General features: G+C 44.8%; 2 protein-coding genes across 3 annotated transcripts; one reads left to right on the top strand and one right to left on the bottom strand.

The window, feature by feature from the left end:
- Window positions 1-35907: 35907 nt before the first annotated feature.
- Window positions 35908-37902, bottom strand: LOC101733166 (sprT-like domain-containing protein Spartan). 2 transcript variants are annotated; one of them, XM_018097652.2, is made up of 3 exons: window positions 37814-37902; window positions 37262-37384; window positions 35908-37114 (listed from the first exon to the last, which is right to left on the bottom strand). In XM_018097652.2, exon 3 carries the CDS (start codon window positions 36243-36245, stop codon window positions 35919-35921), a length of 327 nt encoding a protein of 108 aa, XP_017953141.2. In that variant the 5' UTR covers window positions 36246-37114; window positions 37262-37384; window positions 37814-37902; the 3' UTR covers window positions 35908-35918. The 2 variants fall into 2 exon arrangements, with proteins under 2 accessions (XP_017953141.2, XP_031749160.1); XM_031893300.1 differs by lacking the exon at window positions 37814-37902 and having other exon boundaries at window positions 35953-37114; window positions 37262-37465.
- Window positions 37903-60403: 22501 nt separating this feature from the next.
- LOC100498032 (somatostatin receptor type 2) lies at window positions 60404-66245 on the top strand. Its single transcript, XM_002932271.5, has 2 exons — window positions 60404-60620; window positions 64146-66245. The coding sequence occupies exon 2, from the start codon at window positions 64184-64186 to the stop codon at window positions 65111-65113; it is 930 nt and encodes a 309-aa protein (XP_002932317.1). The 5' UTR covers window positions 60404-60620; window positions 64146-64183; the 3' UTR covers window positions 65114-66245.
- Window positions 66246-72089: the final 5844 nt, after the last annotated feature.

Raw genomic sequence — 72089 nt, 5'->3', positions numbered from 1 at the left:
AGGGATAATTTACCCCCTACTGTAAATGATAAGGATATTAGCAGTCACTGAGGGGTTCTGTGAATGACACCTGCTGGCAGTAGTTTCCCTTTAACCTTCACTCCAGCTGCGTTATACATAAGGATGACTGGATTCTCTATGGCAGGAAATTAATAAGCACATAGAGAAATAAACCTCTCCACCGGCTGAAAAGAGTTATTTTAAATGTCCTCATTTCCACAAAGCTTTTGTCAACAAGTGCTGAGATTAGAGCAGGCACTTTCCTCATATTTCTCGTGGCCAAGAGTCTCTCCAGCGGCTCTCTGATTGAGCTTAGAGCCCAAGCATCATCCTTTATTGATTTATTGACCCTGCCTGTGCATTTCCACCTCCGGCTGTCATGTTTGGTAAATATTGACCCAGGGAGGGCAGGAGTTTGTTACACAGAGATCATTGTGATGACATCTGCTCGCAGCTTACGGCTCCATATCTTTAGTCATACAGGGGGTCTCCCCGCTGCCCCCAAACCTTGCAGCGACAGCCTGGCCCTCGGTCTAATGAAAATATATCCGTTATATAGCTCTGACATATTCTATGGTGTTGACATAGATTATACATCAATACCTGTGCCAGTGGAGCTTACAATCTAAGGTCCCTATCCCATTCCCATCAGTCCCTGCCCCAGTGAGCTTACAATCTAAGGTCCCTATCACATTCCCATCAGTCCCTGCCCCAGTGAGCTTACAATCTAAGGTCCCTATCCCATTCCCATCAGTCCCTGCCCCAGTGGAGCTTACAATCTAAGGTCCCTATCCCATTCCCATCAGTCCCTGCCCCAGTGAGCTTACAATCTAAGGTCCCTATCACATTCCCATCAGTCCCTGCCCCAGTGGAGCTTACAATCTAAGGTCCCTATCACATTCCCATCAGTCCCTGCCCCAGTGAGCTTACAATCTAAGGTCCCTATCAGATTCCCATCAGTCCCTGCCCCAGTGAGCTTACAATCTAAGGTCCCTATCCCATTCCCATCAGTCCCTGCCCCAGTGGAGCTTACAATCTAAGGTCCCTATCCCATTCCCATCAGTCCCTGCCCCAGTGAGCTTACAATCTAAGGTCCCTATCACATTCCCATCAGTCCCTGCCCCAGTGAGCTTACAATCTAAGGCCCCTATCACATTCCCATCAGTCCCTGCCCCAGTGGAGCTTACAATCTAAGGTCCCTATCCCATTCCCATCAGTCCCTGCCCCAGTGGAGCTTACAATCTAAGGCCCCTATCACATTCCCATCAGTCCCTGCCCCAGTGAGCTTACAATCTAAGGTCCCTATCCCATTCCCATCAGTCCCTGCCGCAGTGAGCTTACAATCTAAGGTCCCTATCACATTCCCATCAGTCCCTGCCCCAGTGGAGCTTACAATCTAAGGTCCCTATCCCATTCCCATCAGTCCCTGCCCCAGTGAGCTTACAATCTAAGGTCCCTATCACATTCCCATCAGTCCCTGCCCCAGTGGAGCTTACAATCTAAGGTCCCTATCCCATTCCCATCAGTCCCTGCCCCAGTGGAGCTTACAATCTAAGGCCCCTATCACATTCCCATCAGTCCCTGCCCCAGTGAGCTTACAATCTAAGGTCCCTATCCCATTCCCATCAGTCCCTGCCGCAGTGAGCTTACAATCTAAGGTCCCTATCACATTCCCATCAGTCCCTGCCCCAGTGGAGCTTACAATCTAAGGTCCCTATCCCATTCCCATCAGTCCCTGCCCCAGTGAGCTTACAATCTAAGGTCCCTATCACATTCCCATCAGTCCCTGCCCCAGTGGAGCTTACAATCTAAGGTCCCTATCACTTTCCCATCAGTCCCTGTCCCAGTGAGCTTACAATCTAAGGTCCCTATCACATTCCCATCAGTCCCTGCCCCAGTGAGCTTACAATCTAAGGTCCCTATCACATTCCCATCAGTCCCTGCCCCAGTGAGCTTACAATCTAAGGTCCCTATCACATTCCCATCAGTCCCTGCCCCAGTGGAGCTTACAATCTAAGGTCCCTATCACATTCCCATCAGTCCCTGCCCCAGTGAGCTTACAATCTAAGGCCCCTATCACATTCCCATCAGTCCCTGCCCCAGTGGAGCTTACAATCTAAGGCCCCTATCACATTCCCATCAGTCCCTGCCCCAGTGGAGCTTACAATCTAAGGCCCCTATCACATTCCCATCAATCCGTATCACATTCATACCCTAGGGCAAATTTTATCAGGAGCCAATTATCCTGCCTGTATGATTTTGGAGTGGCAGAAACCCACCCAGACACTCTGCTGATGATGATGGGTTTCCGGTAGGATCTTTGACTAGAGAGTGCTCGGTAAAAATAAAGATAGTTGGAAAGCGTGACTAAACTGCTGGGTTGTAGATAGAAAGGAAGGCAAATGGAAGTGACAAATTAACCATTACTCTATTTTGCTACTACAGTTAGCTCATAGTCCTACATGTGAATATGTAAATTAGCATTCAAATCCAGTGTTTTTGTAAAGGATTAAAGGGGATATAAACCCTGCTGCACTGCTCTGCTCAACCAAACATTGCTCAGTTGTTGCTGAACTACAAATTCTGGGAGCTGTAGTTCAGCAACATTAGGGTTCTATTTTATTGTGCAATAACTTTTCCTAAACTTTCCCCCAAATCCCCACAGACAGCGACTGCTTTAAAATGCAAAAGAATCCTCCAATGAGAATCCCAGCTGATCTGTGTAAATCCGGCTCCCTGTTCTCTGTTCCTGCAATTGGAGTTGGGAGCATTAAGCCCAGTTTCCCAGCACTGAACAAGTCTGTCCCTTTATCCCCATGTCTGATTCCTGTGCCATATAATGAGGGGAAATAATGACATAATTATCTCTATATGTAAGGTACCAGCAAGATGGCTGACACAGTGCTGGGAATCAGCATTCTTGTTGGTCAATTCTCTTGCATTTATAATAAGGATTTCGGTTGGTAGAATGCTCATTGGTGAATTTTCTTGCATCTATAATTATGTTTTTGGGCAGCTTCTATAGTAAAACAAGGGGGCGCAGTGGGACAGCGTTTTGATTGCGTTTACAACCCCTTTCAGTGAGGGATTTGGTACATCCCTAGTCATGTTCCCCCAGGGCCAGAACTAGGGGTTTTGCAGAAGAGGAATGCACCTATGGCCATGGTTGACCAGGAGAGCTGGGAGAAGACTGTCAAATGGAGCGGTGACTACCGTATATACTCAAGTATAAGCCAATCTGAATATAAGCCGAAGTACCTAATTTTACCTAAGAAAACTGGACTGGACTGGGCTAGGGCACTGGAGGGTCTGGTTGCGGGTGGCCAAATTTGCACACAAAGGACAGAGGGTACTAGTCTGGAGGGACCCATGGCACCCGACTTGAGTATAAGCCAAGGGTGACTTTTTCAGCACTTTTTGGGTGCTGAAAACTAGTCTTATACTCGAGTATATACAGTATATTGTGCATTCATGGTGACCAGTGCGGTTCTACCTTGGCCCATGTCTGTGTAGGAGGAAGTGCAGCGTTACAGGGATGCTTTTCGGCCATGGTTCTGCCTGTTATACACAACATTATTGACCGCTGCAGCCTAAACTGAAATGTATAATACTGAAACTAAAAGCCCTTTCTGAGATAATAGCTAACTCCCTGGTCTATTCCTGTGCCATCTCCTCCTGCCTCTCCTTGGCCCCCCTCCTTGACCTGCTAATTAACGCTATACCCGCTTGCATCGCTACAGTTGAGGGTAAATGGGAATCCTTATGAACTTTGAATTCGACATATTTTCCTGGTGTGCGACTCGGCGGCTCCTCGGCTCCCAGCAGGGAACATAAGGCAATGAATAATACATGGCGGCTGTTTGTAGCTTGTTGCTTTCTCTCATTTGCTAGAAGTAACACAATCATTATGTGTCGGCGAGCGCATTGCTGAAAAGGTCACGGCAACCCCAGCCGGTGTTCCTATTCCCTATTACAGCTCCCAAGGGGGTGTGGCCAGGGGTGTGGCCAGGGGTGTAACGGGGCGTGGTCAGGGCAGGGCATGGGCAAATAATACCCAAATAGTAACTTGTGGCTCTGTCAGCATTAGGGGTCTTTTACTTGCAGATCTGCAGGGAACAGTCTGCGAGTTTTTAACCCACAATGCAGTGTTTCCCCCCCATAATTCCAAGGGACAATGCCCTAGATGCAAATTTTCTGTTTGGTTCAGTTGGCATCAACATCTTTGGTGCAAGTACACTATGGGGCCTATTATTGTGCTCATTGTGAATGAAATTGGCCGTAATAATGGTGTTAAAAACTGTTTAAAATAAATGGAGATGTTCGCCATCTGAATGGAGTTATTTACACGTGTATTACGTGTAAATTACGCCAATTTTACACCGTTTTTTACACAGCGAAGCCTGGAGGCGAATTTTGGCACTGTTTTTAAACAGCCTAATAAATCTGCCCCTAAGTAGGGCTGCCACCTTCTGGCAGGGGGGATTCCAGGCAGGGAGGCTTATGCTGATATCAGGGGGCAGGGCAATTGGTCGATTGCCATGTCAATCAAGGGGTGGCCTGTCCGGATTTCCTAATTTTGAAAACCAGGCAGGCAGTTTTGACCCGGAGAGCCCCCTGAAAACTGGGCTGTTCACGTCACAACCGGACAGGTGGAAACCCTAACGCTAAGGTAACTGTGTTGGTGGGGCCCTCCACCCAGGGACCCACCTGATCAATGGGATTATAATTGGGGTCCCCTTGGTAGTATGGGACCCTGTTGGCAGGAGGGCCTAAAAACGTGCAGTTTTAATTCACTTTTGGGGTAGAGCGCATCTTTCTTGAATTATGGGGTCCTAAAAGAGATTTTGCTGTGGGCCCGGGAAACCGGCAACAAAGACAAAAGGCAGGCGCTTTCCATACGGTCTCTTTCCTCTCGATTCCCACTGAAACCAGATGAAATACATCACTTTGCAATTTTTAGTAATAGTTTAACTTTCCTGAAATGCCCCTAATTTGTTCGCTTGGCTGCAAAGCAGATGTCGGCGGCCAATCAAGAGCAGCTGTTTGCTTTCATTTCTTCGAGTCGGAGCCCCCCTCCTTGGGTTTTTGTGCCGCCACCCTTGTATTTACATTCCCACATATTTACATTCCATTGATCATAAATATTCCTGCTGCCCCATTTAACTCTGTGCAGGGTTCCTTTACCTTTATCTCTGGGGGCCAACATTTAAACATTTAGAGCTATTTCTAAATATTTTTAATAATATGAAGAAAATACATATACAATTTTTAATAGGGTCATGGAGACCCACCCTACATGCATTGGGCCTATATTGGGTCCTGACTAGTCACGTAGGGGCCGGCGCTACACCCACGGGATCCACGGGTTTATCTGCGGGTAAGGCACACCATTTCTGGGTAGCGGGGGTGTTTGTTCTCCCCACCCATGACCTTACTGTGCCCACTTCCGCCTCTGGTTCTCACCTTTTATAGACTTGTACCTGCTTGGCACCACCCCCTTCTATGACATCATAGCGGGGTGGGCGCGGGTCTATTAATGTGGAGGTGCGCCAGGTTAGGGTAGGGTCCCGCACATCACTAGTCCTGACCCCACTGAACAAGTCTGTCCTTATGTCTGATTCCTGTGCCATATAATGAAGGGAAATAATGACATAATTATCTCTATATGTAAGGTACCAGCAAGATGCCTGACACAGAGCTGGGAATCAGCATTCTCATTGGTCAGTTCTGTTGCATTTATAATGAAGTTTTTTGACTAGTAGAATTCCAGTTGGTATATTTTCGTGCATCTATAATTATGTTTTTCAGCAACTTCTATATAAAAATGGGGGGGCACCACGGGACAGCGATACGGTTGGGTTTACAGCCCCTATAACTTTATGGCTGTACCTATGGAATAGTAAGGGTTGCCAGGCAGTATTTTAGAAAAGGTGGCAACCCTAGGGGGTGCAGACTGGAGTATAGATAAAGTAGCCTTGGAGTATTTATCCACCACTAACTACAACTTTATGTATGTAACACACATATATATCCCATTATATAGATCCCCAAGCAGTGGCTCAGGGGCAACATGTTGCTCCCCAACCCCTTGGATTTTGCTCTCAGTGCCCCCAAACCAGGGAGTTATTTTTGAATTCCTGACTTGGGGGCAAGCTTTGGTTGAATAAAAACAAAATTTCCTACCAAATAAAGCCCCTGTAAGCTGATAGGGTGCATAGAGGCCCCTAATAGCCAATCATAGCCCTTATTTGGCTCCTCCATGAACTTTTATGCTGCTTGTGTTGCTCTCCAAGTCTTTTTACATTTGACTGTGGCTCATGAGTAAGAAAGGTTGGGGAGCCCTGATATAGTGACAGTTCCTAGTCCTGGTTCTGCTGAGCCGATGGCGTTGCTCAGACCGGGCCTGTGGCTCCGGGCCCAAAAGCTTAATGGCAGCGAGTGACTCCTTGGCTGCAGAGAATCGGAATGAAGAGGCAGCGAGGCTCGTTGAGCGGAATGAGAGAATCACTTACTGCGCTCTTTACTGAAAACAGCTGTTCAGGGATTATTTTTGTTTCACGGATAAATAAGAGTGCTTGCTGCGAGCGCACAATGGATTATTTTACAACAAGCGTGGCGAGCGTCCCTGAGTCTCTCCGATACAATACAATTTATTTGAAAATCTGCCCAACCCCTTGCAGTGAACAGCAGCCTAATTACCCTCATTAGAGCAGCAGCTAGAGAAGCCTGGGACCTACTCATAAAATCCCTGTAATTCATACTACAACCCTCTGTGCCGTGGCCAACCTGGGAATCATGGGCACAGCAGGAGGGACAGGTTTGCAGAATGACGGATATGGATTCCAGTATGATTGACAGGTTGCTAGCTTGATTGACAGGTTAGTAGCGTGACTGACAAAGGCACATAGCATGGGAGACAGATGTATAATATAATCCATAGGGGGGTTATGTACGAATGGCATGAGTGACAGGTTTATAGAGTGATGGACATGTTTTTACAGCTTAATAAATGGGGTATTTCACCATTAAATTAACTTTTAGTACATTGTAAATATTGATATTCTGAGACAATTTGAAACTAGGCTTTATTTTTTTTAATTTTTTCTTTTTGTTTTTTCAGCTATTTGGCTTTTTGTCCAGCAACAGTTTGGCGTTTCAGCAGCTATCTGGTTGCTAGGGTCTTATTTACCTCAGCAACCAGGCAGTGGTTTGAATGACAGAATGGAATATGAATAGGTGAGCAGCCAGATAGGAACATAAGCAAAAAAATGTAAAAGTAATGATAAACTTGTAATCTCTCTGATCCAATGAGACCGACAGAGGTTTCACGAGTGTTTGTTCCACGAGTGGCAGAAACTGTAGGCGGGGGCCGACAGAGGTTTGTTCCACGAGTGGCAGAAACTGTAGGAGGGCCGACAGAGGTTTGTTCCACGAGTGGCAGAAACTGTAGGCGGGGGCCGACAGAGGTTTGTTCCACGAGTGGCAGAAACTGTAGGCGGGGGCCGACAGAGGTTTGTTCCACGAGTGGCAGAAACTGTAGGAGGGCCGACAGAGGTTTGTTCCACGAGTGGCAGAAACTGTAGGTGGGGGCCGACAGAGGTTTGTTCCACGAGTGGCAGAAACTGTAGGAGGGCCGACAGACGTTTGTTCCACGAGTGGCAGAAACTGTAGGAGGGCCGACAGACGTTTGTTCCACGAGTGGCAGAAACTGTAGGAGGGCCGACAGACGTTTGTTCCACGAGTGGCAGAAACTGTAGGAGGGCCGACAGACGTTTGTTCCACGAGTGGCAGAAACTGTAGGCGGGGGGCCGACAGAGGTTTGTTCCACGAGTGGCAGAAACTGTAGGCGGGGGCCGACAGAGGTTTGTTCCACGAGTGGCAGAAACTGTAGGAGGGCCGACAGAGGTTTGTTCCACGAGTGGCAGAAACTGTAGGAGGGCCGACAGAGGTTTGTTCCACGAGTGGCAGAAACTGTAGGAGGGCCGCAGAGGTTTGTTAAACGAGTGGCAGAAACTGTAGGCGGGGGCCGACAGAGGTTTGTTCCACGAGTGGCAGAAACTGTAGGAGGGCCGACAGAGGTTTGTTCCACGAGTGGCAGAAACTGTAGGAGGGCCGCAGAGGTTTGTTAAACGAGTGGCAGAAACTGTAGGCGGGGGCCGACAGAGGTTTGTTCCACGAGTGGCAGAAACTGTAGGAGGGCCGACAGACGTTTGTTCCACGAGTGGCAGAAACTGTAGGAGGGCCGACAGACGTTTGTTCCACGAGTGGCAGAAACTGTAGGAGGGCCGACAGACGTTTGTTCCACGAGTGGCAGAAACTGTAGGAGGGCCGACAGAGGTTTGTTCCACGAGTGGCAGAAACTGTAGGCGGGGACCGACAGAGGTTTGTTCCACGAGTGGCAGAAACTGTAGGAGGGCCGACAGACGTTTGTTCCACGAGTGGCAGAAACTGTAGGTGGGGGCCGACAGACGTTTGTTCCACGAGTGGCAGAAACTGTAGGAGGGCCGACAGACGTTTGTTCCACGAGTGGCAGAAACTGTAGGAGGGCCGACAGAGGTTTGTTCCACGAGTGGCAGAAACTGTAGGCGGGGGCCGACAGAGGTTTGTTCCACGAGTGGCAGAAACTGTAGGAGGGCCGACAGACGTTTGTTCCACGAGTGGCAGAAACTGTAGGAGGTCCGACAGACGTTTGTTCCACGAGTGGCAGAAACTGGAGGCGGGGCCGCAGAGGTTTGTTTCACGAGTGGCAGAAACTGGAGGCGGGGCCGGCAGAGGTTTGTTCCACGAGTGGCAGAAACTGGAGGTGGGGCTGACAGAGGTTTGTTCCACGAGTGGCAGAAACTGGAGGCGGGGCCGACAGAGGTTTGTTCCCTGAGTGATGGAACAAACCATGATGTCTCCATTGGTGAGGTCAGAGGAAGATGGCTGTAACATGGCACTCCCCATAGCAATGACAGCTCTGGAGATGATCTTATATCCTGTACAAAGAATTTCTATTAAACTTTGCGAGGTTCGCAATTACCATGTACTAAGTATAGAGCTGTGGGGAAATTTGAGCTTAAGGGACCCTTTCAGCAATTTGTATGTAGATATTATATAAATGTAGTAATAAAGAGTTAAACTGTTCCCTGCTCTTTGAAGTGGGAAAATTCCACAGATGAGTTAAAAAAAATTGTTAATTAATATCTTATGAGTGGGCTGCTCTCCTCCCCCTGGTTCCCTCAGTGACCCCTATTTGCAATGTTATTGTTCATCTCCGTATAACTCACTGGCGCTTTATAAATAGCAGTTAGTAATTACACCCCTGAGTGCATATACGGAATATAGCGATCCATTCCCAGCATTCATACACAGCTTTGCGCATGTATTTGGTGCTGCCCATAGAGCGGGACCCTGTACCAAAGAACTTACAGTTCAAACATGTTGTCCAGTTGGGCAGTCAAGAAAGTTCCAGAGTAGTGATGAGCGAATTTTTTCGGTAGGCACGGATTTGCAGAGAACTTCCACATTTCCGCAAATTGGGTGGTGTCGCGTCAAAAAAGGGCGCCAGCGCGTCAAAAAAGACGTGGACGACAAAAAAAAACGTGGACGACAAAAAAAAACGTGGACGACAAAAAAATCGGGTTGACAAACGCTTTATGAGCATTTTTCACTGTCCCACAAATTTTCTTGCCGTTTCGCAAATTTAATGGCGCGGGTCAAATTGGGTGCAGTCGCGTCGAAAAATGGCGCGGACCTGTCAAAAAAGGGCGCAGGCGCATCAAAAAAGACACAGGCGACAAAAAAAAAAGACGCAACAAATGCTTTTTGAGAATTTTTCACCATTCCACGAATTTTCTTGCCATTTCACGGATTTTATGGCGCACGTCAAATTGGGCGCAGTCGCAACAAAAAAGGGCACGGTCATGTCAAAAAGGGCACGGACGCGTCAAAAAGGCACGGTCGCATCAAAAAAGGCGCAGGTGCGTCAAAAAAGACGCGGACGCCAAAAAAATTGCGTGACAAATGCTTTATGAGAATTTTTCACTGTCCCGCAAATTTTCTTGCCGTTTCGCAAATTTTATGGCGCAGGTCAAATTGGGTGCAGTCGCGTCGAAAAATGGCGCGGACGTGTCAAAAAAGGGCGCAGGCGCATAAAAAAGACACAGGCGACAAAAAAAAAGACGCAACAAATGCTTTTTGAGAATTTTTCACCATTCCGCAAATTTTCTTGCCATTTCGCGAATTTTATGGCGCACGTCAAATTGGGCGCAGTCGCGACAAAAAAGGGCACGGTCATGTCAAAAACGCGTCAAAAAGGCACGGTCGCATCAAAAAAGGGCGCAGGTGCGTCAAAAAAGACACGGACGCCAAAAAAATTGTGTGACAAATGCTTTATGAGAATTTTTCACTGTCCCGCAAATTTTCTTGCCGTTTCGCAAATTTTATGGCGCGGGTCAAATTGGGTGCAGTCGCATCAAAAAATGGCGTGGACGTGTCAAAAAAGGGCGCAGGCGCGTCAAAAAAGACACAGGCGACAAAAAAAAGACGCAACAAATGCTTTTTGAGAATTTTTCACCATTCCGCGAATTTTCTTGCCATTTCGCGAATTTGATGGCGCACGTCAAATTGGGCGCAGTCGCGACAAAAAAGGGCACGGTCATGTCAAAAAAGGGCACGGACGCGTCAAAAAGGCACGGTCGCATCAAAAAAGGGTGCAGGTGCGTAAAAAAAGACGCCGACGACAAAAAAAGACGTGGACGCCAAAAAAATTGCGTGACAAATGCTTTATGAGAATTTTTCACTGTCCCGCAAATTTTCTTGCCGTTTCGCAAATTTTATGGCGCGGGTCAAATTGGGTGCAGTCGCATCAAAAAATGGCGTGGACGTGTCAAAAAAGGGCGCAGGCGCGTCAAAAAAGACACAGGCGACAAAAAAAAGACGCAACAAATGCTTTTTGAGAATTTTTCACCATTCCGCGAATTTTCTTGCCATTTCGCGAATTTGATGGCGCACGTCAAATTGGGCGCAGTCGCGACAAAATAGGGCACGGTCATGTCAAAAAAGGGCACGGACGCGTCAAAAAGGCATGGTCGCATCAAAAAAGGGTGCAGGTGCGTAAAAAAAGACGCCGACGACAAAAAAAGACGTGGACGCCAAAAAAATTGCGTGACAAATGCTTTATGAGAATTTTTCACTGTCCCGCAAATTTTCTTGCCGTTTCGCAAATTTTATGGCGTGGGTCAAATTGGGTGCAGTCGTGTCAAAAAGGGAAGTGTCCAAAAGGACGCGGGCGCCAAAAAAATTCATGCAACATATGCGTTTTGTGAATTTTTCACCGTTCCGCAAATTTTCTTGCCGTTTTGCAAATTTTATGGTGAAGTGAAACGGGACAGATTCGCTCATCACTATTCCTGAGAAATAAAAAGATGAAAAATAATGGCGACAGCTTAACTGGGTTAGATTCAAAGAGAAAGAGGAGTGACGGCAACATGGAGGGGCAGGTGAGAACTGGGTCTCGGTCGACGCGGTCCTTGAGGGGCCGGGACTGGATTTTTTTCCCAGTTTCCTGCCAGCCCAGTCCAACCCTGAACTTGGTAATTAATGCTCCTCGTATTAAAGTTAGCTTGGGGGTGTGGCATGATGTCTCTGTGGGTGTGGTCAGAAGAACATGGCACTTGCCATAGCAAGGTTAGATTTAGAGGGAATGCACCCCTTACATGGAAACTTGATTGTCAATTCTCCTCTAAACAAAACTAGCTGGGGGTGTGACAACATCATGTATCTATAGATGAGGACAGCGTAGGGTTGCCACCTGTCCGGTTTTGACCTGGGTTTTCGGAAGGGCTGTCCAGGTCAAAACCTCCCCCCCCCCCAGTTTTCCAAATTAGGAAAGGACTCACTGAGATTGACGCTGTGATCGGCCAATCGCCACATCATAGCCCCACCCAGTGACATCACCGCCCCATCTATGTGATGTCACGGACACGCCTATTATCCTTACCGACCGAAAAAAAGCCAGAAGAAGTGGCAACCCTAGTTCAGAGGAACTGGTCTGTACCCTGGCCCTCACCATAGCATGGTTAGACTAAAGGTCCCCATACATGGGCTGATTGTAGCTGCTGATATGGGTCCCTTAGACCAATTTGGCAGCTTATCGGCCCGTGTATGGGCACTACCGACAGGCCTGCCCGACTGATATCTGGCTTGAAATCGGGCAGATATCGATTGGGCAGGTTAAAAAATTAGTTGGATCAGGGACCGTATCGCTGATGTGTTCCCCGAACCGACTGCGCCTATTACCGGCGTTCTAATTCAATCGTTTGGCCCCAATATCGTTTCACCCAACATCGCCCACACATACCTGTGGTGGGGATATCAGGAGAAGATCCGCTCGCTTGGCGACCTAGCCAGGCGAGCGGATCTTGACGTGTATGGGCACCTTTAGAGGGAATGCACATTTTAAAGGGGAACTCGGTAGTTTATTCTTCTCTAAATTGTCCAGTGCAAAATGAGTGGGTGCAATTACAATTTTAGGGAAAGATACTGCATTATGGGAAAAAAACACACGGTAAACTGGGTTCATCTTCTGGTCCTTTTTAAGTAAATGGGGCCAGTAATGCTATGTACATACAGTATACATTGGTCTGTTGGATTACTGTCTATTCAGTGGGTGTCCCCTGGTCATGCAAGGGCCCCTTGGTTTTTGACATTTCACCTAAATGTGCTGTCTGCGAGGGATGGGGGGCTGCAGTGGGATTGGGGGTGCTGCCTTATTAATCCCAAACACATTCAGTTTTTTTTTCTCCTATGAAAAATAGTGAGATTTGTATCATATTTGAGAGTTCCAGGGCCCATTTATCCTGCTTTTTGTCAGAATGCCTACCAACCGCCCGCTCCGTTGATGTATGAACCGTGGCACCAAACTCACACAGAGGAAAACACTAATCCATCACTTCCTGTAGGATTTATTGGATTAATCTCCCGCCGGCCGCTGGGAATCCATGAAGGGGCGGTGGGGCGGCGCGGGGAAACCTGAGATTCATTGGGAAGCAGAGAAGCGATTAGGGAGCCGGCGAGTGGGAAGCGCTTGGAAAATACCATTTGGATTTGGAACTGAGACGGATTCCCATTGAAATGTTCTCTTGCCTGTATATACTGATAGCCTTTACCCATAATGCCAGCCTGGCACTGCCACAGCTGATACAGGGGGAGAAAAATTGAATTTAGGGGCCCATTGTTATTTCCACCAAGTCTATATATAACCTCCATACCATTTGGCACTATCTCCTTCTAATTTTAGTAGAAGGGTCACACAGGTGTGTGCAGGGCCCCCACACTCCCCAGGGGACCCTCCTGCTGCCCCCACACCCCCCAAGGGGCCCCCACTGCCCGCCCAACCATGCCCCTGAGCATGTGTACATTACTCTGGATGGATAGATAAATGATAGATAGATAGATAGATAGATAGATAAATGATAGATGATAGATAGATAGATAGATAGATAGATAGATAGATAGATAGATAGATAGATAGATAGATAGATAGATAGATAGATAGTAGATAGATAGATAAATGATAGATAGATAGATAGATAGATAGATAGATAGATAGATGATAGATAGATAAAGATAGATAAATAGATAGAGAGATAGATTATAGATAGATAGATAGATAGATAGATAGATAAATGATAGATGATAGATAGATAGATAGATAGATAGATAGATAGATAGTAGATAGATAGATAAATGATAGATAGATAGATAGATAGATAGATAGATAGATGATAGATAGATAAAGATAGATAAATAGATAGAGAGATAGATTATAGATAGATAGATAGATAGATGATAGATAGATAGATAGATAGATAGATAGATAGATGATAGATAGATGATAGATAGATAGATAGATAGATAGATAGATAGATAGATGATAGATAGATAAAGATAGATAGATAGATAGATGATAGATAGATAGATAGATGATAGATAGATAGATAGATAGATAGATAGATAGATGATAGATATATAGATGACAGATAGATAGATATATAGATGATAGATAGATAGATAGATAGATAGATAGATAGATGATAGATAGATAGATAGATAGATAGATAGATAGATAGATAGATAGATGATAGATAGATAGATAGATAGATGATAGATAGATAGATAGATGATAGATAGATAGATAGATAGATAGATGATAGATAGATAGATAGATAGATGATAGATAGATAGATAGATAGATAGATGATAGATAGATAGATAGATAGATAGATAGATAGATAGATAGATAGATAGATAGATAGGTAGATGATAGATAGATAGATAGATAGATGATAGATAGATAGATGATAGATAGATAGATAGATAGATAGATAGATAGATAGATAGATGATAGATAGATAGATACTACCAAAACTGATAGAAGTGAGAGATGTGACCTCAAATACCTTGCACCTAGGTTTATGGCTACAGTATCTCTTGCCAGTGATGATATTGAGTGCATTATCCTACACATCATAAAACCCCATCATTATTAGCGGGAGACTGCTCCCTATACAGTATATATTGATTCCGGGGATTCCTTGTGTCTCGGGAACAGCAGGACACACTAATTGAACCAATAACACGGCCCCGGCATAACCATAAACTGAAGGTTACCAGACACTAATGGGACGCTTCCAAGATTATTGATGATAAAGGGGATAATAAAGCATCAGGCCTAACAATGTAGAACAGTGCAAAGGCACATACCAATCTCTCTGCGAGAAAGGGAATGTATTTACAGCCATAATTGCTCTGAATTCCCCGGCATTTCAGGGCTAATCTTCCTGTCAGAAAGATTTCTTGGGCAAATAAATACAATTTGGGATGTAACTGTTGGTTTTTTATGGCCCTTGGCCTGCCCGAGGGATTCACAGACTTACTGCAACCTGAGTATTATAAAAATAATTTAGTCCTGTTGTAAAATATGATGCTGTTAGACATTCCATTATCCTTATAATACATGAGCAAAACTCAGAGTTCCCTGTATAACTCAGCCTGCAGCCTTGTGCCTTTATATGGGCACAGAACCCCTCAGTGACTGCTAATATCCTTATCATTTACAGTAGGGGGTACATTATCCCTTATAATACATGAGTGATACTCAGAGTTCCCTGTATAACTCAGCCTGCAGCCTTGTGCCTTTATATGGGCACAGAACCCCTCAGTGACTGCTAATATCCTTATCATTTACAGTAGGGGGTACATTATCCCTTATAATACATGAGTGATACTCAGAGTTCCCTGTATAACTCAGCCTGCAGCCTTGTGCCTTTATATGGGCACAGAACCCCTCAGTGACTGCTAATATCCTTATCATTTACAGTAGGGGGTACATTATCCCTTATAATACATGAGTGATACTCAGAGTTCCCTGTATAACTCAGCCTGCAGCCTTGTGCCTTTATATGGGCACAGAACCCCTCAGTGACTGCTAATATCCTTATCATTTACAGTAGGGGGTACATTATCCCTTATAATACATGAGTGATACTCAGAGTTCCCTGTATAACTCAGCCTGCAGCCTTGTGCCTTTATATGGGCACAGAACCCCTCAGTGACTGCTAATATCCTTATCATTTACAGTAGGGGGTACATTATCCCTTATAATACATGAGTGATACTCAGAGTTCCCTGTATAACTCAGCCTGCAGCCTTGTGCCTTTATATGGGCACAGAACCCCTCAGTGACTTCTTATATCCTTATCATTTACAGTAGGGGGGTACATTATCCCTTATAATACATGAGTGATACTCAGAGTTCCCTGTATAACTCAGCCTGCAGCCTTGTGCCTTTATATGGGCACAGAACCCCTCAGTGACTGCTAATATCCTTATCATTTACAGTAGGGGGTACACTATCCCTTATAATACATGAGTGATACTCAGAGTTCCCTGTATAACTCAGCCTGCAGCCTTGTGCCTTTATATGGGCACAGAACCCCTCAGTGACTGCTAATATCCTTATCATTTACAGTAGGGGGTACATTATCCCTTATAATACATGAGTGATACTCAGAGTTCCCTGTATAACTCAGCCTGCAGCCTTGTGCCTTTATATGGGCACAGAACCCCTCAGTGACTTCTAATATCCTTATCATTTACAGTAGGGGGTACATTATCCCTTATAATACATGAGTGATACTCAGAGTTCCCTGTATAACTCAGCCTGCAGCCTTGTGCCTTTATATGGTCACAGAACCCCTCAGTGACTGCTAATATCCTTATCATTTACAGTAGGGGGTACATTATCCCTTATAATACATGAGTGATACCCAGAGTTCCCTGTATGACTTCTAATATCCTTACAATTTAGTAAGCTTAGTGATTACACTTGCCCTTATCAGGGCTCTGCCTCGTTGTTCATTAATGAAGTAGTGCTCGGTTTATTCCATCTTTATGATCCCCGGGCAATGATACTAGATCGCTGCCCCAGCATAGGCCAAAAATCACCGCAATCAGGCGCCAATAAAAAACTGTCAATACCATTAAGGAAGCGGTAGGGAAAGCAGTGAAAATTATTTGTAAATTTGTATCTGTGAGCGCTTCAGTGAATGAGCAATTTAGATAAGAACTGAGTAAGCAATACACTTCCTAAGAGGATATTTGCACCTTTGCATTTCTGCTCCGCGGGACCCGAGCTTCCAATATCCTTCCAGTTGCCCTTCAATTACAGTATAATCCCCTGATAAATAAAATCAAAGGGGGTGTGGTCTAGCAACACAAAGGGGTGTGCCCTGTTGTAACTGAGGCTTGACCATTTGAACAGAGCATAAATGGAACTCCCCATAGCAGGAGCAACCCCCTAAATTTGCTGGTAGCCTCTACTGAGAGATAGCCTGAAACTATAGCAGCATAGGCCCAGCCCATGGCTGAGAACATTTTCTTTGAACAAATAGCAGCTTTCCCCCAGTGGCCATTTTCCCTCTGACATCATCAGGGACATTTACATCTGCAAACAGCACATGTGCGCCGTAAAGTTCATGCAATGAAGAATGCAGGCTTACACAGGCAGAACTATGTAATGGTTAAGCTGAGCTCTGCAGAGGAGGTTGGGAGAAAAATAGGAACAGAAAGCTAGAGCAGTGTTTCTATGGCGACCAACAGTGCCATCTTTCATTGGCTTTTAGACTGGAGGGCATGTTTAGTAACCTGATTAGGGAAGAACTGAGCATGCTCAGTGGCCAATGGCTAAAGCAAACTCCTGAGGGAGGGACCCAAGTGGGTGAGAGGAGGAGAAGGAGTGCTTAGTGATGAACTGGATGCTACAGCCTTACTATTAACCTTTCAACAACTGGAGTGGTGGGTATTTAAAGATTTCAAAGAGGCTGTTCACTGATTACATTTTTTGTTGGGGGTTAACATTACATTATTTTTGGGGGAAAGAGGGCCTTTAGGGGAGTTTCTTGCGAGGCCTTGGGTCCCTTAGAGGCAATATATACTCCACATGTCTAGTTTCCTAGTGGTAAAGATATTGACAGGGTAAGTCTAGTAACAGTCTAATAACTGCACTGGTGCCCAATGATACTAGCCTAGTAACCAATATCAACTGATCAGCTGTAACTGACCAATGGGCCAATGCACCGGGCAAATGTGCCCCACACAAACCAGCTGAAATTGTCACCTGTCAGTGTTGGAAAAGAGAATTTGTGTGCCGAAATAGGACAATTGATTAAATAAAGTCTCATTAAACATTTTAGCTGCCAGCATTATTGCTCCTCTAGGCTTTATAACTGAATCTTATTTAACTCTAATTCTGTTCGCTCTTGCACAGGGATTCATTCAGAATTCATCAGGCAGCATAACCATTCTCTCACATCCAGTGTGCTGGAAAGATAAACTCGGGAAATTATTCCATTCACTAGCTAAGAACATAATGGAAACGCACAAAAACTCACAGCATCTCACTAGAGCTGTTTTATAGCAGTTGGGATATACGTTCTGGGCATAATAGCCTCTGGGAAGGGACTGGGGCTGTGGGATAGCAGGTATAGTAGGGAGAGATGGTGCCTATAGTAGCAGTGGGATAATAGCCTCTGGGAAGGGACTGGGGCTGTGGGATAGCAGGTATAGTAGGAAGAGATGGTGCCTATAGTAGCAGCGGGGGGATAATAGCCTCTGGGAAGGGACTGGGGCTGTGGGATAGCAGGTATAGTAGGAAGAGATGGTGCCTATAGTAGCAGCGGGGGGATAATAGCCTCTGGGAAGGGACTGGGGCTGTGGGATAGCAGGTATAGTAGGAAGAGATGGTGCCTATAGTAGCAGCGGGGGGATAATAGCCTCTGGGAAGGGACTGGGGCTGTGGGATAGCAGGTATAGTAGGGAGAGATGGTGCCTATAGTAGCAGTGGGGGATAATAGCCTCTGGGAAGGGACTGGGGCTGTGGGATAGCAGGTATAGTAGGGAGATTGTGCCTATAGTAGCAGTGGGGGGATAATAGCCTCTGGGAAGGGACTGGGGCTGTGGGATAGCAGGTATAGTAGGGAGATTGTGCCTATAGTAGCAGTGGGGGGATAATAGCCTCTGGGAAGGGACTGGGGCTGTGGGATAGCAGGTATAGTAGGGAGATTGTGCCTATAGTAGCAGTGGGGGGATAATAGCCTCTGGGAAGGGACTGGGGCTGTGGGATAGCAGGTATAGTAGGGAGAGATGGTGCCTATAGTAGCAGTGGGGGATAATAGCCTCTGGGAAGGGACTGGGGCTGTGGGATAGCAGGTATAGTAGGGAGAGATGGTGCCTATAGTAGCAGTGAGGGGATAATAGCCTCTGGGAAGGGACTGTAGCTATGGGGATAGCAGGTATAGTAGGGAGAGATGGTGCCTATAGTAGCAGTGGTATAATAGCCTCTGGGAAGGGACTGGGGCTGTGGGATAGCAGGTATAGTAGGGAGAGATGGTGCCTATAGTAGCAGTGGGATAATAGCCTCTGGGAAGGGACTGGGGCTGTGGGATAGCAGGTATAGTAGGGAGAGATGGTGCCTATAGTAGCAGTGGGGGGGATAATAGCCTCTGGGAAGGGACTGTGGCTGTGTGATAGCAGGTATAGTAGGGAGAGATGGTGCCTATAGTAGCAGTGGGGGGATAATAGCCTCTGGGAAGGGACTGAGGCTGTGGGATAGCAGGTATAGTAGGGAGAGATGGTGCCTATAGTAGCAGTGGGATAATAGCCTCTGGGAAGGGACTGTGGCTGTGGGATAGCAGGTATAGTAGGGAGAGATGGTGCCTATAGTAGCAGTGGGGGGATAATAGCCTCTGGGAAGGGACTGGGGCTGTGGGATAGCAGGTATAGTAGGGAGAGATGGTGCCTATATTAGCAGTGGGGGGATAATAGCCTCTGGGAAGGGACTGTGGCTGTGGGATAGCAGGTATAGTAGGGAGAGATGGTTCCTATAGTAGCAGTGGGGGGATAATAGCCTCTGGGAAGGGACTGTGGCTGTGGGATAGCAGGTATAGTAGGGAGAGATGGTGCCTATAGTAGCAGTGGGGGGATAATAGCCCCTGGGAAGGGACTGTGGCTGTGGGATAGCAGGTATAGTAGGGAGAGATGGTGCCTATAGTAGCAGTGGGGGGATAATAGCCTCTGGGAAGGGACTGGGGCTGTGGGATAGCAGGTATAGTAGGGAGAGATGGTGCCTATAGTAGCAGTGGGGGGATAATAGCCTCTGGGAAGGGACTGGGGCTGTGGGATAGCAGGTATAGTAGGGAGAGATGATGCCTATAGTAGCAGTGGGGGGATAATAGCCTCTGGGAAGGGACTGGGGCTGTGGGATAGCAGGTATAGTAGGGAGAGATGGTGCCTATATTAGCAGTGGGGGGATAATAGCCTCTGGGAAGGGTCTGTGGCTGTGGGATAGCAGGTATAGTAGGGAGAGATGGTTCCTATAGTAGCAGTGGGGGGATAATAGCCTCTGGGAAGGGACTGTGGCTGTGGGATAGCAGGTATAGTAGGGAGAGATGGTGCCTATAGTAGCAGTGGGGGATAATAGCCCCTGGGAAGGGACTGTGGCTGTGGGATAGCAGGTATAGTAGGGAGAGATGGTGCCTATAGTAGCAGTGGGGGGATAATAGCCTCTGGGAAGGGACTGGGGCTGTGGGATAGCAGGTATAGTAGGGAGAGATGGTGCCTATAGTAGCAGTGGGATAATAGCCTCTGGGAAGGGACTGTGGCTGTGGGATAGCAGGTATAGTAGGGAGAGATGGTGCCTATAGTAGCAGTGGGGGGGATAATAGCCTCTGGGAAGGGACTGGGGCTGTGGGATAGCAGGTATAGTAGGGAGAGATGGTGCCTATAGTAGCAGTGGGGGGATAATAGCCTCTGGGAAGGGACTGGGGCTGTGGGATAGCAGGTATAGTAGGGAGAGATGGTGCCTATAGTAGCAGTGGGGGGATAATAGCCTCTGGGAAGGGACTGGGGCTGTGGGATAGCAGGTATAGTAGGGAGAGAAGCTACATTGATAGTACTTAACAGTGGAGTAACTACAGGGGGGCAATTACACACTCCCTTGGGGCCCGCCAGAGACCACACTGCAGCAGAATGGAAGTGCCAGGCCAGGGCTAGTTACCTTACTGTTCCTCGTGTATAATGTACCTGGTAATTGGATCTGAAAGGCCTGTTTTGGCCTGGATGTCACCCCCCTATATACGCACTTTATTTCCTACTTATCTTTTATCCTTATAGTTAGAAATTAAATTACCTAAGAAGCAGCAATACACTAACAGTCTGTACAGAGTGCATGGAATTAGTTACAGACAATCACATCCGATCAATACAGTTGAATTATTTTTTGTCTATTGTGTTAGTTCTGCAACGGGGGGGGGGGGGAGGCATATTATCAGCTATTCTATAGGTCTGTGCCACTAGGATTAATGTAGGTGGCATTAGTTCTAGTTACTTTGGGCTTCCCGGGGTGGTTACGCAGTTTATCCAAGAGACTTAACCCCAGGGTTCAATATGAGCAGCTCAGTGAGCGGCTCCACTCTGTAATGGGGTGACCCCTACCCATAGCCAATCGCTGGATGATTCACCTACTCATTGCTGCTGAGCTAGAAATATACAGTGAATTAAATGGACGTTGGTGGTGAATAGTGAAGAGCAAATCTGTCCCAATGGTGAAAAGCTATAAAATGCGGCTACCATATAACTTTTTTGACCCGACTGTGACTTTTTTCCTCACTTGCTGAAATTTGGTAGAGGCGAAAAAACTCTCTCCTCACTCACTAAAGGTGAAGAAGAAAGTCAATATATTATACCATATGCTGCCTTACAATACCGGGGTGCTGGATTTGATAACTTACTTGGGCACTAACTGGAAGGAGTTTGTATGGGCCCCCGTGTCCCTGTGTGTGGTTTTACAGATGGAATTGACCGTAGTGGGCGTAAATGTGATAGGGGTCTTAGACTGTCAGCTCCACTGGGGCAGGGGCTGATGGGAATGTGATAGGGACCTTATATTGTAAGCTCCACTGGGGCAGGGGCTGATGGGAATGTGATAGGGACCTTAGATTGTAAGCTCACTGGGGCAGGGACTGATGGGAATGTGATAGGGACCTTAGATTGTAAGCTCACTGGGGCAGGGACTGATGGGAATGTGATAGGGACCTTATATTGTAAGCTCACTGGGGCAGGGGCTGATGGGAATGTGATAGGGACCTTATATTGTAAGCTCACTGGGGCAGGGGCTGATGGGAATGTGATAGGGACCTTATATTGTAAGCTCACTGGGGCAGGGACTGATGGGAATGTGATAGGGACCTTATATTGTAAGCTCCACTGGGGCAGGGGCTGATGGGAATGTGATAGGGACCTTAGATTATAAGCTCCACTGGGGCAGGGACTGATGGGAATGTGATAGGGACCTTATATTGTAAGCTCCACTGGGGCAGGGACTGATGGGAATGTGATAGGGACCTTATATTGTAAGCTCCACTGGGGCAGGGACTGATGGGAATGTGATAGGGACCTTAGATTGTAAACTCCACTGGGGCAGGGACTGATGGGAATGTGATAGGGACCTTAGATTGTAAGCTCACTGGGGCAGGGACTGATGGGAATGTGATAGGGGCCTTAGATTGTAAGCTCCACTGGGGCAGGGACTGATGGGAATGTGATAGGGACCTTAGATTGTAAGCTCCACTGGGGCAGGGACTGATGGGAATGTGATAGGGACCTTAGATTGTAATCTCCACTGGGGCAGGGACTGATGGGAATGTGATAGGGGCCTTAGATTGTAAGCTCACTGGGGCAGGGACTGGTGGGAATGTGATAGGGGCCTTAGATTGTAAGCTCACTGGGGCAGGGACTGATGGGAATGTGATAGGGACCTTAGATTGTAATCTCCACTGGGGCAGGGACTGATGGGAATGTGATAGGGGCCTTAGATTGTAAGCTCACTGGGGCAGGGACTGGTGGGAATGTGATAGGGGCCTTAGATTGTAAGCTCACTGGGGCAGGGACTGGTGGGAATGTGATAGGGGCCTTAGATTGTAAGCTCACTGGGGCAGGGACTGATGGGAATGTGATAGGGACCTTAGATTGTAAGCTCCACTGGGGCAGGGGCTGATGGGAATGGGATAGGGACCTTAGATTGTAAGCTCACTGGGGCAGGGACTGATGGGAATGGGATAGGGGCCTTAGATTGTAAGCTCACTGGGGCAGGGGCTGATGGGAATGGGATAGGGACCTTAGATTGTAAGCTCACTGGGGCAGGGGCTGATGGGAATGTGATAGGGACCTTAGATTGTAAGCTCACTGGGGCAGGGGCTGATGGGAATGTGATAGGGACCTTAGATTGTAAGCTCCACTGGGGCTGGGACTGATGGGAATGTGATAGGGACCTTAGATTGTAAGCTCCACTGGGGCAGGGGCTGATGGGAATGGGATAGGGACCTTAGATTGTAAGCTCACTGGGGCAGGGGCTGATGGGAATGGGATAGGGACCTTAGATTGTAAGCTCCACTGGGGCAGGGACTGATGGGAATGTGATAGGGACCTTAGATTGTAAGCTCCACTGGGGCAGGGACTGATGGGAATGTGATAGGGACCTTAGATTGTAAGCTCCACTGGGGCAGGGGCTGATGGGAATGTGATAGGGACCTTAGATTGTAAGCTCCACTGGGGCAGGGACTGATGGGAATGTGATAGGGACCTTAGATTGTAAGCTCACTGGGGCAGGGGCTGATGGGAATGTTGAACTATTTCACTAAAGTGCTGCTACTGCATAAATAAAGGGTAACAATATATAAACCATATTCCAGCGCATTACCATATAAAAAAATAAATATTCACAATAGTGAATATTTATATGGGGCATATTTTCGGCTGCTGCCCCCGAGAGGAAATGGCATAAATGCACACTCAAAAAAACCCAAGAATGCTAACTTTTTTCTTAGTATGCACCCAAACTTGCCCTTTAAACTTTAGGACAAGCAGCATTACCATTGAATGTATATGTATATATATCTATATATATATATATATAGTATACAGGGAGGAGCACACCCTATACAAGTCCAAATGCCCTTGGTGCAGGTCAAAACCAAAAATATAATAGAAAGAGTGCCGCACTCAGAGGGACTTGATACAAAAGAAAAAGTGGTTTTATTGAAAAAAATCCTATATATATATATATATATATATATATATATATAAATGTACAGGTATAGGATCCCTTATCCAGAATCCCATTATCCAGAAAGCTCCGAATTACGGAAAGCCCATCTCCTATAGACTCCATTTTAATAAAAAATAATATAGAATTTTAAAACTGATTCCCTTTTCTCTGTAATAATAAAACAGTACCTGTACTTGATCCCAACTAAGATATAATTAATCCTTATTGGGGGCAGAACAGCCCTATTGGGTTTATTTCATGGTTAAATGATTCCCTTTTCTCTGTAATAATAAAACAGTACCTGTACTTGATCCCAACTAAGATATAATTACCCCTTATTGGGGGCAGAACAGCCCTATTGGGTTTATTTAATGGTTAAATGATCCCCTTTTCTCTGTAATAATAAAACAGTACCTGTACTTGATCCCAACTAAGATATAATTACCCCTTATTGGGGGCAGAACAGCCCTATTGGGTTTATTTAATGGTTAAATGATTCCCTTTTCTCTGTAATAATAAAACAGTACCTGTACTTGATCCCAACTAAGATATAATTAATCCTTATTGGATGCAAAACAATCCTATTGGGTTTAATTAATGTTTTATTAATTTTTTAGTAGACTTAAGGTATGGGGATCCAAATTACGGAAAGACCCCTTATCCGGAATACCCTTGGTCCCGAGCATTCTGGATAATGGGTCCTATACCTGTACTGTATATATATATATATATATATATACATATAATTTTTGTGGATCCATCTGTATCACTCTCTTTCTTTCTCTTTCACCCCCCCAGCAGCTAAACATACACTAATTAACAAATTCCTATAATTGGACAATGGAATCTAAAACAGGGCTGGTTATATTGTTGTACAATACTCTGGTATTTCTGGTTACCAGGTTACCTCATTATCACCTATTTACTTCCAGAGATGCGTAAACAGCTTTAGAAGCTTTCTCCCTTTGCTTAAGATAGCAGCTGCCATTTTAAGTAGCTTTCTTCCTGCAGTCTCTAGCTGTTATAGCTGAGATCCCACATTCTTAAGGGAGGGGGGAGGGAGTTCTTAGCATTCTGGTGGGAGGGGAGAACAGGAGAGGGGAGAGAGGATAGAACTGCGCAGACTCTGGCCCCAGGAATTAAGGGTGTTTCTGAGAGAGGAAGTCAGACACTGGAACATCATATTTATATTTACAAAAAAAGAGACAAGGAATCCTGTGTTTCTTTTGATAGAGGACTCTCTACTGTAAGTGTTTATGGCTGTATTTACATAGACCTTTCCGATAAAACTTACTTAGTTTTTACCTTTCCTTCTCCTTTATTTATATCCCTATATATTTCCCAATGATTTCATAATTATAATAAATATATTAGCAAGGTGCCGCTAGCATTTCAGAGTGGGGGTTACGTCACTTCCAGTGTGTGCGTTCAAAATGGCGTTTGTGTCCGATTGACTGGGTGAAAATCTGCTGCCACTATTGACGCAACTAACTGTGAGAACTACCAACAGGTCCGGGGTGGCAGTAGCTCAGTAGGCGCAGTTGTGCTCCATCAGAAGAGACAGGATGGCCGTGTCGGTAACCACATGGAGGAACACGAGTGAGTTTGGACACAAGTACCTTAATGAATTGCCTCCCATACACATATTTCCATTTTCACTTTGAAAATCTGAAACTTTATACTAGGGAGCTGTTGAACACAATGTGAGGTTTCCTGGCCAGGCTTTGCAGACCTTTCTTAGTATATCTATTATTGAACTTATCCGGCTCCCTCGGAACAATTTTGCAATGAAAATGATTGCGTTTCTTACACCGGAGAATGTATTTTTCAGCCTTGAGCCGAATGTGTCACACTCTACTTCCCTCGGACACCAAGCTTAGTGTGCGGCTTTTCATGAATAACATTTTACACCGCCGGGACCGTAACTGATTGCCATTCTTTCTCCCTTCAAATAGTATCGGATTGGAAATCCTTCTTCATTCAACATGAAGCTTTTATTAATATCAGCGGAACCCCGATCCGACTAGATTTTTTAACCTGCCCCATTGAGATTGAGGCTGATTTCAGGCCAGATATCGGTCGGGCAGGCCCGTCGTTAGTGCCCATACACGGGCCGATTAGCTGCTGAATCGGTCTACAGGAACCCATATCGGCAGCTAGAATCGGCCTGTGTATGGGGACCTTAATACATGCAGTAGTATAACCTTCCATCATGGGAAACATTCTTTACTCTAACCTGTTTACATGGTGACTGACTTAGATACTGCCACAGAATGTTCTGAGGCCCCTAGTGAAGAACAGTGCCAGCCATTTTCTCCTTGACATTACCAAGATGGCGGATGAGCTATTTGAGCACATATGCTACCCTTTCTCATGGTGATGTTTCTCTTTCAGGCAGTCACTTTCTCAAGTGGAAGCTGAGTTTACTATGGGGTATAAGCAATGTCGGACTGGCCCACCAGGATACCAGGAGAACTCCCAGTGGGCCCAGGTGTCAGTGGGCCCTCTTGCCTCTTACCATTTGGCCTAATTTATGGTCATTCTCTATTTCTCTATGGGAACAAAGACTAAGAAGAATAGATTATAGTATGTAAAAGACTAGGAAAATATAAAGGTTGAGTGAAGAGTGGATGAAAAATAGTTTGGAGAGTGGGCCCCATGATCTGAGGTTTTCTGGTGGGCTCCTGGGGTCCCAGTCCGATACTGGGTATAGGTATATATAAGGTGGGCATTTTAGCTGGTAATGTATGGGATGGTTTCATCATGGGAAATGCTGGAGCAGACCTGACGGTGGGGCTGGGGGACTGGGGGGCTCGGCCCTTGAGGTTTGGTCACCCATAGCTATAGAGAAATCCCCCCTCCCTGGGTGCTCTCCTACCTGCGAGTGGACAGGCAGGTGGGGGGAGGTTGCAGTACGCATCAGGCTCCTCCAAAAATATTTTTGCAGATGGGCAAAAAAATTGAAATTGTTTTTAAAAATGCAATTTTTTTAATTAAAATTGAGTCTGTGGGGGATATCTTTCCTTCAAATTGGAGCTTTCTGGATAGCAGGTTTCCGGATAACGGATCCAATACTTGTAATATGGAATCAGAATGCCTTCATTGTCCAGTGCAGTGGGTGAACCTGTGGGTGAAAGCCCTAAACACCACCCTGTGGCCCCATTGTGTATAAAGGGGTTGCGGGGCCCAGAAATAAACACAGTGTTACACCCCGGTCCATATGGATGGCACCTGTGTTGGACTGGGGTACCTGGGGCCCACCAGAGAACGTCAACCCAGGGGCCAACCAGACAAAGTGCATATGACCCCCCCCCCAAGTATATAAATTTGATGCAGAATGAGAAAACCTTAACACTATGAGCGCTGCTCTCATCCCACCTCCTAAACCCAACCAGTCAGCTAAATATATTTAGGCAAAGAACAAATGATTACTTTTTCTCAAGAGGGAGCTTGCTGACTAAGGTTGCCAAGTACCTGCGGAAGTGCCGTCACGTACCCGGGGGAAGCTCGGCATCTTTATTGAAGAGGGGATTTATATTTCTTATATCCCCGTACACATCAGGATTTCCCTTGAGAAAGGCTTTCTTTGCCGAAACGTTGGGGTAATTCTCAATTTTGCCAAGTGTATCCGCTTACTTGTGTGTCCTTTTCCTTGTTTTTGCACAACTTTGTGGTATGTAATGTATTGTACAACTATGGGAAATTGACTTTATTGTACTGATTAAAATTGATTACATAAAAGATAATTACTTTTTTAATACTGCCACTGTGCTAGAAAATTATTGTGTGCAAGCCAGTAGTTGTATAAAATGCATTGATTTTGGTACCCTATATGGGGGTATATTTCTGGGTTGTTTTTGCACCAAAACTTTTATGGTTTTTGAGTGCCCTCCATTGATCAATATTCTTTGTAGGGTTGCAACCTTTGCCAGAGGCTAAACCCAAACAAAGGGGGTGGGGCAGATGGCATTGGGGGTGGGCCAGTGATGTTGGACGTGGGTATGATGACATCAGAAGTGGGCACAATGATGTCAACGGGATTATGACGCCGAAGCAGTGTTATTGCATCCCTTAGATGCAATTGGCTGGATTTCTGTCCAGTTTTCTCAGTGTAGAGAGAAAGTTTTGAACTGGGCAGCCCTCTCAAAAACTGATCTATACTCTGCCTAGTGAGTCCAGTCCTTTCATTATCGGTATTGGATCGATTATACAGAAATCAGTTCTCCAGAAAGCTTTGAAATACTGCAATGCTGAGTTTAGAAAAATGCTATTTGATTTTTTTTGTTGTTTCTGTAATAATAAGAAATGAACTGTACTTGATGGTCACTAAGTTGAGGTGAGTAACTTAATAACTGGTTTTTATTTATTGGCCAGATTATTGTTCGGGCTTCACAACTCTCAAAACCAACAGTTGCGACCCAAACGGGCCTTAGAAAAACTAAACAGTATTGCTGACAGTCCCGCCGCATCCCTGGTAATGATTCTCTCGGACAGCTGAGAAGGAAATAATGCGGCGCAGAGCAGACTGCATTACATCTGGCAGCCCCTTACAATCATCCTTCATTTCCAGATGCGGACTAGCTCTGTCTACTACAGTGGTTCTCAACCTGTGGGTCGGGACCCCTTTGGGTCGCCTAAGACCACTGGAAAACACATATTTCCGATGGTCTTAGGAATAATTTTATGGTTGGGGGTCACCACTAGTGATGGGCGAATCTGTTTCGCTTCGCCGAAAAATTCGCGAATCTTTCAAAAGATCCGCGAAACGGCGAAAAATGTCGTGCGACAAAAAAAAATTGTCGCCCGCAGCTATTATTTTGTCGTGCGGCTATTGTTTCGTCGCCCGCAGCTATTATTTTGTTGCGCGGCTATTGTTTCGTTGCCCGCGGCTATTATTTTGTTGCGCGGCTATTGTTTTGTCCCCCCGCGGCTATTATTTTGTTGCGCGGCTATTGTTTCGTCACCCGCGGCTATTATTTTGTCGCACGGCTATCGTTTTGTCGTCTTTTTTGACGCCGGCGACAATTTTTGGACGTGCGGCGAATTTTTCCGCTGCAAAATTTTTCATCCGTTTCGCGAAACAATCCGCCAATGGCGAAACGCGGAAATTCGCCACAAATCCATGCCTGGCGAAACTTTTCGCCCATCACTAGTCACCACAACATGAGGAACTGTATTAAAGGGTCTCGACATTAGGAAGGTTGAGAATCACTGCTCTACTAGGTAAGCCCAGGGCCCACCAGGAATGGGGCCCACGGAGATTTTACCCAGTACCCGGTGGGCCAGTCTGACCCTGGATGGCACTGCTGCAGTTAGTTTCTTTCCTATTATGAGCAGTAATGGTACGTGTGCGGCTAATTGCTGGCTGCTCCTACCCCCACACTCCCAGGAATAAATAATATGTTTATGGTCTGTGTCAGATGAAAAGCTCTTTAAAGAACAAGCTGCCTTTGAACGAGATTGTATGACATCCGCGCTATTATTATGATGAGGATTAGACTTTATTTTTTTAATAGAGCAGACAGATAAATATTACCTGGGGCGGCTGCTTTTTAAAAATGTATTTATTGAACAAAATGATTGGCTGTTCAGGAGGGATATAAAGATTCTCGAGTCTCTGTGGTTTAGGGTCTGATACTGTTGTGTAGGATAAAGGGGTTGTAAACCCAGCCATGATGCTGCCCCACGGCGCCCCCTAGTTTTGCTATAGAAGTTGCCAAAAACATAATTATAGATGCAAGAAAATTCCCCAATGAAAATTCTACTGATAAAAAATGTTTGCGTTTTTGCCGGTGCTAAATACTTTATCCATCTCCCATAGACTCCATTTTATTAAATCATTTTTAATTTCCTCTTTCTCTGAACTAATAAAGCAGTACAAGTATAGGACCCGTTATCCAGAATGCTCAAGCCCAAGGTTATTCCGGATAAGGGATCTTTCCATAATTTGGATCTCCATACCTTAAGTCTACTAATAAAATCAATAAAATTAAACCCAATTGGATTGTTTTGCCCCAATAAGGATTATTTATATCTTAGTTGGGATCAAGTACAGGTACTGTTTTATTATTACAGAGAAAAGGGAATCATTTAACCATGAAATAAACCCAATAGGGCTGTTCTGCCCCCAATAAGGGGTAATTATATCTTAGTTGGGATCAAGTACAGATACTGTTTTATTATTACAGAGAAAAGGGAATCATTTAACCATGAAATAAACCCAATAGGGCTGTTCTGCCCCCAATAAGGGGTAATTATATCTTAGTTGGGATCAAGTACAGGTACTGTTTTATTATTACAGAGAAAAGGGAATCATTTAACCATTAAATAAACCCAATAGGGCTGTTTTGCCCCCAATAAGGGGTAATTATATCTTAGTTGGGATCAAGTACAGGTACTGTTTTATTATTACAGAGAAAAGGGAATCATTTAACCATTAAATAAACCCAATAGGACTGTTCTGCCCCAATAAGGGGTAATTATATCTTAGTTGGGATCAAGTACAGGTACTGTTTTATTATTACAGAGAAAAGGGAATCATTTAACCATGAAATAAACCCAATAGGGCTGTTTTGCCCCCAATAAGGGGTAATTATATCTTAGTTGGGATCAAGTACAGGTACTGTTTTATTATTACAGAGAAAAGGGAATCATTTAACCATTAAATAAACCCAATAGGGCTGTTTTGCCCCCAATAAGGGGTAATTATATCTTAGTTGGGATCAAGTACAGGTACTGTTTTATTATTACAGAGAAAAGGGAATCATTTAACCATTAAATAAACCCAATAGGGCTGTTCTGCCCCCAATAAGGGGTAATTATATCTTAGTTGGGATCAAGTACAGGTACTGTTTTATTATTACAGAGAAAAGGGAATCATTTAACCATGAAATAAACCCAATAGGGCTGTTCTGCCCCCAATAAGGGGTAATTATATCTTAGTTGGGATTAAGCAAAAGGTGCTGTTTTATTATTACAGGGAAAAATAAAATAATTTTTAAAAATTAAATATGTTTGCTTTACATGGGCTCTATATCCCATTAATTTAGAGCTTTCTGGTGAATAGGTTTCCAGATAATGGATCTCATACCTGTAATAATAATACCAGTAACCGTGCTGCTGAAAACATTCTCCTATGAAAAGATATGGGATAACGGAGAATGCTGCTGTACAGCCTCACTGACCCACATACCCCGTGCAGGGCTGGGGGTGAATAGGGCACAGATGGGAAGTCAGCTGAAGGGTCAATTGTTTCCCTTGTGCTTTGAGTTATTTATGTTTTGGTTTAAGACGGATATAAGGGCTGTAACAAGATCTCTGTCTGTATGGAGAGAAAAAGGCATGCCCTTATGGGCTCCCCTCTCTATAGCTGCCAAAACAAGTTGGCTACATAATACTGATATGGATTTATTGCTATTTGTGCATATACAGGTTTCTCTTTAACAGGGCTACTGTTTGTAGTATATATACCATGTTCCTGCAGAATTGTGCTTAGTACAGGGGAATCCCTATGCTGCCATAGTTTTATGGTATCTCTCTGTACAGGCTATGAGCAAACTTAGGAGGCTGTTCCTGCTGAATTGTGCTTAGTACAGGGGAATCCCTATGCTGCTATAGTTTTATGGTATCTCTCTGTACAGGCTATGAGCAAACTTAGGGGGCTGTTCCTGCTGAATTGTGCTTAGTACAGGGGAATCCCTATGCTGCAATAGTTTTATGGTATCTCTCTGTACAGGCTATGAGCAAACTTAGGGGGCTGTTCCTGCTGAATTGTGCTTAGTACAGGGGAATCCCTATGCTGCAATAGTTTTATGGTATCTCTCTGTACAGGCTATGAGCAAACTTAGGGGGCTGTTCCTGCTGAATTGTGCTTAGTACAGAGGAATCCCTATGCTGCTATAGTTTTATGGTATCTCTCTGTACAGGCTATGAGCAAACTTAGGGGGCTGTTCCTACTGAATTGTGCTTAGTATAGGGGAATCCCTATACTGCCATATGTTTATGGTATCTCTCTGTACAGGCTATGGGCAAACTTAGGGGGCTGTTTCTGCTGAATTGCGCTTAGTACAGGGGAATCCCTATGTGCCATAGGTTTATGGTATCTCTCTGTACAGGCTATGAGCAAACTTAGGGGGCTGTTCCTGCTGAATTGTGCTTAGTACAACGCGATTCCCAGAATTTTTTAGCCCCCGAGTTTATACCCTTGCAGACAAATATCTGCCTGAAAATCATTGCCAACTGGGCGAATGATAGAATTGACCCAATTTGGGCCAGTGCATGGATGGATAAAGCAGGTAAAGATCTGCTTATTTTGTGACCTTTCCAATCCAGCAGATTAATTTTTAAGATTGTAACACCTGTTGCATAATACACTCTATTTCATAAAGCAACTTTAGTAAGGAGACTAATTCATATAGCCACTAGCCACGCATTGCCATTGTTCCGCCAAACATCTCAGTCCCTCATCAACCCGACCTTTTGTCCTCATTTTCCTTTCTATTTGCAAAGGTGCTTCCTCTACAGCTTTGTTGGATCCTTGACGTAAGTAAGACTTTCTGTTACATAAATCCTTCCTTCGTCCAACAAAATTAGTCGCTTCATTGAGGTCCACTGGGACAGGAACTGATGGAGACAATGAACGTCATGCCCAGAATTCATTAAAGCAACAACTTATTTGTGCAAGACTAACATGGCTCTAAAGCTGCCCATACACATCCAGATTTGCCTGTACATGTTGAGATCTGCTCATATTGGTCAAACAGACCCTCAAGATTCTGTAGGGAACAAATCAATAGCTTTTATTGGCTGATGTGTCACCTTTAATTCAATGGTTCTTAAACTGTGAGGCTTGGAGCAGAGGAAGGGGCCTCAGCATGAAAGCCAGTTGGTGTGAAATTTGGGGGTCAATGGCCATATGCTTTTTTAAATACATCTGGAAGCCCGGCTTGGAGACCAGCTGGTATGAGAGTTGGGGAGAATGGCCATTTGTTCTTCTAAATACGCAGGATAGACCAACTTGAAAACCAGATGGGTGAGAGTTCTGGAAAATAGATTTTCAAGTCCAACTTGAAGATCAGTTGGTGTGAGAGTTTGGGAGAAAGGACATTTGCTCTCCTAAATAGACCAGAATGCCCAACTTGAATACCAGATAGTGTGATAGTTGGGGGGGAATGGCCATATGCTCTTTTAAATACACCTGGAAGTCCAACTTGGAGACCCGTTGGCGCGAGCGCTGGGAAGAATGGCCATTTGTTTTCCTAGATACCCTGAATGCCCAGATTGAAGGTCAGTTAGGGTTAAGGTGGCCACACACGTGGCGATCTGACGATGTTTCGTGCGACCATCGGTCGCTTTAGATTTGGGGTGAAAACCTATTTGGTGTTATTTGGTGGATGTCTATGGAACTATGGCCGAATAACTGATACACCAATGGTTTCATACATCTCTAACCTTGTTATTGGATGAAGAAACATCTTAAACAAAGGCTGGACCACCAATTGGGACTTGAACCAAAAAAGTCCAGCAACCACAGCATGAACTGAAACATGAATCATAAGGAAACATGAGTAGGAAACACATCTGGTTTACACAGGACCTTCTACAGTCAGTATTACCTTCTCAGATCATCTTTCCACCTAACAAGATCCACATGTTCCTATTGTAGCGAGCCCGTACGCTGCTGATCTTGCAGTCTGGTATTGATCCCCTGTGGGTGAGTTTAATCAGGGGGGTGATATAGATACACAACTGCAACGGGGCAAATTGGATTGGAATAATGAGAAGAATAGTGCTGGCACTGCACACTGGCTTGGATCAGAAAGCTGGAGGTGCATTCCCAGTGGTTACAACAAAGCAGGAGAGATGTACAATATGCAACTGGGTCTGGGGCGGAGGGGTTTGTTAAACTAGTCATCTCTATGGGGATGGGCCCACTCATGCCATTCGTGATTTCCCAGGAGACACAATAAAGTTGCTGTGGCCTCATAGTTGAATACAGAGCAGCATGTGTGGCACGGAGAGGGGAGAAGTGCACGGCTCATTAATATTATTGACAGGCATCCGCGGCAGCCAGGAATATAGCACAGCAAGCCCATACACAGCTCTCTTTCTCTCTGGGACTCCTGGTGCTTAAATGAAACAGCTTTTTTTCTCAAAAGGAAAGTTTTAATTCTATGTATAAGCTCTGTAAATCGCTGCGGGATATGTCGGTGCTACAGTATATCACTGATGGTTATTACTATTAATTCATTTTCTCTTAAAGAGAACTTACACCTTCTATATTGGCTTTGCTCCAACTTGAGTCTCCCTGATACACAGTTTGTTTCAGACAAACCTAATGGTTGCACCTTCCCATCTGCACAGCACTAAGCACCAGTGGCTGATATAGACTTCATGATAGCACAGATATTTCCGGATATATTGTGCCCGTACCTAACTGTATAGCAATATACATACTGTATCACAAGTTCACAACGAACAACTTGTGTAAGTGAAAATAATACATCACAAAACATGCACCTACTATATAGTAGATGGATATGCACTGGGGCACAGGGGCACTTGAGTGTCAGAGTTTCATCGAGACCAATCCTGTTATTATGGGGGATAGTAGTAACGATGCCGCAGTCAGTAAGTGGCGGATATGTAAACTTGTAGCTGATATCATTCCCACTCAGGCTGCAAATGCCTTGAGCATCAGAAAGCCAAATGGGGCCCTATATTAGCCGCTCATTGGGGCCAATACTGCATGCCCTCCTGCTGTCATTGGGCTTCAAGTCCCCACAGGGGATGCTGGGAGTTAGCGCGCCTCTCTGGTTTATTTATCATCCGCCCAGGTGTGTGCCTTTCTGCTGGGCCCGGGGCCCCACTCCTCTAGCTCTGGCTCTGAGACTCCATTATTTGCCTGGTTCTGTGTGTAGGTAACTGGGGTGTATGTGTATAGTAGATTAGGGGGGCTTTTTGTGCCTCTGTGTACTGGAAATGCCAGGGCCTATTTTGTATCCCAGTCTGTACCTGCCCTAGTTATTATTATATATATTATTCTAATGTATTGTAAAAAGAAGTTTGGTGGCTTGGAAAAGTCGAAAAATACCCGTTGACTTTAAATCATCTTGCAAATTGTTGCAGTTTCCCTGATTTTTTGAAAATTCGCTCATCACTATCACCAATCACTAACAGTAAGTGTGGGATATGTATATCCCTAGCGCATCATAAAGCCAGACCAGCACCTGATGGTCTTTGCAAATGGGCAGTGCCCGGGCAGACTGTATGTATAAATATATTAGGCCAAAATTGGGCCCATTACCATGGTTCTCCATGCCCATATATATATATATAGTTCATTCATAGTCATCACAGTTACTATGCCCTTCGGGTTACTGGTACAGCATTAATTGGAGCCTTCACACTGCGTATTCTTGAACACTTTAATATACTGGTATTGGTCTAGGCACTTGGTCTAAATATGGCGCCCAACTGTGGTACTCACGCACTCCCGTGCTGGGGTTATAGTATTTGGATTTATCTACCAGTACATCCCAGTTACCTACATATGGGTAATTTGTGTTATAAATCCTGGCATTATAGAGCCATTCTGTGTGCAGATATATATATTTAACAGTAACGCTGGGGAGGAGAGAATGAGAGGGAGAAGTTCAGCTAAAGCTGGCCATGCATGGAATGAGCTGCTTCCTTCCCCAGGTCACTGGAGAATCTGATTTTATCCAATTCATTGACCCCTGTAGTGGGTCAGATTGGTCTGGTCTGAGTGTTTGGCACTTGGGCCCATGAGAAAAGTGAAATGGTGATTGGTCCTTGTCCAACAGGATTTTTTGCCTGCCCAGATTGAAATCTGAATAAATGGCAGTAAGATGTCTACATGGAAGTGATCATTTTGGACCCAGTACATGGGCCAACCGGCTTGGGTTATTAATGATCACTTGGCACCTGATATCCCCTGTATGGGCACCTTTAAAGAGATATTGTCAACTAAATACTGCAATTTATAAAGACCTGAAAACAATGAGTGATGTTTATTTAAAGTTGTGTTCCCCCCCTACCCTTATCTCCACCCTTGCATCCCAGGTAATATCATTAGGACTCCCTATATGCTGAATGCCTAAATGGACTTTTCTAGATAAACCCAACTAGTCAACCTGACAAAGTTTTCTGAAACATAAAATCAGTACACAAATTTCTTTAGTATGATTTTTTATTGCAAAAGATAAACATTGCACAATAGTATATACAAATTTGTAACATATTATTTACATTAAAGGGGAACTAAATCCCCCACAGGCAAGAGTTCATGTATCTTCAGGATCTTCAGGTCCTCTTCTTTCCCTTCGCAGACAGATGGAGCCTTCTGGGGCAGATCCTCTTCTTTCCCTTCGCAGACGGATGGAGCCTTCTGGCGCAGATCCTCTTCTTTCCCTTCGCAGACGGATGGAGCCTTCTGGCGCAGATCCTCTTCTTTCCCTTCGCAGACGGATGGAGCCTTCTGGCGCAGATCCTCTTCTTTCCCTTCGCAGACGGATGGAGCCTTCTGGCGCAGATCCTCTTCTTTCCCTTCGCAGACGGATGGAGCCTTCTGGCACATTGGCAGTCGGCGCTAATCCCAGACTAGCTCCAACTGCGCATGCCTGGAAAGTAAGTTTTCTGGATACGTAACGGTGCCATAGCCAAGAGGAACGTCTCTGTGAAGTTTTTCTGTAGGTCAACTCTCAAGTCTCTTGTTTGAAGGTCTCCTGTGAGGTTCCTGGATATTTATAACATTTCCTACTCAGTTCCTCCTGTTTGTATTTGAGCAGGCCTGCCCGCTACTTGTGCCCAGGGCCCATTGTATTTCCAACAGCAGCGCTTCAACTGGCACATGACTTGTATGAAAGGGCATCAGGGATTCCATTCAGTTGTGTCTGTTCCTTGGTGTGGCTCTGTGTGACTCTTTGTGTGATTTCTGTATCCATTGGAACAGTCCCAGTATCCAACTTGTATCCCTTCTACTGGCCAGTTCAGCAGTACGGTTTGTTTCTCTTGCTGCCGCTGTGCCCGTGCCTTATATAACGTAGGCAATGCTAATCTTATGGCTGCTCGTTGGCATTTTCTTGGCCCATTGGGGGTTCATTTCAGTTCTTCTCGTAGAAATAGCCTCCCACATTGCCTATCTGGATAGGGGCATCTCATTTTCCATAACTCAGTGCTGGGCATTCTTGGGCCACGGCCTTATTTCCTGGCAAAACTGTTATTAGCCAAGGAGAAAGTCTCTAGAATATTCCTGTGATTCTATAGGCCAGTTCTCATTCTCTTTGGTTCTTGGACCTTTATAAAGTCTCCTCCGCATTTGCGCTTGTGCGCCTTGGAGCCCGGAGTCCTGTCCGCAAGCCGCCTCACTACTTGTGCACAGGGACCATTGCATTTCCACCAGTGGCGCTTCAGTGACTCGTATTCTTGATCAAAATCATGATAGACCTATAAAATAACAACAGAAATATCATGGAACCTGGCACATTAATAAGAATAATGAATAAAATAATAATAGAAATGAATTGTACAATACAATATAATGTATAAGTGTGTGTATGTATATACTGTATATATATATACGGAACTACTTACCGTAATATTTGCGCCACTTTCTCTATTGATTCGCTCCATGTGAAAATGAAAGGTTGCGCCATGATCTATATCACTTGTTCCTCTGAGTCGCTGGTAGTAGTGGATCATTTCATGCAGGAGCGTCTGTAGGGTGAGAAACAGCCCCAATGTTACTTGTTCTGCCTTCATGTATAGAAAATGCATCACATCTTTGCAGGCAAACCCATGTCTTTCCATAGATATTACATGCACACATCTGATTCCACCTGATACATCACCTAGGCCAGGGCTGCCCAACTAGAGGCCTGTGGGCCATATGCAGTCTTTCTATGGATTAAATGGGGGCACAAACCAATGCTGTATTAGAGCTAACTGCCAGGGAGCCATTTGTTTAGTTTAGATACAGTATAGACTTTTTGAAATGTTCTGCTCTCTCTAGGGGATATTGGTGCAGTCCATGCTATGTCCCTAACGGACCAACATAGTTTCCCAGCAGCACCAGCACTTGGCCAGTTTGGCTGTTTTCATTTACTACAAAAATACACAAGAAAAACAGAAAAAGAGAAAACTTACTTCCACTGTATTTTTCCTTGGCCGTAAATCAAGGAGAGGTTTGTTCAGGCGAATTCTGCATTTTCCACTTATATTATCTTGGATGCAAATTCCTGCAGTGCTGGAAAAAAATAATGCAGATTTGAGAAGTGTCTGAGCTGAATAAACTCCCAGGCTGCGCAGGGGGGCTCCGCACACTGCATTATGGGATAGGAGCCAATCAGCAGCTAGGTGGACCTGTTTTTCACTTGTGTGACTGCAGGGCTGTGATTGTCTCTCCCCCTCCTACTGTGCCTCTGGCAGGGACTGTAAGGACACACCCACCCCAGAGAAGATCTATGGGGAGCTCCAATAAAGTTTAAACCTTTAGCCCAGAGTGAAACCAGCACCATATAGTATTCATTATTGCCTACAAGTTTAGGGGGCAGTCACTTATCCTATGTGTCTCTTTTAACAGAAAACTATCGGCTCTGCACATACAGATCTCCCCCTCCTGTGCACCTTACCAGGCTGGGGAAGTTGGGGGGAAGCTGTATAGCAGTGACAGTGACACAGATTGTCCCCCAAGGTCTATTAACAACAAACCCCATTAGTTCCTGACTTACATGCATAACCTGTTACTCCATTTAAGGTCAATTGGAGGTAACAGTCCACGAAAGAATCTCTTATTAAAGTCGTCAAATAGGGCGTGGATATCGGGTTTGGGGTCCAGCACCTCCCAATATGGATCCACAACCGACAGCTGCTCAATAGCTGGCTGAGTCACACCAGGATCCCCATCAGTCTGACAAGCCACAGAACGCTTTTCATGAGCCTGAGAAGTCACATTTTCGGTAGAATGATGAATTGAAGAAAAATCAGGTGAATATTGTGTTGAAATCTGCTCCGAAGAGCAACTCGGCGATGAGAAAAACAAGCCCATCCTCCTCCAGCTTGTGTCTCTCTAGGGCAGTTGGTACCAACTGACGATTTCTTTGGGGGCAGTTGGCTCTCCTATGATGCAGTTGTGAGGTCATGTGATGTTTGTTTACAGGCTGTGAGTGCTGCAGGGGCCACATTGTGACAGCGCACTCCTGCTCACTGCAGCAACAACTGTTAAGGCCTTAGTTACTACTTATGGCTACAGTGGAAATGTGCAAGCGATTGGTATACATGTAACACTCACACCTATATACACTGAGTAACTTTACATTACTTTGCAGCTTGTGCTGTTACTGTGGAACGGTGACAATATATTGCATGGGGTGAAAAGATTTGGCAGATTGCAATTGTTTGTAATTATGAGTGGGTTTTACTTCAAAACCGTTAACTTCAGTTGGTCTCAGTAAATTACTTTGACAATGTTCTTGAATGGTCCAAAATGATTTTAGATCTGAAAGATTTGTAATATTACTACCCAGGTGGTCTACATAGATGGACACATGAATATGTCAATATATACACTGCAAATTGTCACCACAGTTGCACTTTGTACCCAAATGGACACATTTTGCCCTTAATGACATTGTAGCACTTGATATATATACCAGTCAACCTTGATCCCAAAACGTTTATTTGGGTTGTTTGTTTACCCATGATGCTGTGACAGTTGGTTTTGCCCATGTAGTGCAACATTAAGGTTGGGAACTCAGATGCCTGAATATAGGGGAGAGCTTTTTGGAGGGGTTTCCCAATGTTTGCCAATCATTGTACCCATGCATGTATCTCAGGGATGCTTACGGTATGGGCCAGGATCCAAATATGGGTTTCATGCTATTGCACTTTGGGTCTCCATGATCCCCCTAAGTAATGGGAATATTTTTTCTGCAATATAAAATTTCTGGGTCTTAAAGTTGATTCTGCAACATAATTCTGTTCCCCTGAGAAAAAGAGTAAGAATCACTGAGCTACACCCTTGGAGAGCCTTTGCCGCCTTCAGGTTGCTCTTTCCTTTGGCCATTCGGGCAGATTCAGAGACCTCGGCCTCTGCCCCAGGACTGAAATCTGGGAGGTTTCTGGCCACATCCAACGCTCTGTTACAGCTCAGCTTGGCCATACAAATACGGGCGACTTACAGATAACCTTGTAGGACTGACGGGTCTGCTGAAACCTGGTGCAAGGAGTAGAAGACACCTGGGTGCATGGGGACCTGGTTCTTATCAGCTGCCATAGGCATTCTCTGAGCCCATAGAGTTGCTCCTGTGCTTTACACCTTATTAAACACATTCTCCTGAAACAACAATTCATATCCATTGGCCTCCAAATGACTGTGTCTCCAATATCTTTATTCCAACCCCCCTCCGTCAACCTATATCCAATATCCCAAGAATGTGAGATTGCAAGCTTCTGTTTGTAAGGTCAAATACTGGGGTCCATGGGGCCCCTTTGGGGTTGGGAGGCAGATACAATAGGCAGGGGTATTGCATTACAGACTGCCTGCTGCTGGCCACTGTGGAATGAAGGAAGGAACTGGACTTGCTGTGCTGGGGGGATACGACTATGGGAACCCCATCTTATTCATTTGATAAACATTCAGGGAGCTTCTCCTGATTCTGCAGTAAGTAATTACTGAATGGAGTAAAGGTTTACTTCTGGTTTAATTTATACCAAGTTTCCCCAATTGGAGGATTTTCATTGGTTCATCCTTTTGTATTAGGAACACAACGAATCCAGGATTTGGTTTGGGATTTGGCCAAGATTTGTCCTTTTCCAGCAGGATACGGATTCGACCAAATCCACATTCCTGGCTGAACCGAATCTGAATCCTTATAATCCTGTGACTTTTTGTCGCATAAACAGTGAATTTGAAAATTGTTCCTTTTGTCCCTTCCGTGGCCTTATTTGCCTATGCACATTAGAATTCAGATTCACTTCAATATTCCGCCAAATCTTTCACAAAGTATTCAGCCAAATCCCAAAATAGTGGATTTGGTGCATCTATATTTTGTATGAAATGGTCCACAATATCTTGATTTTTTACATATATATTTATATAGCATTGCACATATAGAGCTTTTGTATTATTTTCCAAATCTCCTGCGAAGGCATTACCAGATCCGCCTGCTGTTTTTAGCCACCTGTCTGGATTTCAACCGGGTAGTTTAGTTGAGACTTATCACCTCTTATCACCTCCCACCTATGTTTATACAGGTATGGGATTCTCTGTAATAATAAAACAGTACCTGTACTTGATCCCAACTAAGATATAATTACCCCTTATTGGGGCAGAACAGCCCTATTGGGTTTATTTAATGGCTAAATGATTCCCTTTTCTCTGTAATAATAAAACAGTACCTGTACTTGATCCCAACTAAGATATAATTACCCCTTATTGGGGGCAGAACAGCCCTATTGGGTTTATTTCATGGTTAAATGATTCCCTTTTCTGTGTAATAATAAAACAGTACCTGTACTTGATCCCAACTAAGATATAATTACCCCTTATTGGGGCAGAACAGCCCTATTGGGTTTATTTCATGGTTAAATGATTCCCTTTTCTCTGTAATAATAAAACAGTACCTGTACTTGATCCCAACTAAGATATAATTACCCCTTATTGGGGGCAGAACAGCCCTATTGGGTTTATTTAATGGTTAAATGATTCCCTTTTCTCTGTAATAATAAAACAGTACCTGTACTTGATCCCAACTAAGATATAATTACCCCTTATTGGGGGCAGAACAGCCCTATTGGGTTTATTTAATGGTTAAATGATTCCCTTTTCTCTGTAATAATAAAACAGTACCTGTACTTGATCCCAACTAAGATATAATTACCCCTTATTGGGGCAGAACAGCCCTATTGGGTTTATTTCATGGTTAAATGATTCCCTTTTCTCTGTAATAATAAAACAGTACCTGTACTTGATCCCAACTAAGATATAATTACCCCTTATTGGGGGCAGAACAGCCCTATTGGGTTTATTTAATGGTTAAATGATTCCCTTTTCTCTGTAATAATAAAACAGTACTTGTACTTGATCCCAACTAAGATATAATTACCCCTTATTGGGGGCAGAACAGCCCTATTGGGTTTATTTAATGGTTAAATGATTCCCTTTTCTCTGTAATAATAAAACAGTACCTGTACTTGATCCCAACTAAGATATAATTACCCCTTATTGGGGGCAGAACAGTCCTATTGGGTTTATTCAATATTTAAATGATTTTTAGCAGACTTAAGGCATGGAGATCCAAATTACGGAAAGATCCCTTATCCGGAAAACTCCAGGTCCCGAGCATTCTGGATAACAGGTCCCATACCTGTAATATCTTTATAAGAAGAAAGTCAGTGGAGTAACTAAAGATAAAGCAGACCCTGCGGGTGCAGGGGGGCCCAGAAGTGTAGAGAACCCAGTAAGGTCCTAATAAATGAGCAATATCAATATATCTTGGAAGAACAGGTCAACTTACCAATGTGTTGGGACCCTAAAATGAATTTGCTTTGGGACCCAGTTACATCTAGTTACGCCACTGCAGAGTGTGGGAAGATATGATGCCACAATGGGCATGACTGGCAAGACCTGCTTTCTCTTTATAACAGGAACAACTCCCTGGCTTTTCTCATAGCCTCTACAGAGATATATCAATATCATAAGTCCCACATTTGGGTCCGCCATGGTTGAGCAACAGGGCAGTTGAAGGTTTGTATCCCTCGCTGTGACCCAGCTGCAGAGCCCCCTGGGTGGCATTTGGGGAGACTGGTGACAGTTCAGCAATGTCAGGAATGTTCCACTGACACAAGCTGCACGGGAGAGTGGGGAGAAGGAAGTCCCAGCTGAAGAGCGGCCCTTTCATATAGAACGCAGCATTGGTACAGAACAATATCAGACCCACCAAACAGATGTGCGAGGCAATTTTTGTGGTCTAAAGAACATGTGTGTTGCAAACCAAGTACCCGACACCCCATGAAAACTACAATAAGCAGTGACACTGGATACATTGTGCAGAGATGTGCAGCGCCCCAGTAAGCGCCACTGGGCCAGGGACTGCTGTGTGATGTGGAATCTGCTGGCGCTATATAAAAATAGCTATGAAATAGATTCCTGCTTTAGCTTTAGCTTTATATATATATACAGTGGCTTGCAAAAGTATTCGGCCCCCTTGAACTTTTCCACATTTTGTCACATTACAGCCACAAACATGAATCAATTTTATTGGAATTCCACGTGAAAGACCAATACAAAGTGGGGTACACGTGAGAAGTGGAACGAAAATCATACATGGTTCCAAACATTTTTTACAAATAAATAACTGCAAAGTGGGGTGTGCGTAATTATTCAGCCCCCTGAGTCAATACTTTGTAGAACCCCCTTTTGCTGCAATTCCAGCTGCCAGTCTTTTAGGGTATGTCTCTACCAGCTTTGCACATCTACAGACTGAAATCCTTGCCCATTCTTCTTTGCAAAACAGCTCCAGCTCAGTCAGATTAGATGGACAGCGTTTGGGAACAGCAGTTTTCAGATCTTGCCACAGATTCTCCATTGGATTTAGATCTGGACTGTGACTGGGCCATTCTAACACATGGATATGTTTTGTTTTAAACCATTCCTTTGTTTCCCTGGCTTTATGTTTAGGGTTGTTGTCCTGCTGGAATGTGAACCTCCGCCCCAGTCTTAAGTCTTTTGCAGACTCCAAGAGGTTTTCTTCCAAGATTGCCCTGTATTTGGCTCCATCCATCTTCCCATCAACTCTGACCAGCTTCCCTGTCCCTGCTGAAGAGAAGCCCCCCCAGAGCATGATGCTGCCCCCCCATATGTGACAGTGGGGATGGTGTGTTCAGAGTGATGTGCAGTGTTAGTTTTCCGCCACACATAGCGTTTTGCATTTTGGCCAAAAAGTTCCATTTTGGTCTCATCTGACCAGAGCACCTTCTTCCACATGTTTGCTGTGTCCCCCACATGGCTTGTGGCAAACTGCAAACGGGACTTCTTATGGTTTTCTGTTAACAATGGCTTTCTTCTTGCCTCTCTTCCATAAAGGCCAACTTTGTGCAGTGCACGACTAATAGTTGTCCTATGGACAGATTCCCCCACCTGAGCTGTAGATCTCTGCAGCTCCCCCAGAGTCACCATGGGCCTCTTGGCTGCATTTCTGATCAGCGCTCTCCTTGCTCGGCCTGTGAGTTTAGGTGGACGGCCTTGTCTTGGTAGGTTACAGTTGTGCCATACTCCTTCCATATCTGAATGATCGCTTGAACAGTGCTCTGTGGGATGTTCAAGGCTTTGGAAATCTTTTTGTAGCCTAAGCCTGCTTTAAATTTCTCAATAACTTTATCCCTGACCTGTCTGGTGTGTTCTTTGGACTTCATGGTGTTGTTGCTCCCAATATTCTCTTAGACAACCTCTGAGGCCGTCACAGAGCAGCTGTATTTGTACTGACATTAGATTACACACAGGTGCACTCTATTTAGTCATTAGCACATATCAGGCAATGTCTATGGGCAACTGACTGCACTCAGACCAAAGGGGGCCGAATAATTACGCACACCCCACTTTGCAGTTATTTATTTGTAAAAAATGTTTGGAATCATGTATGATTTTCCTTCCACTTCTCACGTGTACCCCACTTTGTATTGGTCTTTCACGTGGAATTCCAACAAAATTGATTCATGTTTGCGGCTGTAATGTGACAAAATGTGGAAAAGTTCAAGGGGGCCGAATACTTTTGCAAGCCACTGTATATATATATATATATACAAGACTGAACGGAGCACACCCTATTGTAGTTCAAATGCCCTGGGTGCTGGCAAAAACAAGGATTGGATTGGATTTTTTTCAATAAAATTTTCACTTATTGCAAAGTCCCTGTGTGTGCGGCTCTCTGCTACTGTACAGCGCTGCAGAATATGTTGGCGCTTTATAAATAAATGTTAATAATAATAATAATAATTATATATATATAGCCTAATACAGACAGGGCTATGGGTGGGCACAGGCGGCACTTGTCTCTGTATCTCTTGGCCCAGCTCTGAGATTCCTATCTGAACACATTTATCTGACCCACCACTCAGTATTATTGTTACTGCCCCAAGTCCTGCCTGACATGTTTTCCTTGTCTCCTTGGTGATAAAATATTATTATTATTATTATTAACATTTATTTATAAAGCGCCAACATATCCCGCAGCGCTGTACAATAAGTGGGTTTCATACATTGGACATACAGAGTAACATATAAAGCAATCAATAACCGATACAAGAGGGTTGAGACACACTGTCCTATACCCTCTGCCTCTCCAACATAGGCTGCCCTAACTTAAAGGCAAACTACCCGTTTACGCTTATCAGGATATTATTGTGCCCCTTGCTATGGAAGCAGAAGGTGGGGCTACGTTAGTCCCGGGGAACTGAATGGCACATCTAGCGGCCCAAGCAGGTTAAATGGAGCGACTCAAACAAGCTATAAATGGGCAACTAGCCGCCCCTGCCTGACAAGGTCACTAATGGTGCAAATGGTTTACGGCTCACTGGCGGGAGGGGCAGCGATTTGGAGGCCGCAGGTCAAGGTAAATGTCACCGTCACAGCAAAATCCGATGCCAGACTTGAAAATAGTATTTACTATATGCAATTAAATATGAAGTGATAAGTATAACTTACTGACATGTCTAAGGAAAAAATGCTCAAGGTGTTTAACGGGTTATTTCACCTTTAAATGTACGGAGATATTTTGAGACAGTTTGCAATTGGCCTTCATATTTTATTTTTTATGGTTTTCCAGTTATTTAGCTTTTTTTTCCAGCAGCTCTTCAACTTGTTATTTCAGCAGCTAACTGGTTGCTAGGGTATTATTTTATATAGCAACCAGGCAGTGGTTTGAAAAAGAGAATGGAATAAGAATAGTAATAAAAAGTAACAATAACAACAAAACTGTAGCCTCACAGAGCAATAGTTTTTTGGTTGCCGGGGTCAGCGACCCCCATTTGAAAGCTGGAAAAAGTAGAAGAGGAAGGCAAATAACTCAGAAACTATAAAGCATAAATAAGGAAGGCCAATTGCAAAGTTGTTAGCAATAGGACATTCTATAACTATGAACCACTTTAAAAATGCTCCCTTTTGCCTATCTTATCTCCCCAGGCAGCAGAGCTGTAAAGCAATAACGAGCACTTGGGTTAAGGATAATGCCTCATCTGCCTGGGAAGGATGCAGAGCGGAGTACATTCCTTTATACAACTGGAAAACTGGCTATAAATAATAACCTTATTAAACATTCCGGGTGAGAACGTTCCTTTCTGCATCACATCTTTGAAGTCTGGCGAGTAATATATTCCTATTTGCGATCGAGGCGGAACAGGGATAATAGGCAAGTTCTAGGAATATCAAAGGTTTAACTTGGGAAACAAACGCTAAAGAGGCATTTTGAAGATTTCTCGTAAAAACATTTGTTTTGTTCTTCCCTGAAGTTGAAAATGCGACAGTGGGTCGGCATATGGCAAAAGGCAGTTTGCTCAGTCGCTTGCTGCCCGGATCTGTTTGTGAGATTGTAAACTGGCAGGGCAGTAAGGCTTGGGATCAAAGGGGATTTGTCCACATAAATGTAGTAATCACTCTGTGTAGGGGGCATATTGTCTCCTCATTACAAGGGTTGTAAACCCAACTGTAATGCCTCCCCACAGCGCCCCCTAGTGTTCTATAGAACTTGCCAGAAAACATAATTATAGATGCTATAATGAGAATTCTACTGATCAAAAACTTCATTATAAATGAACCAATGAGAATGCTGATTCCCAGGCATTTTGCTGGTATCTTATATATAGAGATAATTATGTCATTATTTCCCCTCATTATATGGCACAGGAATCAGACATGGGGATAAAGGGACAGACTTGTTCAGTGCTGGGAAACTGGGCTTAATGCTCCCAACTCCAATTGCAGGAACAGAGAACAGGGAGCCGGATTTACACAGATCAGCTGGGATTCTCATTGGAGGATTTATTGCACTGTCCTTATTTATATACCATCACCCGCCCCTCTCTGACATTACTGGAAGGCATGGGGCAGCAGGCATGGCTGCCAGAAGGAGGAGGGATTTGCATCGCAGACAGGGTGGGGCCAAGCAGATAGACCAGCCCACAATATCAACTCCCTCTGATGCCCCCCTCCTTCTGGTAGCCATGGCTTTATTATATACTCATGCCTGCTTCAGTGATATCATACAGGGGCAGGTATAGAAAAGACCAATGTGCCATGTCCAGTTGGGAGGAGGTGGGTTAGGTACCTTATAAATATACATGTATGATATATATATATATATATATATATATATATATATGTACATATATATTGGTTACTTTCATTCCCTGATGCAATATAATATTTATATCTGTTTACAGTAAAGCTGGACATACATAACATATGCCTAAAAATCATTTGCCGATGTTGCCAAACAAGTGGGATCCAATGGGGGACCCAGGAGCCAATTAATCCCACTGGTATACATAGACCAGTAGAAAAGGCTGAATTCGATAATCATGGAGCCCAATAGTACTAGGTAACAGAGCCTACCAATCATATGGGCCCCCTGTGTGCCACCAAGTAGAATGGAAAAAAAAGTTACATGTCAAGCCCCTAATCATCCCAGCCAAATTCCATTGTACCAAAACCCAACCAATGATCCGCCCAAACACCGCCCCCTTCCTAGTATCTCCCCCCCTCCCATCCTTTGCCCATGGATCTCACCTTTGTAACTCTTGGGCCCCCCTTCTGCCACAAGGCCCCTAACTGATTCCTCCTGTACACCCCTGTCTGCTGGGTAAGGGCCACATCAGTGCCCAATTTTGACCAAATCATTATAGGGCAAGTTGACTGGAGGGCCCCATATAATAAGATGCAGATTCATTCTGGAGGAGCTAAGTCAGAAGTTTTTTGTCCCAAATATGTCCAGATTTACTGTACAGTACATTAACATATTTAACTTGAGTTTGCCACAGGCATATATATATATATATACACTCACACATAGTAACAATATACTAAAAATGATGGTAGTGATAGTTCAGCCTACCATCTGACATTCTGGTTGTGTAGGGCAGTATGAACTCCAGTGACACCGAGTACTTAGCATTTCCGTCCCACTAAAAGCCTTATTTTTATGGTCCCAGCGTGCTAGTGGTTATTTTTGAAGGCAGCAGGGAATCTTTGAGGAAACCAAAGTGGGAAAGGAATGCACAGGAACTGGAAGACAAATGTCCCGCATACAGTCACCTCCTGCTCCCACACAAGCCCAGCTGGGAATGGGGCCAGTGGAAGGAGTGGATTCTCTGCTTCCTTTGCGGCCTCCTCCGGCATTCCCACAAACCTCTTGCTGCCCTTGGACAAGCCCTTGGCAAGTTCATACACAAGCAGAAGACACGTACATGTAGGGAGAAGGGGTTGGTTTTGGCCGAGCTCGTCCATCAGGCCTTTATCAGGAGGCTCCGATAGGAGTGTTCTGGGAAATGTGCTTAGGAGCCCCCTGTGTATGTGGGAGTAGGAATGACTGAGCAAGCAACAGCATATGGTCAGCAGAGCTTCTTACTATTCTCTGCTTTATGTATCCAATAAGAAGGTATTTTTTGGCAATACTTTCTAAGGGAATGCTACTAGTTAAGGGAGTGGTTCACAGATGGTAAAGCTGGTTGCTCTAGGGGGCCCTGGAGCAGACCCAGGGGGCTCAGCCTGAAGGTCAGTTAGGTACAACTTAAAGCCTAGCTTTAGGGGCTATACACAGGCAGATTTGGCCTCTTCAAACTGAATCGGCAGCTTATCCACCCATGTACATTGGTGGTTTTATCTCCATAGGGTCTCTATTTTGTGAGCAAATCAGATTCACTGACCCAGCACATAGGAGGTCAAATAGGTCCCAGGTCTGGCCAACAAGCAAATCTGACTCTGTATGGCCAACTTTAGGGTAAGGATCTGATTTGGAAATGTATTTGCTGCCCTAGATATTCTTGATACCATGGCTGAATGACTGATACAGTAATATTTCTGTTCTATAATGTATTGGAGTTCATATAATATCACTTGTCAAATTTCCTCCAGTGCAGTAACCCATAGCAACCAATCAGCTATTTGCTTTTCATTATCCTACCTGCAGCTGATACAAAAACCTCATTGCTGATTGGTTTCTACGGCTTATGGTTCCTATAAAGACAGCAGTAGAGGTCACAATACAACCCCTGCAGCAGCATTACATATCCGCCAAAGGGAAAAGTCAGAGCAAAATGAACTATCGGTATTCCGGAATTAAAGTACCATAATTCTACTTTGTCTTCTTATTCCATCGTCCTCCTTATATCCACCTTCCATGCGCTTCTTATCTCCTCCTATTGAAGTTGAGAGAGAAATGCTAATCCTCTGTAAAGGAGCTGGCTGGTAGCCTGGGGGCACGGTTAGATATTCTGGAAGCACTGAAGCAGCCATTCTTGGGTTGAGTCAGTCATAGGAACGACACAAAGATGCCCCTAAGCTTGCTCACAGCCTGTACTGAGACAGGATTACTTCTGATGGAAGTGATCGAAATGGAAGCCTTTAAAGGGAAAGTAAAGCTTAAATAGGGCAGAAATGTTTTGGGCAACCACAGCCCTTTAGCAGGGAAGATCTGTGCCCCCCAAAAATGCCCCCAGTAGCCCCCCCATCTTCTTTTCTGCTGATTCCCTGCCCATACCCTGGGCTGCTGTCACTTACCTGAGCTTAGGGACCGACGCACAATATACTCTGTATATATAGTATGAAAATATAAGGTTGATTAGTAATTAATACAGATAATTACTACATGGCAGCTCAGAAACCAGAGCAATTAGCCTCAGAATCTAATAATCAGCCCTGTAGCATCAGCTTATATGACAGGTGAACCTCATTTTCTGCTTGAGAATTTGCTACGACCCTTAAGCTTAGCCTATCAACAGCTGCCCAGAGCCCACTGAGCGTCTTAAGGTCCCCATACACCTTCAGATCCGCTCACTTGGCGATGTCGCCAAGCAAGCTGATCTTCTCTCGATATCCCCCACCTACGGGTGGGCGATATCGGGAGAATCAAGGTTAATTCAGTGATTTGGCCCTGGGGCCAAACGACCGAATTATAACGACGGGTATAGGAAAAGTCGGTCCGGGGACTGCATCAACGAGGCGATGCAACTAGATTTTTTTCAGGCCAGATATCGGTCGGGCAGGCCCGTCGGTAGTGCCCCTTCACGGGCCGATTAGCTGCCGAATCTGTCTAAGGGACCAATATCGCCAGCTAGAATCGGCCCGTGTATGGGGACCTTTAGTGTTGCAGACACTTTCCAAGATGGGGGGCTCCTGTGACAGGTTTGAAGTCCTGGATCATTTCTGCTATTGAGATGCTGAAACTGTAGGCTGGTAAAATAAGTACAATGGCATTTTTAGCCATATTCATTTTTAGGGGTTAGTTCTCCTTTAAGTGCTCTCATACAGCCAGACAGTTGTGCTTTGATAGAGTTAGTTCAGCTCACTAGTTAAGGCAAAGGTCTCCTAGCTTTTTTACCCGTGAGTCACATTTAAATGTAAAAAGAGTTGGGGAGCAACACAAGAATGAAAAAGTGTGATTGGCTGTGTTGTGATTGGCTATTTGGTAGCCCCTATATGGACTGGCAGCCTACAGGAGGCTCTGTTTGGCAGTATACCTGTTTTTTTATGCAACCAAAACTTGCCCCCAAGTCAGGAATTCAAAAATAACTCCCTGGTTTGGGGGCACTGAGAGCAACATCCAAGGGGTTGGAGAGCAACATGTTGCCCCCGAGCCACTGGTTGGGGATCACTGAGTTAAGGGATCTATTTATAGCTGCTGACTTAACTCGTTGAGAGTTGGTAACTTATGGAGACAAACTAATGGCCTGTTGGACGGATGGGTTGCTGATAATTGGGCAGATATCCATTGGGCAGGTTTAAAGGTTCCCTTGAGTGAGGACCACATTGGCCTGTTTATGCAGTCTTCTTTCAAAGGGAGCGCTTAGCATCTGATAGTTGATCCAAGGGCCAAAACAACCATATCAGCTTCAACTGGCCGACCACATCAGGGTCAGACTGGGCCAGCAGGACACTGGGAAAATCCCCAGAACCGATCGCCTCCAGGAAGCGTAGGTGCTCCACCCTGGGCCTTCCTCCCCTGACCGTGCCTAGGTAAGTATAAGGTATGCATACTCATGGGGGAGCAGGTTGCACGGGCCCCTGGGGTGGCAGATCTGATGGGCCCCACACACCCAGTCTGACCCTGCACAACATGGTTGGCCAAAAAAGGAAAAGATCTGTTTGCTTGGTGACCTTGCCAAACCATTGGATCTAGTCACATACTGCTAGTACTATATACATTGATTTAAGACTTCACATGACTCAAATCATTGCAAAAATGTCTAATATTCTACATGGCGCTGCATGCCCGCAAACGATGTTACTTTAATTAACTCAGCACTGGCTCCAAATCTAATTACATCTCTTATCCCTAGAGAGAGGAAATTGCATCCGTTGGCCTCTTACTGTAGAAATATGATGGCAGTCCTTAATGGGATAGAAACTTCCCCATAACTTCCATTTGTACCCCCTACATCTCCAAAATAGTCCCTAGAAACCTAATTACATATGTGGAATCGCCTATTGGCATTATGTCGGCCATCTTGCTTCCTGTACAGTTGGCACAAGCGATATCTTTAATGTTTCTAAAAATGATCTCATTAACAAAGAACAGGCTTCTCATTAGAGACATTAGCCGTCTCTTCCTTATCCAACCCAACGAGATTACAACCCAATTCCTACTTGCACTGTAATTAAGCTTCGGAAGGACGGCTGTAGTGAAAAACAAAGCAGCAAATAAAATTCCCTGGGAAACTAAATAGAGCGATATTCCGCCATGTTGTTCTACCTCTAGCAGATGGATTTCTGGACACTTTATGATCAGCTGATTCAAAGCCAATAATCATCTACTTGGCTTTCCAAAAACCTATACAAAATAAACCCTTTTTGTAGATTGTAAGCTCTTTTGGGCAGGGCCCTCTTCACCTCTTGTATCAGTTACTGATTGCTTTATATGTTACTCTGTATGTCCAATGTATGTAACCCACTTATTGTACAGCGCTGCGGGATATGTTGGCGCTTTATTTTATAATAAATGATAATAATAATAACCCTTTCAACATGTAAAGAAGCCAAAGTATCCAACAGGAAAAGTGCTGGTACTACGCCAGGTTGTTGCTAGAGGCATGCTGGGAGCTGTAGTCCAGTAACATCAGGGTTGTATTCTTAAAGCAATATTGCACAATAAAACTTTTCCCCAAATTCCCACAGCCAGCGACTACTTTAAAATGCAAAAAATCCCCCAATGAGAATCCCAGCTGATCTGGGTAAATCCGGCTCCCTGTTCTCTGTTCCTGCAATTGGAGTTGGGAGCAATAAGCCCAGTTTCCCAGCACTGAACAAGTCTGTCCCTTTATCCCCATGTCTGATTCCTGTGCCATATAATGAGGGGAAATAATGACATAATTATCTCTATATGTAAGGTAAGATGCAAGATGCCTGACACAGTGCTGGGAATCAGCATTCTCATTGGTCAATTCTTTTGCAGTAGAATTCTCATTGGGGAATTTTCTTGCTTCTATAATTAAGTTTTTTGGCAACTTTTATAGCAAAACTAGGGGGCACAGTGCAACAGGGTTATGGTTGGGTTTACATTCCCTTTAATTCCCCTCAATAGACTTGGGCCAACACACAGCATTTAATACAATTGGCAGCAGATGCACTTCAGAGCCTAATTTAGCGGATTCTGCGCCGTAAACGTTGCTTTCCCATTACCCAGTGCCTGATTAACCTTCTTAATCTATGGGTTTTTTTATAGACTTGTCATCCTGGCAGCTCGGCCGCTTTCCCTTTAGCCGCGGAAGAATAGAACATTAACACGAAAGAATAGAATATTCCAGATAATAATTATTTTTCAAATTGAAGTCTCTCATTTTGTCAGCAACGCAGTCAGAGGTGGCATTTTATAACAAAAGGCGCGCAGGAATAATTCATTAATTCTGAATGGCTTAGCGAGCTGGGGCAGGCCGGGCTGATTCCCAGACATTATTTACCCTGATCTGCGGAGACGACTGTGTAATTTCGTAAATCAAGTGCAAGCTTCAGCCGCGTTACCCTGTAATCACGCAGATTGTCAGGATAAGGAAAGTTACAATTATTGCTCCAGTCGGCTATTGATAAGACGACAACAAATTAAAGAACGCAGCGTAAGAAGCAAATGAAGATCCGGCAATAAGAATATGCTTCCCAAGCTACATTATATGGGCAAAAGTATGGGGTCTAGCAACACAGGGTATTAAAGGGGTGGTTCACCTTCAAGGATGTTATAGAATGGCCAGTACCGAGCAACTTTTCAATTGGTCTTCACTTTTTATTTCTTATCATTTTTTGATTATTTGCTCTTTCCAACCTTCAATAGGGGGTCACTGACCCCAGCAGCTGTGTGAGTCTACAATGTCATTGTTATTGTTACTTTTTGTTAATTATCTTTCTATTCAGACTTGTAGATTGTAAGCTCTTTTGGGCAGGGCTCTCTTCCCCTCTTGTATCGGTTATTGATTGCTTTATATGTTACTCTGTATGTCCAATGTATGAAACCCACTTATTGTACAGCGCTGCGGGATATGTTGGCTATCTATCTATCTATCATCTATCTATCATCTATCTATCTATCATCTATCTATCTATCTATCATCTATCTATCTATCTATCTATCTATCTATCATCTATCTATCTATCTATCATCTATCTATCTATCTATCTATCATCTATCTATCTATCTATCTATCATCTATCTATCTATCATCTATCTATCTATCTATCTATCTATCTATCTATCTATCTATCTATCATCTATCTATCTATCTATCTATCTATCATCTATCTATCTATCATCTATCTATCTATCTATCATCTATCTATCTATCTATCTATCTATCTATCTATCTATCTATCTATCTATCATCTATCTATCTATCTATCTATCTATCTATCTATCATCTATCTATCTATCTATCTATCTATCTATCTATCTATCTATCATCTATCTATCTATCTATCTATCTATCTATCTATCTATCTATCATCTATCTATTTATCTATCTGTATGTCTATAATCTATCATCTATCCTTGTAGATTGTAAGCTCTTTTGGGCAGGGCCCTCTTCACCTCTTGTATCGGTTACTGATTGCCTTATATGTTACTCCTTGTAGATTGTAAGCTCTTTTGGGCAGGGCTCTCTTCACCTCTTGTATCGGTTATTGATTGCTTTATATGTTACTCTGTATGGCCAATGTATGAAACCCACTTATTGTACAGCGCTGCGGGATATGTTGGCGCTTTATAAATAAATGTTAATGATTCAGACACACTCTTATTCATATTTCAGTTTCTCCTACAAACCACTGTCTGGTTGCTAGGGTATTTTGGACCCTAGCAACCATTTAGCTGTTAACATTCCAAACTAGAGAGATGCTGATTTTTAAATAATTCCTAAATTACAAATAATGAAGACCAATTGCAAATTGTCTCAACAACACACTAAAAGTTAATTTAAAGGTGAACATCCCCTTTTAATATAAAGTTGCTCCTTTTTTCGCTGCTATAGCAGCCTCTGCTCGTCTGGGAAGGTTTCCACTAGATGTTGGCACATTGCTGTTGGGATTTGCTTCCACCAACCTACCATAATAAGGTTGGGCAGTGATATTGGGGTGTCAGGCCTGGCTCACAGTGGGAAATGTAACTCATCCCCTGGGTGCTCAGTTGGGTTGAGGTCAGGTTGGTCAAATTCTTCCAGTTCCATATTAGAAAAACCTTTCTGTATAGGAGCTTCATTGTGCTGAAACAGAAAGGACCTTCTGTACAACTGTAGTAACATGTCAGGAATGTTATTGTACCCTACATGTACAGTATGTTTTCAATGGAACCAGGAGCCCTAGCCCAAACCATGGAAAAAGCTCCAGACCAAGGAGTTGATGGTTATGGTTACCCTTGTTTGGACCTAAAGAGGGATCCCCTAGTACTCTGTCAGTCCTGTCTATCCCTAATGGAATCCATAAGCAAACTTACAGGGTCCAGCACTCTCCATAAAGAACCTACAAACAGAAAGGTCCTGGATAGGTAGCCTTTGACATTTCACCTGTTTGAGACCTACAGATTTCCCCCATGGGTGGTGGGATATATAGCATTATACTAGATTATCTGTCACTGCAAAAGACACATACATGTACCAGACTATCCTTAAGGTCCCCATACACGGGCTGATTGTAGCTGCCGATATTGGTCCCTTGGAAGGGACCGATATCGGGTGAAGATCTGCTTTCTTGGCGACCTCGCCAAGCAAGCGAATCTTCACGTGTATGGGCACCTTTAGGGTGAAGACACACAGAGCTACTTAGTAGCAGCTACTTGTCAAGGCTACTTCACCCTTAAGGTCTATGGCACATAAAGTGGTTGTTAGGCCTGTTGAGTTTTCCCTGCCTAAAAACATCCAATGCCACCCCATACCATCTCCTATCGTGTTCGGGTGTGCCAGCACCACCCCTCTCACTTCCAAGATTAGTGCAACATAAAAAGGACTATTGCAGGCATTTTAAAACTGCATTTTTGCACCAAAAAATGTCCTAGAACTGCACCAACCTAGGACTGACACTTTACGCATCTGTGTTGCCCGGCATGCAGAACTTCAGGCACTCAAGTCAAAGGTATATCAGAATAGCACTCAATAGTAAGAAATCCAAGTCCGGCTTGGGACTCCTCCAGTTACATGGGAGTAGGAGAAACAATAAGTTAGCTGAAAGCAGTTCTAATGTGTAGCGCTGGCTCCTTCTGAAAGCTCAGACTTAGTCACACTTTACTGCTGCGCTGCAAGTTGGAGTGATATCCCCCCCCCCCTTGCAGCAGCCGATCAGCAGAACAGGGGGAAGGGAGCAGTATAGCAGCTCCCTGTAGGTATCAGAATAGCACTCAATAGTAAGAAATCCAAGTCCAGCTCGGGACTCCTCCAGTTACATGGGAGTAGGAGAAACAATAGGTTAGCTGAAAGCAGTTCTAATGTGTAGCGCTGGCTGAAAGCTCAGACTCAGGCACAATGCACTGAGATGGCGCCTACACACCAATATTACAGCTAAAAAATACATTTGTTCGTTCAAGAATAAAATATTAAATGGTAGAATCAATTATTTGCTATGTAAACAGTGTCATTTAGAAATAAAAATACCCCATAAAAATCATGACAGAATCCCTTTAACTCAATGGAAGATAAATCCTTCTCACAAATAGGCTAAATGTTCCTGTTTATACTACAGAGCACCTTTTCCCTCTTTGGGGCCTAATTTCTCTCTTGAATGCGCACAAGCGTTTGCCAAAATCAGGGTTTTTGGATTCAGCGCACAACCCATTAAAAGCCACCTGAGAGCTGTTTGCCGTTTGTATTTATTTGTATCCCCTTTGATAACCGCCAGGAACATCTGAAATGAAAATTCTGTAAATATATTAAACTCTCGCTAGGGGCGAGCGCTGCATCTGTTTCGCATTGTGCCGTGGGTCCAGCTCAGGTTTCCGTCCCAACAGCGTGGGAGCGTTATTACAGCGCACACATAACCACACAGTGGAACGGCCAAGATAAATGACCCCTCAGACCTTGCCCTACTTTCCTAATTTTTCCATATTTTTCTGCACTTGTTAAACCTGAGCTTTATTGCTGAGCTAAATCGCTTTTCTGCAATTAATCCGTCCCCTGCGGCGACACTCGGCAACTCGCTCAGCCAAAAGCAATGGCAAAACACAAGACCTGGTGGGGGGGGGGGGTTGTTAGAAGGCCTTCAGAGTCTGTTGTACAGAACTTTATCAGCCTTTGTTTATGGCTGTATGGTACACTTTGCTATATGATGCCCCGTCTGGCGCTGCAACTTCAAGAGCCCCCCTGGGAACACAAGGGCCCTTCTCCCTGCATGTTGCAAATCTTTTACCTCCTCAATTTTGCGGCTGTGATTGGAGGGAAAGTCCGGGTGGGGGAGTGGGCTTGGGTTGGAAGGGCCCACAGAGACCCACCAGGTTTTCTACTAGTATCCCACCAACCCAGTCAATGGTTTAACTTGATGGTGCCGGGTCCCCATGCAAGAAATCTTTGGAAGGGGCTCCGGGATCTGCTTCCTCTATAGCAGCACATTTTAATGCTTGTTTTGCTCCCCAACTCTTTTTACATTTGAATGTGGTTCACAGGTAGAAAAGGTTGGGGACCCCTGCTCTATAGTAACACCAGTGGGCCCAGTCCCACACTGCAGGGATGTACTAGATTGCCCAATAACTAGAGGATCCCTCAGTGGGCAACAGTCTGGGATGACTCCCATGGGCCCTTTCTTATTTCCCACATAGCCATAGATAGCACCCATACCATGTTTCTCCCTCTTGTTGTAAGGGTGGGACGTGAGTGCCATGTTACCTGGGGAGCCCTAGGAGACCCACTTACCCCTAGTGTATTGGGTTCAAGTCAGAGGGATGTTTAGCAATTGGGGCCATAGGCTGTATTTACTTATGAGCCTCCTATCAGGCGCGACAAATGTAGACTATTTGAATATGGTGTGTTTTGATGATTATCTATTCTAAGGGGACAAACAGAGTTTTTTTGTTTTAATTGGTCCTAATCTTGTTGTGACTGATAAAAAAAATATATGGAGGCAGGAAACAGTATTTCCTGAAAAACCACAATTTGCTTTAAAAATGGCACCTTTATTGGAAATTCTTATAGATCATATCTGTACTACAAATAATAGGTAATGGCCCTTCCCCAGAACAACAGTAGGAAGTGCTCTGACAAGCACGCCATTAGCCTGTGTACAGATGCGCAGAGTAGATTTTGTCATGAAAATACATACTTTTGTGTTTTTGCATCTTCACATACGTTGAAACTGGTTGCCTGAAACACTGTGGATGAGAGCAGATTGGCTTTTATCTGAAAAGTGAATCCCCAGCCACGCCACGCCATTCATACAGGTGGCAAAATGTTTCCAACTGTACATCTGTTGACTCGAATAGGCTGGAACCAGAAGCTGAACCAGGGGTCAGACTGGGGTGTGCCACCCCAGGGGCCCCCATACCCTACCAAAGGGGCCTCCATACCCTACCCCAGGGGCCCCCATACCCTACCCAAAGGGCCTCCATACCCTACCCCAGGGGCCTCCATACCCTACCCCAGGGGCCTCCATACCCTACCCCAGGGGCCTCCATACCCTACCCCAGGGGCCTCCATACCCTACCCTAGGGGCCCCCATACCCTACCCCAGGGGCCTCCATACCCTACCCTAGGGGCCTCCATACCCTACCCCAGGGGCCTCCATACCCTACCCCAGGGGCCTCCATACCCTACCCCAGGGGCCTCCATACCCTACCCCAGGGGCCTCCATACCCTACCCTAGGGGCCCCCATACCCTACCCCAGGGGCCTCCATACCCTACCCCAGGTGCCTCCATACCCTACCCTAGGGCCCCCCATACCCTACCCTAGGGGCCCCCATACCCTACCCCAGGGGCCTCCATACCCTACCCTAGGGGCCTCCATACCCTACCCTAGGGCCCCCCATACCCTACCCTAGGGGCCCCCATACCCTACCCCAGGGGCCTCCATACCCTACCCTAGGGGCCTCCATACCCTACCCCAGGGGCCTCCATACCCTACCCTAGGGGCCTCCATACCCTACCCTAGGGGCCTCCATACCCTTCCCCAGGGGCCTCCACTGCCTACACACCCCTTGCCCCTTCCCCAGAGCACATATCTCATACTAGGCGCAATTGGGAGAGGGATGTCGTTGGGGATTGGGTCTGGGTTGGTGAGGTCCATGAGGCTTTCACTGCCACTGAACTAAGCAATAATTCACAAAGGCACGGACAAGGCACTAAACCTTGGTTACTACGGATGACAAAATGTCCCTTCTTTCCTTCCCACCAAATGCAAATGGCCAGTTCTAAGCAACTTTTCAGTTGGTCTTCATTATTTTTTTCTTATAGTTTTTTTTTAAATGATGTGCCTTCTTTTTCAAACTCTTTCTAGCTTTCAAATGGGGGTCACTGACCCCGGCAGCCAAAAACCTAGCGAGGCTACAGTTTAATCATCATTTTTTATTTACTTACTTTTTTAATACTTATCCTTCTATTCAGGTCCTTTCCTGCGTCCTTGTTCCTGGTCGCAGGGAAGATCGTTTCTTCCTTCCATTGAAGTTCAGGGCTAAATCGTCAGATATGGAGGTAGAAACAACAGAAATTCTACCTCTACCCGATCGACGAGACGACCGAAATCCAAAGCTTTTTTGTGATATCGGTTGTCTCGTCGATGCACCATTATCTGATAATATAGTTGTATATAAATAGTTGTATATAAATCTGTATGGACAGCTTTATTCATATACCAGTTTCTCATTCAAACCACTCCCTGGTTGCTAAGATAATTTGGACCCTAGCAACCTAGCTGTTGAAACTCCAAACTGGAGAGCTGCTCTACAAAAAATAAAATAACTAAAAAACTACAAATAATAAACAATGGAGACCAATTGCAAATGATCCCAGAATATTACTCTCTACATCATACTAATAGTTTACTCAAAGGTCCAAAGTCTTGCTGCCCACCCAGTGAGCCAGAAATCGCACAGGTGGCAAATGCTGGGAATGTTCCCATGTGACATTGCCCTTAGAGTGCAAATACTAAAGAAAAAAAAAAAGTTTGCTGTTTGCATGAATTCAGGGAAGCCCACAGCTGCCTCGGAACCTCTTTATAAGCCAACCGCTTATTGGGTTTGGACTGGGTGAGTGGGTTCCGCTGCCTATTCTGGAGTTTCCTAAAAGTCCCCATACACGGGCCGATTCTAGTTGCTGATATTGGTCCCTTAGACTGATTTGGCAGCTAATTGGCCCGTGTATGGGCACTACCGACGGGCCTGTCCGACTGATATCTGGCCTGAAATCGGCCAGATATTGATTGGGCAGGTTAAAAAATCTAGTCGGATCGGGGACCGCATCGGCTCGTTGATGCGGTCCCCAAACCGACTTTGCCTATACCCATCGTTATAATTCGATCGTTTGGCCCCAGGGCCAAACGATCGAATTAACCTAAATTCCCCCGATATCGCGGGGATAGGTGGGGATATCGGGAGAAGATCCATGGATCTTAAGGTGTATGGGCACCTTAACTTTACAGGGTGGTGATTGACAGCCCAAGAGTTGTGGCAGCAGCTACTTGCCGGGGTGGGACAGTATGTATGGGGCCTGTTCTACTTAATTGGCTTCATAGATAAAATACCGCCCCCGCCCCCCAGGGTGCTGTAGTGATAGCAGGAGGATTAGCCATTTACACAGATACATGGCCAAATAGACAATTACCTCCTTATCTCCCATTGGCAACATCAAAGAGAGAGAAGTGGAGAAGTGTAACCCTTGGAGTGCCAGAGAGGGTGTGACTGCCCTTTTGGCATTGCTGGGGTTAACTTAACTCCCCCTGCTCATTTTTCAATTATTTTGACAAAGAGACCCCCATAGCAGCCCAGTCCAATGAGTTTGCAGTTTTGGTGTAACCCCTCCCAGCCATTTGGAGCTGTGCGGCTTGATGGAAGGGAAGGAGGGGTGGGGGGGGTCACCTCAGTGTGTTATGTGTGAGACTGGGACAGATTCCAAAATCCGAGAGAAGGGCATTCCGTGAGAGCTCAGTGCCTCCCCCCCCCCCGCTGCCTATAAAGGAGCTCCGGCTGCTGCGGCTGCTGCTTGGGACTTGGTAGCGCTCAGCGCTTTTACGCTCCAGAAGCGCCAGGGGAGCAGCGACTTGGAACTCCAGGGACTTTTCTGCAGGGCTGGCACCATGTAAGTGATTGGAGGACCTTGTTACCTATTATTGCACCTCTATAACTTCCTTTGTATTATTTTTAATCATCTTCTTTACCAATCTTCCAAAATCGCTTGTCACAGAAATAAATTCCATCACAGCTCCTATACTATTCTCTATAGATGGGAATCAGCAGCCCATGCAGTGTTTGCTGAGACTACTTGGGTAAATGAAAGAGACAACCATATCCCTATGTTGGAATTGCTCTGCTTCCTTTCTGTGCACATTTTCAATGCAATTTGGGAAAATGCAGTGGGATTGTTTCCTCTGCCTTGTTAAGTCTTCTGATTTGTAATGCACTGGCATTTTGAAAGGCAAGGCTCTTAGGACTGATCCATATGGGAAGGGTCTCAGGATAAAAACTCAGGGACTTGTCCCATAATTGCATGTCTCTGTTGCGCTGGTTGTATTAAAATGAACTGAATTTTCTTTAACTGTCACCAATTGTGTTCACTTGATCTGGTAGTCTTATGGGTAGCAGGCATTTTGGTCTCAGACTGTGGTGGTCCGAACACCTTGTTTTTAAGAATAACCTGGCAGAACTGCAACCTGTGACCTTTAGAATGGCAGTGGGATTGGTGGGAGATGTAGTTCAGCAACATCATATGGATAAACAGTGGCAGAGATCAGAATATCACTCACTACTTGCTCCAGAGCACTTCTTATTTACTTCAATTGGGTGTCACTCAGCAGGTCCCAAATGAACAGGGTTGCTTTCTATTTAAGTGAATTAGGACAGTAGCCCTTGATGGCTGTAGGTAGCCCGGCCCTTGTTATTCCCTCCTTTGGCTTATACAGAACCATAGAAGTGATATGGGTACTTTTTAAGGTGAAGAAATGCTGAGTTACTAGTAGCAGCTACTTTTCCACAGCTACTAAACTCTAGAAACTCCCCTGCCATAGACAATACTGAGAATTGCCTCTGCTAAAACACACGTAGAGACAATTATCAGTAAAAGATTGTTGTCTTTTTTAGTAGCCACAACAAGTAGCTGCTACTAGTAGCAGAGCTACTTAGTAGCAGCTACTTTTCACACTACCAAACCCCAGAAAATCCCCTGTTATAGACAGAGCTACTTAGTAGCAGCTACTTTTCATACTACCAAACCCCAGAAAATCCCCTGTTATAGACAGTACTGAGAATTGCCTCTGCTAAGACACATGTAGAGACAGTTATCAGTAAATCAGCATTGTTTATTTTTGTAGCTGTGACAAATAGCTGCTACTAGTAGCTCTGTGTGTCTTCACTCTTAAAGTGACAGTAGCTATAATTTAGGAGAGGAATTAGCGCTACTATAACTCAGCTTTACTTATCTCTCCTACTCTTCCTCGTTATCCAACTTTCTTCTGGCTCAGGGTGGCAGAGGATCATTCCTCTTGTGCGTTTAATTCTCTATAGAACGTGGGCCGGCGCCGGGTGAATTATTAATATCCCACTACAATGCAGAGAAATGTTTAGCCTCACCCTGTCTGTGTTTGTATTATTACTGCACATCCCACAGGCGCGGCTATTCTGCAGCTTTGCAGATGTGTGTTCGGTCATTGGAGCTACCATGTTGCTTGCCTCCTCTGAAGCATTCTCATAGAGAGTAATAGGTGCAAAATTCTTTGAGCAAACGGTTAGTGATTAAAAGAAATGAGAAATGATATTAAGGCAGATCTGTCTGAATAGATCGAGGGCGTGGCCAAAGATTCCCCACATTTGTATCTGCCACCTATGCCAGGTAAATGGCAGCAGCACGAGCAGCAGTAGGCATTTCTCCACTGGTGGCAAAACTGGTGGCCGCATTAACCCTAAAGCTGTTCAGTGGAGCCTTTGTATTTGCTTTTGTGCTTTATTCTATCAATGTCTCTCAAGGCTGCAGCCCATCCTTGTGTAGCTCATTGACTGACCTTCTGCTTCCCATGAAAACAGCATTGTCTGTATTGTTCCTCTGAAGTTCTGACCCCCTTTTGGTTTGTTCTTAGGCCTTTCTTTATCAGGATTCCCCCGTGTCACCTCCTTACTGACCTGGCTGACCTTGCTAAAGGGACCTTAAAGGGCCTATTTATTGACCGGAAAATCGGACATGTTGTCCAAGGGGTTTTTATGGTTGAGTAAAACAAGGGCGCTGCCCTGTGTGAGAGATGCTTAGTTCAAAAGATATTGCTCATTAAAGCCAATTGAGCATTCCACCATTTTTGTTTTAGGGCTGGGATTGTGATTATATTTGCTTTGTAGCAAGGAAGTCTTAAAGGTCTTTTTGTTTGTTTTTTTTTTTATATCGCTTTATATCTGCTACATAAGTCTTTAATTGGCTGTTTATGAGTAGATCTGCTTGTTTTGTCACATTAAGGTGCCCATACACGGGCAGATTCTATTGGTCCCTCAGACTGATTCTGCAGCTAATCGCTCCCGTGTATGGGCACTACCGACGGGCCTGCCCAACCGATATCTGGGCAGATCTTGATCGGGCAGGTTAGAAAATCTAGTCGGATTGGGGACCGCACCGGCTCATTGATGCGTTCCCCAAACCGACTTTGCCTATACCTGTCGTTATAATTTGATCGTTTTGGCCCCAGGGTGCTACAGTGCCTAAAGGTGGCCATACACACTAAGATCCACTCACTTGGCGAGGTCGCCAAGCGAGCAGATCTTCTCCCCGTATACCAGATATTGGGTAAATTCAGGCTAATTTGGAGGAGCCGATGTGGTCCCCGATCCGACTACATTTTTTAACCTGCCCGATTGATATCGATATCTGCTCTTTTGTGCCCCTACATGGGCCAATAAGCTGCCGAATCAATCTAAGGGACCAATATTGGCAGCTACAATGGGCCCGTGTATGGCCACCTTAACTGCCCTCCACTTTGCTTAAGATGGCCATATTAGATCGGGACTGTTCAGCTGGAGGGCCATGGGTCGGATGTGGTCCAGAAGGAGGTCCCTGTGGCCTCCAGCATGCCTTCGATTTATATCGAATTTATATCGCCTAGGGCGCAACAATTGGGGGCGCCAGGTAGGAGCCTCTCCTTCCTACCCCTAGTCCTCCTCCTTTGTCGTTGCCCCCCAACACTTGTCATTAGGGGTGGGGGCAATGACCCATCGCATCGTTACCCCCCCCAGACATGGGGGGGGAGGTGCAGGGGCGAGGTGGCCGACCGGGTTGCCTAGGGTGCCCAGGCGGCTTGGCCAGCCCCTGATGGGAAACCATGGACAACTCTGTCGATAGATGATTGCCCTATGTGTGGGGCCAAAATGATGACCTCGCTGAGTGGAACCTGGCCAAGGATAGTCCCATATCAAATTGATTTGAAGATCCAGCCAGGCCAGGAGCACATTAGCCCACTGTAGCCTCTAATGACCTTTGATTGACATTGACCTGGGGGGGGGGGTGTAATGCATGTATGCCCAAGCTTCAATAATCCATGAATTGCTGGTTTAATGTGTCCTTTTGCCATTATAAGGAAGAAGAAAGCAATTGCCCTTATTGTAACATTCCCTCTCCTTTGTTTGTTTGCAGTATAAGTGGAGAAGATTCTGTTGAAATCCAAAGAAGCGATGGATTCCTTTATTATCGAGGACGACTATAATGAAACCGCCAACCTATCTTTTTTTGATTACCCCGATAACTTCACTGAGGTTGACGCTGGTCTCATTGATACTGAAAATTCCAAATTATTCATCCTTTTCCTGGTGGTCTCTGCCCTGGGACTCATTGCAAACGCTCTGATTCTCTATGTGGTTCTTCGCTATAGACAGATGAGGACCACGCCCAACATCTATGTGTTCAGTCTGGCTTTAGGGGACCTGCTCTATATGCTCTGCTTGCTATTGTTTGCGTTGGAAATTGCTTACACTCGCTGGCCAATGGGGGAACACCTGTGCAAGGTATTCTGGGTAGTGTCCACCATGGTGGCTTTCTCCAGCATCTACTTCTTGACCATCATGTCTGTCGGCATCTGCGTCCAAGTGCATTTCCCCATCTTCTACAGCAAGAGGTTGGGGCCTAAGGTGGCCATAGGGATCAGTATCTGCGTTTGGCTCTTTTGTTTACTGCTTGGAATTCCTATATATATCTTTTCTGGTTTAAATGACACTGACAGCTGCAAAATTAATTGGCCTAACCCCTTTTGGTCTGTTACCTTCACGGCATACCAGATAGTCCTTGCCTTTGGGGTACCACTGATAATAATTGGTATCTGCCTGATCCTAACTGCTTGTACCACGAAGTGCTACGCCCATGAAGGTGTAGACAAGACCAATATCATTTTCCTCGCTCTTCTCACTCTTGTCTTCGTCATCATCTGGCTCCCGATATACGTCCTAGAGATGATGGCCGTGACAACCAACCTGGTGGTATTCAGCGAGGAGGTCTACTACATCATTAGCCTCCTGCCTTATTGCAAGTGCTGCATCTACCCAATCATGTACGGAACTTTGTCCTCAAGCTTCAGAGAGATCTTCAGGAGCATTTTCTGCTGCAGATAATTCAAAAACAATTAAAAAACAAAACTCTCAGGAGAAGTCTGTGGATATGCAATGATGGGACTATTCTGCCAGCAGGCCACTTGTCTTTATGAACGAAGACTGAGATTTAGAGACTCCTTCTCAAATCACATTAAAGCCAATTAGAATGAACTGTTTATGATCAACGCAATGTGATCTGAATGCCATAGGCAAAGCTTGCCATAGGATATTAAATATTTTTGTAACTCTCAGACATGTAGATATAATATATATTTAACCCACATAATCAATGAAAGCTAGAGCCCTAGTATTTGTAGGCCCTACATGAGATCTGTGGCATAGTGGGAGATTTTGGGCATGCTACATGTTATAGTAGTCTAAACACATGGAGGAAAAAAGAACGAGTGGTTATCCATTAGCCCAGGCTTGCCTCATTGCCATAGGATATCCTGGTGGGCCCAGATCTTAGTGGGCCCTTAACCAAGGAAAACTCCTAGCAACCATTTCTTATTCTCGTCATAAGCCTTTATAAAACCTAAATCAGTTTACACTATCTATGCTTTTTGTGACAGTGAGTACTGAATGTCAGGATTCCCTGGTGGGACCGTAGAATCTCATACTGTATCAGCCCCCAGGACATTGGTCCTACAACTGTGGGGCTGGTTCCCCTGTTGGGGCCTTTAGCAGTGACAATGGGCACTCAACCTGAAGGCCAATTAGGGCAATAACTGGAGAGGATAGCCCTTTGCTCCCCTAGATACACCTGGAAACCCAGGTTAAATGGTGAGATTTTCATGTGAGTTAACTGTAGTTTTCCTACCTGGACACTTATCATGCAGTAATGTATAGAGCTGGTGTACTGATCGGCCCAATGTAGATGAAATTAAGGCCATCTTCTCTCCTTTCCACTCTTGACTTACTAAAGGTGCCACTCTGCAACTGAAAAGCCTGGTTAGCATAGGGTTAGAATTCTTTCATTCAAAAGAAAATGGTCTCCTCCAAGGGCTTGAGTTTACCTTTAGCTATTCTGTATATGCCATTTGTCTTGCAGATAACTATTCCTTTCTGATATCTGTGTTCTATCTATCTATCTATCTATCTATCATCTATCTATCTATCTATCTATCATCTTTCTATCTATCTATCTATCTATCTATCTATCTATCTATCTATCTATCTATCATCTATCTATCATCTATCTATCTATCTATCATCTATCTATCTATCATCTATCATCTATCATCTATCTATCATCTATCTATCTATCTATCTATCTATCTATCTATCTATCTATCTATCTATCTATCTATCATCTGTGTATCATCTATCTATCTATCTATTGATTATCTATCCATCTATCTATCTACCTGTCTATCTATCATCTATCTAAGGTACTAGGATGTCTCATATACTAAGGAATATTGTGCCTCCTAATCATAGGCAATGTTGCAACTTAACTGCTTTGTACAGCTTAAATATAATAATATGATTATCTGCCTGACTACCCCTAGTAACAGCCACACCCATGACCTACACCACGCATCACTTTCTTCTAAAGCCCCTTCTCCACCTTAGGATCAGAGAATATTGGGGCTGTTGCAGCTAAATAGTTACATCGCTATACTTTGTGACATTCCTTGCTGTGACTCATTGGTCAGATCTTGAGAGATCCCACAGCCACAGTTTTATACATTATTTTGTAGAGGTGCTGGTCCCTTCAGCATTGTCATATATCAAGGACCTATTATATGCTATGGCCCTCCACTATGTTATACTGATGTACAGAACAGGACTTTACTGGATGCCACTGTATCAGTCTGGGAAATGACATCTTAGGCACGGCCATGGGGGCTGAAGGTCTGACGGACATTAATCATTATGTGTTAGTCACTGATCAAATCACTGGTCATTGTCCAATCATAATGTCAGTATTTGAGCTTCACCGTATTTACACATTGAAATATGCTCTTGTTATTATCAACTTTTATCTCTTAATACATTTATTTTTTTACACGGCACACAAACGGTCTGGTTTCATTTTTTGGTTCATCCAATCAAGAGTCAAGCTAGAATGAGACAGGAATTTATCTAAAAACCAAGGAGCTGGGTTTACAGTAAAATAAATACCCCTATGGGCCCAGGTTCAAAATTTTACCTGCTATCAGCTTTACCAAGCACCTATTCCTGGTAGAGCAGGTCCTGGTAGAGTTGTACCCCCAGCCTCCTTGGTAGTTCCACCATTGTGGGTTTCACCACTCTCGTTGGAGTGTCTTCTTGTTTTAATTGGGTCCAGGGTTGGACTCTATACTATTCAGTAGTGATGAGCGAATCTGTTCCGCTTCGCTTCAATAGATCCGCGAAACGACTATTATTTTGTCACCCGCGGCTATTATTTTGTCGCTTGCGGCTATTATTTAGTCGCGCGGCTATTCTTTTGACGGCCGCGACTATTCTTTTTTGACGCCGGCGACAATTTTTGGACGTGCGGCGAATTTTTCTGCAGCAAATTTTTTCATCCATTTCGCGAAACAATCCGCCAATGGCAAAACGCAGAAATTCACTGCGAATCCATGCCTGGCGAAACATTTCGCCCATCCAGGGTCGGACTGGGCCCTAGTGGGCCTTGGCGGCCCAGTCCGACCTTTGCCGGCGCTCCCCCTTCTGACTTTTCCTCCCCTGACGCTTTCAATTTATACGCGCTCAGGGAGGACGTCAGGTGGGGGCCCTGCGGGGGGGGGTTAGGGGGGGCCCTGGGGGGGTAGGGGACACGGCTGGCTGGGGCACCTGCAGGGCCCCTGGGGCGGGAGCCCTGGTGGGCCCTGCACCCCCCAGTCCGACCCTGCGCCCATCACTACTATTCAGCACTGTAAGGGTTGGACTGGAGCGTAGGGGCCCACCGGGGCTGTGATCTAAAGGCTCTCCACCCAATGTTTATCTCCTGGGGAGCGGGTTTGGACAGGGGAGTGGGGGCAGCTGTAGCCCACTGGGTTTTTTCCCGGTGTCCGGCTGGCCCAGTCCAACCCTGGGCACTATCTCCATCTAACTTTCAGGTTCTCTGTTGGCACCTAGGAGGCCCCTGGAGAGCAGAAAGCAGGAAACAGTCAGACACAATGAATAATAGGTGAGTGTTAAAAGCCGCTTGACTTCACTTTCCTGAGGGGGCTTCTGTGATGCTTAATAAATCCCTTTGCTACAATGTTTTTTTAATAAGCAGAGCGTTTCCTCTTTAAGAGGGAAATGGGGTTACAGATTTATAATTTCATGGTGTTCGCCTTCCCACAAATGATACGCTAGATACTTTAATTAAATCCTAAATCCATTTTCCTGCTTTTCAGGCTCGTTAATAGGAAAATGCATTTCAAAGTGCCTAATAAAATGTGAATGCGTGCCTTGCAGTGTTTTGTGCAGAGCGGACCCCGCGGCACAGAGACGGAGACAGACCACCAGGGACAGGGGGAAAAGCCTTTGTTGATAGTTACAGACCGTATGGACTTTCTCATTCTCACCTTGTATATTTCAGCTGGTCTGTAATGTAAGGGGGGCTGTCATAGGTAGAAAGAGGAAAAGCTGCTTTCATTGGGGGGGCTGGAGCAGCAGCTGGTGGGGGGCTCAGTGTAAAGGGGCAGTTAGAGTAAGATTTGTGGAGTGAGATTTGGGTGAATTTGTTCTTCAAGATACACCTAAAGCTTAGTATGAAGGTTAAATAGAGTGGGGCCTGGGAGTTCTGTTCTATACATTGTTGGAACTGTGGTTGAATGACCGATGGGTCAATGGTTTCCTATAGCTGTACCTTGCTGTGCCCTAAATGGGGCCTCACCAAAGGTTGGACTTCATAGAGAAACATAAAACAAATATGAAAAAGTCCAACGTCCACCAGGTTCTAAGCCTATGAGACACCAGATAGGTTGACTGCTGTCATGGAGAACCATGGTGCTCAAAAAAGCTTCCCACCTAATGGAAAGATAATCTCTGCTCAGGAACACCAAGGGGAGCTGGGAAATACTACTATGCAGAGAACTCTGCCTACTTTAAAGGAGATATCACCCTTCCATGATAGTATTGCTCCACCCAATGTTGCTGGGCCACAACTCCCACCTCTCCAACATTCAAGTCATAAAAGCACAACATCAGCCATAGTGCAACAACCATAGAGACAGATGCTGAAAGCAACACTGTGTAATAAATATTCTCCCACGTTTCCAGGGCCAGTTGCCCATTTGTTGAATGAGAATTGTCAGTGAGGATCCTGCCTGCTCTGTTCATCCATAACTCACTTTCATATAAACACTTTTGAATCAGTTAACTCATTAAAACCAAAACAGCGCCATATCTGTTCTTCTAAGGCAGTGATCCCCAACCAGTGGTTCGGGGGCAACATGTTGCTCCCCAAACCCTTGGATGTTGCTCTCAGTGCCCCCAAACCAGGGAGTTATTTTTGAATTCCTGACTTGGGGGCAAGTTTTGGTTGAATAAAAACAAGATTTCCTACCAAATAAAGCCCCTGTAAGCTGATAGGGTGCATAGAGGCCCCTAATAGCCAATCTTAGCCCTTATTTGGCACCTCCAGAACTTTTATGGTGCTTGTGTTGCTCTCCAAGTCTTTTTACATTTCACTGTGGCTCCCAAGTAAGAAACGTTGGGGACCCCTGTTCTAAGGTTTCATTACACCAGGGATCCCCAACCTTTCTTACTCGTGAACCACAGTCAAATGTAAAAAGACTTGGAGAGCAACACAAGCACCATAAAAGTTCATGGAGGTGCCAAATAATGGCTAAGATTGGCTATTAGGCAGCCTACAGGAGGCTTTATTTGGTAGTTAGGGCTATAATTGTCTACTTGGTAGCTCCTATGTTGACTGGCAGCCTAGAGAAGGCTCTTTTTGGCAGTTTCACTGGGTTTTTATGCAACCAAAACTTCTTGCTGCCATTGAGAGCAGCATGTTGCTTACGAGCCACTGGTTGGGGATCACTGCATTACACTATTACATTGCACGGAGGACAACAAGATGGCTGAAGTGGTCCCATGACAAGGATGACTCACATGGGAAAATCCTCTGGCATCCGCAAGTGCCCATGTTAGAGGTCTAGAGGGCGCTATAGAGTTTTAGTGTTTACTCATGACCCCATTTAAAATACATGACCCCTTTCCTTAACAGCTAAGGGTCCCTGATCTCTTCCCAGTTTACTCTACTCCCTTTGCATCATATCCTATGTTGACATTAAAGCCTGAGAAAACTTAAACAAATATCTAATGTTATTAAGCCTGGGACTAAGGGGATGGGGGGGCTCAGCACTTGACACGTACAGGCAGCTATTAATAACGTTCTAGAGAAAACATGCTTTATTTATACTGCATGTAATTGCTATGTCAGTCTGCCCTTATGCCAGTATGGCTGACGGAGGAATAATAGACTTCCAGCTCTTTATTTCTAAATCCCCTAAATGCTCCTTTGATGGGAAAAGGTCCTCTCGCCCGGGCTCTTACAATCAATGGAACCTGACGGTTCTTCAGCGGGGAATAGAATTCCTTTTCATTGCTGTATTTCTGTGTATTTCTCCTCGACTTGCAGAATGCAGCGGAGAATAACAACTGCCAAGTGGAGGATATGATTCCTTGTTGCCTTAATGATCTTTCTATTAAAAAAAACTACTACCCGCAAGGGATGGAGATCATGTGACATGGTACAGTGCCCTGTTTATTATCCATTCTTTCTTTATAATTAATAAAGAATCAACCGCAGTGTTTTGTTTTTACACTTATGGGTTTATTTATCCATTTTCATGTTTTTTTTAGTGCAAAATAAAATGAATTGTGCAAATAATTCAAATTTGAGCACTGATAAATCACCCCCTTACTATCTACCTTATAATCAGCTGAGTTAGAGAAAATGAGCTCTGTATAAACAAGATCCTCTCACCTAAAGGTCCTCATACACGGGCCAATCCACTCGTTTGGTGATGTTGCCAAGAGAGCGGATCTTCTCCCGATATCCCCACCTACGGGTGGGCGATATCGGGGCAGTGTTTTAGTGCATAGTCTTACCTGCTAGGAAAGTGTTGCACTAAACCCAGGGGCCCCACAGGTTGTTGGCTGGCATTTAAAATACTATTACCTTATTTATTTCCCTTTTTTAATCACTAATACATTGTCACAACTTTTATATACATCAGCCCCTGCCCCAGTGAGCTTACAATCTAAGGTCCCTATCACATTCCCATCAGTCCCTGCCCCAGTGGAGCTTACAATCTAAGGTCCCTATCACATTCCCATCAGTCCCTGCCCCAGTGAGCTTACAATCTAAGGTCCCTATCCCATTCCCATCAGTCCCTGCCCCAGTGGAGCTTACAGTCTAAGGTCCCTATCACATTCCCATCAGTCCCTGCCCCAGTGGAGCTTACAGTCTAAGGTCCCTATCACATTCCCATCAGTCCCTGCCCCAGTGGAGCTTACAATCTAAGGTCCCTATCACATTCCCATCAGTCCCTGCCCCAGTGGAGCTTACAGTCTAAGGTCCCTATCACATTCCCATCAGTCCCTGCCCCAGTGGAGCTTACAATCTAAGGTCCCTATCACATTCCCATCAGTCCCTGCCCCAGTGGAGCTTACAATCTAAGGTCCCTATCACATTCCCATCAGTCCCTGCCCCAGTGGAGCTTACAATCTAAGGTCCCTATCACATTCCCATCAGTCCCTGCCCCAGTGGAGCTTACAATCTAAGGTCCCTATCACATTCCCATCAGTCCCTGCCCCAGTGGAGCTTACAGTCTAAGGTCCCTATCACATTCCCATCAGTCCCTGCCCCAGTGGAGCTTACAATCTAAGGTCCCTATCACATTCCCATCAGTCCCTGCCCCAGTGGAGCTTACAATCTAAGGTCCCTATCACATTCCCATCAGTCCCTGCCCCAGTGGAGCTTACAATCTAAGGTCCCTATCACATTCCCATCAGTCCCTGTCCCAGTGAGCTTACAATCTAAGGTCCCTATCACATTCCCATC

Source organism: Xenopus tropicalis, chromosome 9, assembly GCF_000004195.4.
Source record: "Xenopus tropicalis strain Nigerian chromosome 9, UCB_Xtro_10.0, whole genome shotgun sequence".
NCBI classification, from domain to species: Eukaryota; Metazoa; Chordata; class Amphibia; order Anura; family Pipidae; genus Xenopus; species Xenopus tropicalis.
This window is presented reverse-complemented; position numbering and strand designations above follow the sequence as displayed.

Coding starts and splice junctions, on each gene's coding strand:
- LOC101733166 (XM_031893300.1), bottom strand. CDS start 37,444: ATGCATTTTCTATACATGAAGGCAGAACAAGTAACATTGGGGCTGTTT. Junction 37,115..37,261: donor AAAGTGGCGCAAATATTACG/GTAAGTAGTTCC, acceptor GTTATTTTATAG/GTCTATCATGATTTTGATCA.
- LOC100498032 (XM_002932271.5), top strand. CDS start 64,184: ATGGATTCCTTTATTATCGAGGACGACTATAATGAAACCGCCAACCTA.